Below are 72089 nucleotides of genomic sequence, written 5' to 3' on the forward strand. Positions count from 1 at the left end.
TCTATTTGGTCCGTTCAATATACACTGAGTATACTAGCACAGGGAGTTGGAGTAAAACTACTCCCATAATCAAGACAAATTATACGATAATCTTGTGCTACAATCATCAAGATATTTTGTCCAACAATATCTTTGATTGTGAACATAGTTTATTAATTATGAGAACCAACAATTTAATCTTATGTGCATGAGCTAAGACTCCATATACTAAATTGTCTACTACATAACTAAAATGACACACATGTAAAAAATGATCTATTTAAAATAGTACCTTATTGAATTGAATAAATTAAATAAATAATTATTTCATAAAGAATAATATATAAAACTATGTCTAAACCACATGGTTAATAGTACATCCCAACAGCGCTTCCTCCGAATGGGGTCCTACGCGATGCGAATCCGGATATAATCGGGCTCTAATACGAGTACCGGACATCGGGTGGGACACCAAAGAAAAGATAAGTCACTTATATATGGAGGCAAGGCATTTAATATCCGTTTACACATAACACTCTGGCTCTTGATCAGATCATGAAAAAGAATGACATAAATAAAGAATTACTTTAGTACAAAATGGACGTGACGAAAGGTCACAGGAAACTATGCTCCGTTAATATTGAGTTGCATCAAAGCATTTACTTGATAATCCTTAATCGGATATAAGTCATATAACTAATTGAGGAGCGAGATTAAAATTAAAATTGCATGAGTTCAACCAATATTATATTTTTTTGAATTATAGGCTCACAATTTTATACATTTATTGAAACTTCATCTGTCTTTACATATATTTCTATGTTTCATGTCAAAATATTGAGTTCAGTTGAACGAAACTACAAAAAGAGGCTACATAAGCCGTTGAGCTAAATGATGTAAAAGAATTAGTACACTATCATGTCTACAAAATGTACCTACGAATAATCGTGCATAAAAAAATAAGATTAGTATAAAAAAATTGGGCATTGGGTCTAACTTAATTTCAAAAGCGAGCTTAAGACATAGAGGATTATCCAATCATATTAAAGAAACCACCCTTCCCTTAAACCATCGATATAGGACTCTTCACACTACGTCCATTACTCAATTGGTCACTCAATTATTCAAAATCGCCTAGTAAAATCATGTTTCCTTTGTTTGTAACATGGTCACTTAACTATTTCCATAGCACTCGGAAAGTCACTTAACTAGATTTCTCAAACTTTTGATAGCCAAATACCTATTTACCTTCTAAATTATCAATTTTGATCTCTTTTTAATACTTTTTTAATATTATGACTTTTCTCTTTTTACTCTATATTATTGACTTACCTATAGAATAAGTAAAATTTATTTATAAAATAAATAAAAAAGAGTTTTCACGCATATACTATTGGAACAAAATAATTGAGCAAAGTTTTTAAGCATATATAATGTAAATTATAAATACTTCTATATTTTTACCGAAAATATTATTCATTTGTATTACATGCACAAATATATCCTTTAAAAGCTTTTATTATCTTTCATTCTCAATTGTGTAAATAGATTTTTGAGTTTTAATTGTTATTATCAATTTTTTTTGATACAAATGGATTATTCTAATTAAATGTTTTTTGTGTTCAATTATTTTATTCATCAATTTCATGTGCATAAACTTTTATTTTATAAATCAATCCTAATTTTTAATATAATATTTATGTGATTTTAAAAAAAAATAATTAACTGAAACAAGTTACACACAATACGCATATGTTAAGGCTAGTTAGAAATAATTTAAATAGAGGGGTGAATGGATTTGATTAGTTTCACTAGCATTTGACAGATTGGATCAAATTATCCATAAATTCAGCATCCCAATTACAATTTATTCAGTTTAAAATTCAAATCAATGTTTTAAAAGGCGGGGGCGTGAGACGAGGCATTTTATTTCTGACGAGGCGAGGCGTAAGCCTTGAGACATGGGGCGTAAGTCCCATGAATCTTTAAATTTTACTAATTTCAAGAACTTTAAGACAATACAAAATAAAAAATAATTATAAAACTACATTTAAATCACAAAAATATAACAAATAATCTATTTAAAATATTTATAAATTATAATTCAACTACGAATAATACGAAAAGTATGACATATATCATAATATGCAAATTTGCTGCAACGTCGTTACAACTCAAACATCAAAAGCAATATATCCGATACGAAATTTTCTATGTATCTCGTAAAGAGTAATGAATCTTGAAAGAATTTCAATATTATAATTTGTTATTTTTTTTAAATACTTTTTTTATTTAATATACTTTTTATTTAAAAGAGAATTTATATAAAAACATAATTCACAATTTAAATATGATTCTCAAACACCATTCATTTGTAAGTTTCAACAAGTTAATAAAGTGACACATAATTCACCATATAATACCATGATAACTAATTATCTATAAATAGTTACTAGCTAATATTGAGCTATCAAATTAACAAGTATTGTATCTCGTAAACGTGAAAAAAATAATATTTAAAAAATAATCATAAAAAATTATGGACTATTATATAGTAAAGACATAACAAAAGTTAATAAATAAATACTTTTTAAATGAAAGATTTACTTAAAATTAACTATCATAGTAGTCTTAGTAGATAACGTGCAATAATTTTTATTTTAATTATGACATAAAATACTCTCAACTTAATAATTTACAATTAGGAAAAAAATAATTTTGAATAGTCAACGATTTATTAAGAAAATTTGATGATTTACAAAGTTAATTACATAAAGTTCTATTAGGCGAACCCAGTACGCTGGGCGATGGGCGTGTCCGGGGCGTAATCCCCCATGACCGAGGCGTAAGTCTCATGGAACTAAGTCCCACACATAAGTCCAGGGGCATTTTACGAGTGCTCCGCCCCGGAGCGAGCCCCGGACGAGTCCCAATTCTGTCTTTTAAAACAGAGGTTCAAATTACGCTTGCATTAATTCCAAAATATTCTCCTACAGTCTGGGAAACTATATTTGTAGTTTTCTTTAAAGAAAATGCTGTGTAAAAAATGAAAAGAACGCTTTCTCTGTTATAAAATGAAAGCAATGCAGTAAGATGTAAATAAGAAGAGATAGAAAGAAGGGAGAAGTGTTTTCTTCTTTCACTTTGGTGTATCTTCCCATTGCAATTGCATGGCCTTTTATAGGCATAAAAAGTAAAGATGATGGACATAGAGTAGGAGATTTAATCTTTAAGTTATTCACAATATGGGCATCCAATGTAGCATCCAATGTACAAACTATTCATAACACTCCCCCTTGGATGTCCATGTAAGATAATGTGCCTCATTAAGAACTTACAAAAAAAAATATTGGGATGTACATAGTTATTTATAATATGCATTGCTTGCTGCCTCATTAAAAACTTTACCAGGAAAACCCAGTGGGACAAAACCTTGGTTAAGGAAAAGAGTGCAGCGTGTAGTTACTCTCCCTGATGAAAAATCACTTAATGTCTCGAAGACGATGCATTCTAATCTTATATATCAGCTTTTCAAATATTAAGGTTGGTAATGTCATAGTGAACAGATCAGCCAAATTATCACTTGAACGAACTTGTTGTACATCTATTTCATCATTCTTCTGAAGATCATGAGTGAAAAAGAATTTCGGTGAAATGTGTTTTGTTCTATCTCCTTTGATATATCCTCCTTTCAATTGAGCTATGCATGCAACATTATCTTCATACAATATTGTTGGAATATTCTCTTTCGAAGAAAGACCACGTGTTTGCTGAATGTGTTGAGGTATAGATCTCAACCAAACGCATTCTCGACTTGCTTCGTGAATGGCTATTATCTCTGCATAATTTGAAAAAGTAGCAACTATAGTTTGTTTTGTCGAACGCCATGATATGGTTGTACCTCCACTTGTAAATAAATAGCCTGTTTGAGATCGACCTTTGTGTGGATCAGACAAATATCTTACATCTGCATAACCAATCAATGATGGCTTGGATTCATTTGAATAAAATAAACTCATATCAATGGTCCCTTGGAGGTATCTGAATATATGTTTAATACTATTTCAGTGTTGTGACGACCCGGCCCGCCATCTCATGAGTTGCCGCTCCGTTTTCCCCATTTTTAGCTTCCTTATGTTTCATTATCCATATCTTGTATAATCGAGTTGATTTGAAGTGGTTTTAATAAGAAATAAGACACTTAGTCTCTTTTAAGAAGGCTTAAGTTGGAAAAGTCAACCGGATATTGACTTATGTATTAGAGGGTTCGGATGTGAGTTCCGATGGTTCGGTTAGCTTCGGGAGGTGATTTGTGACTTAGGAGAGTGATCGAAAGTTGTTTTGGAGGTACGATGTAGAATTAGGCTTGAATTGGCGAAGTTAGTATTTTGGCGAATTCCGGTTGATAGGGAGATTTTGATCCGAGGGTCGGAATGGAATTCCGAGAGTTTCTGTAGCTTCGTTATGTCATTTTGGACTTGTATGCAAAATTTGAGGTCATTCGGACGTGGTTTGGTTGGGTTTTAGATCAAAAATGGAATTTGGAAGTTCTTGAGATTCATAGGCTTGAATTCGATGTGATTTGATGATTTTGGTGTTAGTCGAGGTGTTTTGATGATTGGAACGAGGTTGAATAATATTTAGATGCGTTAGTGCTTTTGGTTGAGAACCCGAAAGCCTCGGGTGTGTTTCGGGTGAGTTTTGAGCGAGTACGGACACCCCGAAACTTAGAAAAATGGAGGGAGCAGCAGTTTTGGCGCGGACCGCGCTCCTTTTCGCACTGGGCGCGCTGGCCTAGTGCTGGACGCGTCAAAGTGGCCGCGGCCACGGTCGTGAAGACTGCAGGTTGCTGGTCCTACTTCGGAAACTCATATCGTTTGATCTACAAGAAATTTTGAGGTAATTCAAAAACGAAAGTTGTAGCCCTTCGTGTCTAGTTTCCAAAAAGCTAAAGATATCACAATTTGGACATCTGTAGCGAACGTTAGGGCCAAAATACTAAAGCCTATCCCTGTAGAGCAAGACCTGCGTGGTCGCGATCATTTTTGCGTGGACCCCACTGGTTTTGCGCGGACCGCGGTTATTTTTGTGCGGTCAGCGGTGTCGGAATCCGAGGGGTACTCTATAAATATGAGGTTTTGGGTTTCATTTAATATTTTGACTTAGAGAGCTCGGATTTTGGCGATTTTTCGAAGGTTTTTCAAGAAATTCATCGGGATAAGTGATTTTAACTTAGATTTGGCTAGAATACATGAACCTATCACTGAATTCATAATTTAATTCGTGATTTGAAATGGAATTTGGGAAGAAAATTGTGAAACCTTTCAAAAATGTAAAATGATGATTTGAAGGACCAAATGATATCGGAATTGGATAATTTTGGTATGATTAGACTCGTGAGGGCATGAGGATTCTGAAAATGTAAATTTTACCCGATTTCGAGACGTGGGCCTGGGGCTCGGGTTTTGCTAATTTCGAGATTCTTGATATTTTTCAATTGTTTTCGATTGGGTATTGTCCCCTTAGCATATTGTGATGTATTCGCTCTGATTTTGGTTAGATTCGATGCGCGTGGAGGCCGATTGGAGGGGCAAAGACGTCGCGAGCTAGAGATTTCACCTGTTCGAGGTGAGTAATGATTGTAAATGATGTCCTGAGGGTTTGATGATGAGCGTGGGGTCTTTTACCACTGGGGATTGTGACTTGGTCCATCCTGATTGATGATTTTACCGAATATTTGACTGAAATTTATTTGTTATCATCATGATCTGGGCGGATTGCCATATTTGGGCTTCGTGCTAACTAATTGAACCCTTCGGGGATTTTTATCATTGTTTCCTCACTGTTTTGACTTATTACTTGAACTCAGTCCTGTTTATCTCTACTGTTTTACAAACTCAGCCACTTTTACTCAGATTGGAAACTTAAATGATATTTCTAAATGATGTTTTGGCTGAGAACTACTATTTTACTAATGCCCGAGGGGCTTGTGAGGAATTTCGGACTAAGTGAGGCCGAGGGCCATATGTGAGGATATGTTGAGTGATATGAGGCCGAGGGCCTGAGATACTTTATATGCCACGCGGTGGCTTGAGTGATGTGAGGATATGCTGAGTGATGATGCCACGAGGTGGCTTGATATATCGCTTGGGCCGTAAGGGGCCACTCCGGAGTTTGCACACCCATAGTGAGCGCGGGTACCCATGTGATTTGAAACAGTGGTAACAATGACACTGTATGATGCAATTTTGTCAGGTAACAATGGCTGACCATTATGCTGAGTGATTGTGAGGTAGCCCGAGGGACTGATACTGCACTGAGAGTGAGCCCGAGGGGCTGATATTATGCCGAGCGATTGATATTGTGCCCGAGGGGCGAATTTTTTACATGTCATTTACCTGTTAAATTACCTGTTACTTGTTTTCAAAAGGAATATCATTTGATTTCTTCACTGATTTACTGCTTAAAGTGATTTTACTGCTTGATATGGAATTGCTTTGTGCCTTTATGTATTTTCATACTTTCAGCCATTATTTGTAATTATTACTCACTGAGTCGGAGTACTCACATTACTCCCTGCACCATGTGTGCAGATTCAGGCATCGCAGAGTCCGTTCTTGAGCGCTGATTCCTTCTAGGCTAGGTAGTGATTTGGAGTTACGAGGTAGCTGTTGACGTCCGCAGCCCCTTGTCTCTCTTATCCTCTATCATTTATGTTTTCTTCAGACTGTTTTATCGAATTCCGTACTTTGTAGACCTATAGTAGATTCTGTAGTAGATCATGATTTGTGACACCCCAGTTTGGGCTGTGTCGGGATGGTTCCTGCTGTTATTATCGTTAAAATCTGCAATTTATGAATGCTATGTTATATTTTATTACTTTTTATGAAGATTAACTGTTTAAAAGAGTTGTTCCGTTTGGGTCTGGCTGGCTTTATCTTCAAGAGAGGCGCCATCACGACCGGGTTCGGGATTGAGTCGTGACAAGTTGGTATCAGAGCCTAGGTTACTTAGGTCTCACGAGTCATGAGCAGGTTTTGTAGAGTATTGCGGATCGGTGCGGAGACGTCTGTATTTATCCTCGATAGGCTGCAAAACCTTTAGGAAAAATTTCATTTTCTTGAAACTCTTGTCGTGCGAACTAGTTGGTTCGAGTACTAAACTTCTAATATTCCATTCTCTCACAGATGGTGAGGACGCGAGCTACCGGACGAGGTGGACGACCACCAGTGCCACCCACTGAGGCCACCAGAGGCCGTGGATGCGGTCGTGGACGTGGCAGAGGTAGAGCAGCGAGGGCAGCACCTATTGATGTATCGGCTGCCCCAGCTCCAGATCAGGCTCCCGCTATAGATGCTCCAGCAGCACCAGTTCAGGCACCAGCTGTGCCTATCGTGGTTCTGGGTCTTCAGGAGGCCTTGGCACAGATCTTATCAGTTTGTACTGGCCTGGCTCAGGCAGTTTCAGCCACTACAGCAGCAGCTACTTCACAGGCCGGGGGAGGCAATCAGACCCCCGCTGCTCGCACACCTGAGCAGGTAGTGCAGGGACTACAGATACCGGGGGCACCTCCATCTCAGCCGGTTGCACCAGCTCAGGAGTTTGTTGTGCCGGTTATGTCGGATGATGAGCAGCGTCGTCTTGAGAGGTTTGGTAGACTCCAGCCTCCGTCATTCAGTGGTACCGAGGGCGAGGATGCCCAGGGTTTTCTTGATAAGTGTCAACGGATGCTCCGTACAACCGGGATTCTTGAGACTAGTGGTGTGGCATTTACCACATTTCAGTTTACTGGGGCTGCCTTCACATGGTGGGAGGCGTATGAGAGGCGTAGGCCGGTTGGAGCAGCGCCCCTTACTTGGCAGCAGCTCTCCACTCTCTTTTTGGAGAAGTATGTGCCGCAGTCCCGCAGAGAGGAGCTGTGTAGACAGTTTGAGTGGTTGCGACAAGGGGATATGACTGTGTCACAGTATGAGTTGAGGTTTTCTGAGTTGTCCCGTCATGCCATTTGGATGGTTCCGACAGATCGTGAGAGGATCAGGAGATTTGTTGATGGCCTCAACTGTCACCTCCGTATTCTTATGACCCGACAGAGGGTGTTGGGTGCTACGTTCGAGGAGGTGGTCAATATAGCTTGTGAGATTGAGACGGTTCACCGTCAGGATCAGGAGGAGAGGGAGGCCAAGAGGCCTCGAGCATCTGGCAGTTATAGTGGTGCTTCTTCGAGGGGCCAGTTTCAACATGGTAGAGGCCATTCTTTCAGGCATGCTCAGTCAGCCCGCCTAGAGTATCGCGGGGCATCTTCGGGTCATGGTCATCATGGATCTCAGCGGGGCCAGTCATCACTTAGTGCCCTTCCAGCCTAGAGTTCATCTCGTGCCCCGTCAGCTCAGGGTTCTTTTATGCCGAGTGCATCAGCTGGTCACTCTGATTCGAGGGGTTACCTTCAGTCCTCTTCTCCAGCACCTGGGAGTTGTTATGAGTGTGGAGAGTTTGGACATGTGTGGAGGCAGTGTCCTCGTCGTATGGCTAGTTCATCTCAGCAGAGGGGTCAGCCCTCGACTACTACTCCAATTACCTCACTACCCGCCCAACCAGCTAGGGGTGGAGGTTATGCGGCTAGGGGTCGCCCCAGAGAGGGAGGTAGATCGGGGGCGGTCAGACCCATTTCTATGCACTTCCTGGCAGGCCAGATGTTATTGCTTCAGATGCTGTCATTATAGGTATTGTTTCAGTCTGCCACAGCGACGCCTCTGTATTATTTGATCACGATTCTACCTTTTCTTATGTGTCATCATACTTTGCTCGTTATTTAGGTACGCCCCGTGAGTTTCTTGCTTTACCTGTTCATGTATCTACCCCAGTGGGCGATACTGTTGTTGTAGACCGTGTGTACCGGTCATGTGTGGTGACTATTGGGGGTCTGGATCTATTGCTATTGAGCATGGTGGATTTTGATGTCATTTTGGGCATGGATTGGCTATCTCCGTGTCGTGCTATTCTAGACTGTCATGCTAAGACAGTCACTTTGGCTATACCGGGTGTACCGTAGATTGAATGACATGGTGTGACTGATTATATCCCTAGTAGAGTAATCTCTTTCTTGAAGGCCCAACGTATGGTTGGGAAGGGTTTCCTTTCATATCTAGCATTTGTGAGGGATGTTGGAGCTTAGACTCATAGTATTGATTCTGTCCCAGTCGTGAGGGATTTTCCTGATGTTTTTCCTGCAGACCTATCAGGCATACCACCGGACAGGGATATTGATTTTGGTATTGACCTGGTGCCGGGCACTCAACCCATTTCTATTCCGCCTTATCGTATGGCTCCAACAGAGTTGAAGGAATCGAAAGAACAGTTCCAGGAACTCCTAGATAAGAGGTTCATTCGACCTAGTGTGTCCCCTTGGGGTGCACCAGTTTTGTTTGTTAAGAAGAAGGATGGCACAATGAGAATGTGCATTGATTATAGGCAATTGAACAAAGTAATGATCAAGAACAAGTATCCTTTTGATCAGCTTCAGGGAGCAAGGGTGTTCTCCAAGATTGATCTCCGTTCGGGTTATCACCAGTTGAAGATCAGGGATTCAGATATTCTTAAGACTGCTTTCAGGCAGATATTGTCATTATGAGTTTCTTGTTATGTCTTTCGGGCTAACCAATGCCCCAGCAGCATTCATGCATTTGATGAACAGTGTATTTCGGCCTTATCTGGATTCATTCGTTATTGTATTCATTGACAATATTCTGGTGTACTCGCTTAGTCAGGAGGAGCATGCGGAACACTTGAGGGTTGTGTTGTAGAGATTGAGGGAGGAGAAGCTCTATGCAAAATTCTCCAAGTGTGAGTTTTGGCTCAGTTTAGTGGCTTTCTTGGGGCACGTGTTGTCCAGCGAGGGTATACAGGTTGATCCAAAGAAGATAGAGGCGGTTCAGAGTCGGCCCAAACCATCCTCAGCCACAGAGATTCGTAGCTTTCTTGGGTTAGCAGGCTATTATCGCCAGTTTGTTCAGGGATTTTCATCCATTGCATCGCCCTTGACCAAGTTGACTCAGAAGGGTGCTCCATTCGTATGGTCGAAAGAGTGTGAGCAGCGCCTTCAGAAGCTCAAGATAGCCTTGACCACAGCTCCAGTACTGGTTTTGCCATCAGCTTCGGGTTCATATACTGTGTATTTTGATGCTTCGAGAGTTGGGATTGGTTGTGTATTGATGCAAGAGGGTAGAGTTATTGCTTATGATTCTCGTCAGTTGAAGCCCCACGAGAAGAACTACCCCGTTCATGATTTGGAGTTGGCTACCATATTTCACTCATTGAAGATTTGGAGACATTACTTGTATGGCGTATCTTGTGAGGTTTTCACTGATCATCGTAGTTTTCAGCATTTGTTCAAGCAAAAGGATCTTAATTTGAGGCAGCAAAGATGGCTGGAGTTGCTTAAGGATTATGATATCACTATTCTGTACCATCCGGGAAAGGCCAATGTGGTGGCCGATGCTTTGAGCCGAAAGGCAGTGAGTATGGAGAGTTTGGCATATATTCCAGTTGGGGAGAGACCTCTTGCAGTTGATGTTCAGGCCTTATCCAATCGGTTTGTGAGGTTGGATATTTCGGAGCCCAGTCGGGTGTTGGCTTGTGTGGTTTCTCGGTCTTCTTTATATGATCGCATCAGAGAGCGCCAATATGATGATCCGCATTTGCTTGTCCTTAGGGACAGAGTCCAGCATGATGATGCCAGAGATGTGACCATCGGTGATGATGGTGTGTTGAGGATGCAGGGTTGGATTTGTGTGCCCAATGTGGATGGGCTTAGAGAGCTGATTCTGGAGGAGGCCCATAGCTCGCAGTATTCCATTCATCCGGGTGCCGCGAAGATGTATCAGGATTTGAGGCAGCACTATTGGTGGAGAAAAATGAAGAAAGATATTGTGGGATTCGTAGCTCGGTGTCTCAATTGTCAGCAGGTGAAGTATGAGCATCAGAGACCGGGTGGCTTATTTCAGTAGATGGTTATTCCTGAGTGGAAGTGGGAGAGAATCACGATGGACTTTGTGGTTGGACTTCCTCGGACTTTGAAGAAGTTCTATGCTATTTGGGTGATTGTGGATCGGCTGACCAAGTCTACGCACTTCATTCCTGTGTGTACTACTTATTCTTCAGAGTGGTTGGCAGGGATTTATATCCGGGAGATTGTTCGGTTGCATGGTGTTCCTGTTTCCATCATCTCAGATAGAGGTACGCAGTTTACTTCGCAGTTTTAAAGAGCCGTGCAGAGAGAGTTGGGTACTCAGGTAGAGCCGAGCACAGTGTTTCATCCTCAGACAGACGGACAGTCCGAGCGTACTATTCAGATATTGGAGGACATGTTGCATGATTGTGTTATTGACTTTGGAGGTTCGTGGGATAAGTTTCTACCACTTTCAGAGTTTGCTTACAACAACAGCTACCAGTCGAGTATTCAGATGGCTCCATATGAGGCTTTGTACGGGAGGCGGTATAGATCTCCGGTTGGTTGGTTCGAGCCCGGCGAGGCTAGACTATTAGGGACAGATTTGGTTCAGGATGCCTTAGAGAAGGCGAAGGTGATATAGGAGAGGCTTCGTACAGCGCAGTCGCGTTAGAAGAGTTATGCGGACCGGAAGGTTCGAGATGTGTCCTACATGGTCGATGAGAAGGTCTTGCTGAAGGTTTCGCCCATGAAGGGTGTTATGAGATTTGGGAAGAAAGGCAAGTTGAGTCCTCGGTTCATTGGACTTTTTGAGGTGCTTCGGAGGATTGGGGAGGTGGCTTATGAGCTTGCTTTGCCACCCAGTCTGTCGAGTGTGCATCCGGTATTTCATGTTTCTATGCTCCGGAAGTATAGTGGGGATCCGTCTCATGTTTTGGACTACAACACGGTTTGGTTGGATGATGATTTGACTTTTGATGTGGAGCCAGTAGCTATTTTGGGTCGCCAGGTTCGAAAGTTGAGGTCAAAGGATATAGCCTCAGTGAAGGTGCAGTGGAGAGGTCGGCCCATGGATGAGGCTACCTGGGAGACCGAGCGGGAGATACAGAGCAGATATCCTCATCTGTTTGAGGCTTCAGGTATGTTTCTTGACTCGTTCGAGGATGAACGTTTGTTTAAGTTGGGGAGGATGTGACGACCCGGCCCGCCGTCTCATGAGTTGCCACTCCGTTTTCCCCACTTTTAGCTTCCTTATGTTTCATTATCCATATCTTGTGTAATCGAGTTGATTTGAAGTGGTTTTAATAAAAAATAAAACACTTAGTCTCTTTTAAGAAGGCTTAAGTTGGAAAAGTCAATCGGATGTTGACTTATGTATTAGAGGGTTCGGATGTGAGTTCCGATGGTTCGGTTAGCTTCGGGAGGTGATTTGTGACTTAGGAGAGTGATCGGAAGTAGTTTTGGAGGTACGATGTAGAATTAGGCTTGAATTGGCGAAGTTAGTATTTTGGCGAATTCCGGTTGATAGGGAGATTTTGATCCGAGGGCCGGAATGGAATTCCGAGAGTTTATGTAACTTCGTTATGTCATTTTGGACTTGTCTGCAAAATTTGAGGTCATTCGGACGTGGTTTGGTTGGGTTTTTTTTATCAAAAATGGAATTTGGAAGTTCTTGAGATTCATAGGCTTGAATTCGATGTGATTTGATGATTTTGGTGTTAGTCAAGGTGTTTTGATGATTGGAACGAGGTTGAATAATGTTTAGGATGCGTTGGTGCTTTTGGTTGAGGTCCCGGGGGCCTCGGGTGTGTTTCGGGTGAGTTTTGAGCGAGTACGGACACCCCGGAACTCAGAAAAATGGAGGGAGCAGCAGTTTTGGCGTGGACCGTGCTCCCTTTCACACTGGTGCGCTGGCCTAGTGCTGGCCGCGTCAAAGTGGCCGCGGTCGTGAAGACTGCAGGTTGCTGGTCCTACTTCGGAAGCTCATATCTTTTGATCTACAAGGAATTTTGAGGTGATTCAAAAACGAAAGTTGTGGCCAAAATACTAATGCATGTCCCTGCAGAGCAAGATCTGCGCGGCCGCGGTCATTTTTGCGCGGACCGCGGTCATTTTTGTACGGTCAGCGGTGTCGGTATCCGAGGGGTACTCTATAAATATGAGGTTTTGGGTTTTATTTAATATTTTGACCTAGAGAGCTCGGATTTTGGCGATTTTTCAAAGGTTTTTCAAGAAATTCATCGGGGTAAGTGATTTTAACTCAGATTTGGCTAGAATACATGAACCTATCACTGAATTCATCATTTAATTTGTGATTTGAAATGGAATTTGCGAAGAAAATTGTGAAACCATTCAAAAATGTAAAATGATGATTTGAAGGACCAAATGGTATCAGAATTGGATAATTTTGGTATGGTTAGACTCGTGAGGGCATGAGGATTCTAAAAATATAAATTTTACCCGATTTCGAGATGTGGGCCCGGGGCTCGGGTTTTGCTAATTTCGAGATTCTTAATATTTTTCGATTGGGTATTGTCCCCTTAGCATATTGTAATGTATTCGCTCTGATTTTGGTTAGTTTCGACGCGTGTGGAGGCCGATTGGAGGGGCAAAGACGTTGCGAGCTAGAGATTTCACCTGTTCGAGGTGAGTAATGATTGTAAATGATGTCTTGATGGTTTGAACCCCGGATTTGCACATCGTAGTACTATATTGAGGCAAGATACGCGCTGGATGATGAGTGTGGGGTCTTTTACTACTGGGGATTTTGACTTGGTCCATCCCGATTGATGATTTTACCGAATATTTGACTGAAATGTATTTGTTATCATCATGATCTGGGCTGATTGTCATATTTGGGCTTCGTGCTAACTAATTGAACTCTTCGGGGATTTTTATCATTGTTTCCTCACTGTTTTGACTTATTACATGAACTCAATCCTGTTTATCTCTACTGTTTTACAAACTCATCCACTTTTACTCAGATTGGAAACTTAAATGATATTTCTAAATGATGTTTTGGCTGAGATCTACTATTTTACTAATGCCCGAGGGGCTTGTGAGGAATTTCGGACTGAGTGAGGCCGAGGGCCATATGTGAGGATATGTTGAGTGATATGAGGTCGATGGTCTGAGATACTTTATATGCCACGCGGTGGATTGAGTGATGTGAGGATATGCTGAGTGATGATTCCACGAGGTGGCTTGATATAGCGCTTGGGCCGTAAGGGGCCCCTCCGGAGTCTGCACACCCACAGTGAGCGCGGGTACCCATGTGATTTGAAATAGTGGTAACAATGATACTGTATGATGCAATTTGGTCAGGTAACAATGGCTGACCATTATGCTGAGTGATTGTGAGGTAGCCCGAGGGGCTGATACTGCACTGAGAGTGAGCCCGAGGGGCTGATATTATGCCGAGCGATTGATATTGTGCCCGAGGGGCGAATTTTTTACATGTCATTTACCTGTTAAATTACCTGTTACTTGTTTTCAAAAGGAATATCATTTGATTTCTTCACTGATTTACTGCTTAAAGTGATTTTACTGCTTGATATGGAATTGCTTTGTGCCTTTATGTATTTTCATACTTTCAGCCATTATTTGTAATTATTACTCACTGAGTCGGAGTACTCACATTACTCCCTGCACCATGTGTGCAGATTCAGGCATCGCAGAGTCCGTTCCTGAGCGCTGATTCCTTCTAGGCTAGGTAGTGATTTGGAGTTACGAGGTAGCTGTTGAGGTCCGCAGCCCCTTGTCTCTCTTATCCTCTATCATTTATGTTTTCTTCAGACTGTTTTATCGAATTCCGTACTTTGTAGACCTATAGTAGATTCTGTAGTAGATCATGATTTGTGACACCCCAGTTTGGGCTGTGTCGGGATGGTTCCTGCTGTTATTATCGTTAAATTCCGCAATTTATGAATGCTATATAACCAATCAATGATGGCTTGGATTCATTTGAATAAAATAAACCCATATCAATGGTCCCTTGGAGGTATCTGAATATATGTTTAATACCATTCCAGTGTCTTTGTGTTGGCGAAGTACTAAATCTTGCCAATAAGCTTACTGAGAAAGCTATATCTGGTCGGGAATTATTGGCAAGATACATTAATGCCCCAATTGCACTAAGATATGGTACTTCGGCACCAAGAAGCTCTTCATCATTTTCATGAGGTCGGAATGGATCTTTCTTTATATCAAGTGATCTCACAACCATCGGGGTACTCAATGGATGTGCTTTATCCATATAGAATCGCTTTAAAATCTTTTCGGTGTATGTTGATTGATGGACAAATATTCCATCTTTCATATACTCAATTTGTAGACCAAGACAAAATTTTGTCTTTCCAAGATCTTTCATTTCAAATTCTTTCTTCAAACAGTCTACTGTTTTTGGAAGCTCCTCAGGAGTTCCAATGATATTTAAATCATCAACATACACAGCGATTATAACAAATTCAGATCCAGACCTTTTTATAAAGACACAAGGACAAATTGGATCATTCTTGTACCCTTCTTTCAACAGGTATTCACTCAGGCGATTGTACCACATACGACCTGATTGTTTCAATCCGTATAAAGATTTCTGAAGCTTTATTGAACAAGTTTCTCGAAAACTTTTATATGCTTCTGGCACTTTAAATCCCTCAGGTACTTTCATAAAAATTTCGTTGTCTAATGATCCATACAAATAGGCTGTAACAACATCCATTAGATGCATATCAAGTTTTTCTTGCACTGCCATATTTATGAGATACCTGAAGGTGATAGCATCCACTACAGGAGAATATGTCTCCATATAATCAATTCCACGCCTTTGGAAAAACCCTTATGTCATAAGTCTCGCTTTATATCTAATGACTTCATTTTATCATTTCGTTTTCGCAGAAAAACCCATTTATACCCTACTGGCTTTATGCCTTCAGGTGTTCGAACTATGGATCCGAAGACTTCACGTTTTCCAAGTGAAGTTAACTCTGCCTGGATAGCGTCTTTTCATTTTGGCCAATCATTTCTCTGTCTACATTCATTGACAGATTTTTGTTCAAGATCCTCATCTTGTTGCATTATTTCAACATCAATGTTATAAGCAAAAATGTTATCTATAACAATATTATTTCGATTCCACCTTTTCCCGGTTGAGACATAACTTATTGATATCTCTTCATTCTTATTATTTTCAGGTACCTGGACCTCCTCTAAGGTCTTATTATTTGTTATGTCTTGGGGCTCTTCTTGAGCCACTACCTCTGTGTTATGTTCACTTTGATCACTTGCTCCTTTTCTTCTTCGAGGATTTTTATCTTTAGAACCGATTGGTCTATCACGTTTCAAGCATGGCTTAGACTCATTTGCTTTAATTAATTGTCCTGTTGGGATATCAACTCGAATTGGAGCATTAGCAGCTGGAATATGTGACTTAGTCACCCTTGGTAGGTCAGTGAATGCATCTGGCAATTGATTTGTAATATTTTGTAAACGAATAATCTTTTGAACCTCTTGTTCACATTGATTTGTTCGAGGATCTAAATGAGATAGTGATAATGCATTCCAATCTATCTTCTTTTCAGCTACTTATTTTCTCCCCCTAATGTTGGATATATTGATTCATCAAAATAGCAATCAGAAAATCTTGCCGTAAATAAATCTCCAGTCATCGGCTCTAGATATTTTATAATAGAAGGAGATTCATATCCAACATATATCCCCAACCTTCTTTGAGGACCCATCTTTGTGCATTGTGGTGGAGCAATTGGAACATATATCGCACAACCAAAGATCCTAAGATGGAAAATATTTGGCTCCTGACCAAAAGCCAATTGTAATGGGGAGACTTTATGATTAACTTGTGGGCCTTATCCGCACAAGTGCTGCTGCGTGCAAAATAGCATGACCCCATATTGAAATAGGAAATTTTGTTCTCATAAGCATTGGTCTAGCAATTAATTGGAGGCGTTTGATCAATGATTCTGCTAGACCATTTTGTGTATGAACATGAGCAACCGGATGCTCAATTATTATCCCAGTTGAAATACAATAATCATTAAATGCTTGGGATGTAAATTCACCAGCATTATCAAGACGAATTGTCTTAATTGCATAATCTGAAAATTGTGCTCTTAGCTTTATTATTTGAGCCAACAATCTCGCAAATGCCATATTGCGAGTTGATAGTAAGCACACATGTGACCATCTTGTAGATGCATCTACCAAACCCATATAATATTTGAATGGTCCATAAGGAGAGTGAATGGGCTTGCATATATCACCATGTATACGTTCCAGAAATGCAGGGGATTCCATCCTAACTTTAATAGTTGATGGTCTAATAATTAATTTTCCTTGAGAACATGCAGCACAAGAGAATTCCTTAAATTGAAGAATCTTCTGATTCTTCATTGCATGTCCATGTGAATTCTCAATTATTTTACGCATCATATTAGAACCAGGATGGCCCAACCGGTCATGCCAAATAATAAAATTATCTTGATTAGTAAACTTCTCGTTTACTACGGCATGTGTTTCAATCCTGCTAATACTTGTGTAGTATAAGCCGGAGGAAAGAGCAGGTAACATTTCAAGCACATATTTCTTACCGGACATTATTGTAGTAATATAAAGATATTCAATATTTTCATCATTTGTAGTCTCAATATGATAGCTATTTTGGCGAATATCTTTGAAACTTAATAAGTTTCTTTGAGATTTACTACAATATAATGCTTCATCAATAGCCAAATTTGTTCCTCCTGGTAGTAATAAATTGGCTCTTCCAGAACCTTCAATTAATCTTGTACTACCGGATATTGTATTAACATTCGCTTCTTTCATTACCATATAAGAGAAATATCTCTTATCTTTTAAAATAGTGTATGTTGTAGCACTATCCAAAAGACATATATCATCTTTATTAATCTTGAGTCCAATTGGAGACTGGAGAATTTTCATATTCTTCATAAAAAAAAGACAAATAATACATCATAAGAAATGTGAAAGACAAGCAGGAAAAAAACGTTAAGAAATACATTAGGAATGTAGACACTAGCAACACGTGACGCATTAGGAAAATACACTCAAGAAAAATAAACTAGTTGCAAACATAAAAATAAGAACTTTTATAGCTTCATTCCCTAGTAAGATGATTAGTTCTTCAGTCAATATCCTCAAAGAAGTCTCCAAGTTCAAAATGAGTAATATTTGTTAGGCCTTCAAAATCATCATCTTTATATGCAAGATGTGCCTTAGTCATATTTGTTTGAGGAACCTGATTCATCATCATTATTTTGAAAGGTCAAGTGTGCCACCACATTATTTTCTTTTTTCTTGAGGGAAGCTTGATAAAGTTTGACAAAATGTTCTGGCGTACGACAAATGCGTGCCCAATGACCTCTCATACCACATCGGTGACACATACTAGCTTTACTTTTTGAATGATTAATTTGAGAACTCTTATTGTTCTCCAATTTATTTCCACCATAATAACGATAATTGTTTCGCCCCCCGCCACGTCCACGTTTACGACCATGTCCATGACCACGGTAATTATTTTGTTTTCTTTCAAACTTATCATATGCTGCTATAGCATTCACTTCCCGAAATAGAGCAGACCTAGTGGGACGGGCTTCATGATTTTCAATTAATAGAGTATTATTCTGCTCTGCCACAAGTAGGCATGTGATTAACTCAGAATATTTCTTAAAACCTTTTTCACGGTATTGTTATTGTAGCACCACATTTGAAGCATGAAAAGTAGAAAATATTTTTTCCAATAAGTCCTCATCTGTGATAATGTCTCCACATAATTTTAATATAGAACTTACTATAAAGATAGCAGAATTGTACTCACTTACGGTTTTAAAGTCTTGTAACCTTAAATGTATCCACTCATACCGAGCTTTCGGTAATACTGTAAGTTTTAGGTGGTCATACCGATCCTTCAAATTAATCCACAATTCAAGTGGATCTTTTACGATTAAATATTCAGTTTTTAACCCTTCATCTAGATGATGATGAAGGAAAATCATGGTCTTCGCTTTATCCTGATTTGATGCTTCATTCCTTGTATAATAGTATTTCCAAGACCTTTAGCGTCAAGGTGAATTTCAGCATCAAGGACCCATGATAAATAGTTCCTCCCGGTGATGTCAAGTGCCACAAATTCAAGTTTTGATAAATTTGACATAATGAAAACTATCATAAAAGATGAATAAGTTAGAGAAATAATTATAATAATAAACAATTAATGAAAACAAAACGATTAAGGTAAAAGAAATGAAAATAGAGCTATATCATGTTAACAATCTACTATTTCATTTTATTCTTGCCATAAAGTAGAAATTACATACTTGTTTCATTTCACTTTATATTATTGATATATATGTGTTAATAGAACTGAACGTGACTAACATTATTTATATGTTCCAATAAATATAAAGTAATTAAACTATAAAATTATTGCTTGTCAATTTATTTCTCACAGTTCTTCAAAATGCCTTAAAGATATGTTTTGATCTAGGGAGTCCATGAATATTATAAGTATGACATTAGTGCATAGCTAGTTTGATGACTTTGAGGTCCTCTAAGAGTTGAGCACGGAAGGAAATAGTTATTTTATCACTGCAATGTACTTAAACTATTTAAGATGCCCAAGCGCACAAGTAATCTGCAAACAGTGAACATATGATATGTACTGCCATAAATAAAATGATTATAATGATATACACCTTAATAAAATATGGCTCAACTTAGCGGGACTTAAGAATAAAATTAGAGCTTCGTGCTGATAACGTGTTATAAAATGAAAGCAATGCAGTAAGATGTAAATAAGAAGAGATAGAAAGAAGGGAGAAGTGCTTTCTTCTTTCACTTTGATGTATCTTTCTATTGCAATTGCATGGCCTTTTATAGGCATAAAAAGTAAAGATGATGGACATAAAGTAAGAGATTTAATCTTTAAGTTATTAACGATATGGGCATCCAATGTACAAACTATTCATAACATTCTCAAGTATTTTTTACAACAACAGATATTTTAAAGTATTTTTTGGGATAAAACGACACGAAGAATGGGATGGAAGATATTTTATTGCTTATTTGGCTGCTGGAGAGAAGGTTATATTAGTCATTTTACTTTTAGATTTTAGTCTAGATCAACGGAGGGGAGAGACCAAAAAAGGAATAATCCTTATGTAGTAAACCTGCGGCTGCATGTAGTTTTCGTTATAACCTAACATTTTCCAGCACTTTAATTAGCAACTCTTTCACTTTTCCCAACTTCACTTCTTTTTTCCATCTCAAATTTGTTACTTCAACTAATTCAAGAAACAGCTGAATTTCATTTTCTTAATGGAAAACTCTCTGTGTTTCTCACCTTTAGCTTCATTCAATTCTGTCAATAAACCAGGTAAATTCCGGCTTCTATTTGTTCTTGTAATTTATTTATCCCTTTTTGCTTAATAGGTAGTTGTATTTTCTGTCAATTATGGTTTGTTAAATAAATGAAGCTGAGTTTTATTGTTTTAATGGATAAAGTTAGTTACTTTAATGTGACTAAAATTGTTATAAATGGGTAAAGTTCAGTAACTATTGTAGTGGTTAAACTTTAGTTACTTTACCTTTCATAACAATGGAAGGGAGCCTTGGCGTAACTAGTAAAATTATTACCATGACAAGAGGTAGCGGGTTCAAGCCCTGGAAACAGGCTCTTGCAGAAATACAGTCTAAGGTTCTATACAATAGACCTTTGTGGTCCGTCCTTCCCCGGACCACTATAGCTTAGTGCACCAGACTGCCCTTTTTCACCTTCTATAACAATCTAGTCACAAAAGTATATTTTGACACTTAAAAGAAGCTGAATTTTATTGTTATAGTGGTTAAAGTTCAAGTACATTAATGTGGCTAAACTGTTAATGGATAAAGTTCAATAACTATTATAGTTGGTAATGTTTAGTTACTTCAACAGCACCGGCAACAACAACAAACTGAGTATAATCCCATAAGTGGGGTCTGGGGAGGATAGTGTGTACGCAGACCTTACCCTTACTTTGAAGGTAGAAAGGCTGTTTCTGATAGACTCCCGGCTCAAGGAAAGATGAAAAGAAAGCAGTAGCATGAAGGAGTAACAACAACAAGATAATAAGAAAAACGAGGCGATAGGAACACCATGTAGCGGTTACTTCAATGTAGTGAAAAACTTGTATTTACTGTTACAGTGGATAAATTTCAGTGACTTTACGCATAATTGTCACTCTTTGTGTTTGTTTATGGGTCTGCAAGTGTAGAATGCTAATGTGTTCGGTTGTAAAGGTTCAAATTTCTTTTTTGTGTGTAGTAATTGGGATATCTTATATTCTTGTCAGGTCTAAATCTGATTAATGGGAATTGCACCGGAGGAAAGATTCAATGGATCAAAGATGTTACCTACAGCTCCAAGAGTTGTGGAAGTGAAGGTAATTTTGGACCTCTATGTATTAGATAATTGTGAAAATTTGCAGTTAAATGTGCTCAATTGATATGCAATGGCTACATTTTTTGACTTTAATGTTTAGACACTAAGGCTAAGATCCAGTATGGCATTAGACATATATAACTCAGAGCGTGATGGCGGTACAGAGCTAGGTGGACTAAAGGGGGCTCATGGACTTATAGTCTTGACTTGAGAATGGAGAGGAGGGTTTTAAGAAGTTTGTGTGCTCATAGTCTTGACTTGAGACGGGAGCAATGAATGTTCTTAAGAAGTTTTTGTGCTCAAACTGGTCCAGTATTGTGGTGACACTACTTGGCTAAGTAAACCGCCAAATAAACTTGTTCGTGGGAATTTGAAAACTATGTGGTCAGGGGCGCAGAGCTAGAAGCCCGGGTATGGGTTCGGTCGAACCCGGTAGCATTTGCTCAAACACTTATTTGTGTTAAGAAAGGCGTTAAACATGTGCAAAATACTAAATTAAGAACCATAAAGTTGCCGCCGGTCTAAAATTCAGAATCCATAAAGTTGACATCTTGGCTCTGCCTCTGTTAATGTGATGGCATCAGCATTATACCAATTATCTCTCTATTTATATGAACGGCGTCACGCGGCATAATTTCATTCCTGATGGGATCAGTAACCTTTTTCTCGCTTTCTTTTTTCGTCTCTCATTTGTAAATGTGAAACTCCTAGGCTTAATGCTAGCTGTAGTTCTATTGAAACTTTGGTTTTCTCCTAGAATTTTTCTTTCACCTCTTTTTGTGATCCAACTCTAAATCATCTTTGCTTCTATTTCCTTGAGTTGGTTGAATTATGCCAGAGCTTTGACATTATTCTCTATTTTCCAGGCCACTGACACTGACAAAGACACGAAAGTAAGGAGCATTGTCTGTCAAAATTGTGATGGAAATGGTAAGTGGATTGCTGTAAACTTTCTTTCGCGTCATTGATTTAAGGCTCAGTGTTTCTCTCGGAAAACACTCTCATACTGTTTTGAGTCTCAAGTGACTAATATTGCATAATACTGTAATTTTGCCTTTCTATTTATTCAATGGTTATCGAATTGTGGCAATGGAGAGCACTGTAACGGAAGCAGTACTTTCGTGAGAAATCTTGTACTCCTAGATTTTAGTACGAGAGCTATTATATCTTTTATCAATATAATGTTTGCTTTACCTCTACTTGAGATTTCGTTTCTTAAAACAATATTTGCTTCAATTAGTAATTTGACTCTTGATGTTGAGTGCTCGACGGAAAACACCTTTGTTACGAACTTCCCTCAAATTATTAATCAAAGTTTTGTCTGAGAATTACAGCGTACTGGATTCAAAAACCTTTTTTGTTACTGCTGCAGCCTTAGTGGTACCTTGCCGTGTTACATGCTAAAATTTGCCTTTATGGGATTATTTCAGAAATAGATATATACGTATTGATTACAGAGGCCTCAAATAATACGTTTCAACTTGGATTTAGTTCAGAACGTTCTGCTTCTTATACGCCATATTGCTCTCAGGTGCAGTGTCGTGCTCACAATGCAAAGGCACAGGGGTTAACTCTGTAGATCATTTCAATGGACGGTTCAAAGCTGGTGGATTATGTTGGTTGTGCAGGTACTTGTACTATCATCTTTTTGTTTTGATAATATGGTTTCATATTGTAATTTTGTTCTTAAGCAAGTCGATAAAAATGCTGCAACGCCGTCTGATTTATCATATCCTTCATGTTTTCACTTTTTTTCTTTAGAGGTAAAAAAGATATGTTATGTGGTGACTGCAATGGTGCTGGATTTCTTGGTGGATTTATGAGTACGTTCGATGAGTAGACTTCATATGCACTATTCTCGGGTAGGTTCAGAGGCAGATACAGAATATACACTTTGATGGGTTCAATCTTTAATAATTTTGCATTGAACTCATTGTATCTTTGAGATTATGAATTCAGAATTTAATATTTATTGAAATTTCAGTTATTTTTCACATATATGATCGTGCTCCTTGTCAAAAATACTGGATTTTAGTTCAATCCATAAAAGTTATGATCCATCCACCCCTAGATAGGTTGTCACCATTGATCCCAAGAGAAGCAGAAAGAAGTATTTGATAAACAGATTGTATTATCATTTTCCTATTCTAGTTTCACATGTTCAAGATTTCTGGAGCTTTATATTCAGAGGCGGATTTAGGATTTGAACTCTATAGATTAAACCTCTGATGTTCTTAGCATTGAACTTATTGTATTTTTAAAGTTATGGGTTCATATAGTAGTTTTTATAGTTTTGGTTAACTTTTACACTTAAATTTATGTTCCACGTCAAAAGTACTGAGTTCAGTTGAACCCGACACTCCCATGATGCATTCACCCATGTTGATATTGTAGAAGCTTCTTTCTGAACTAAGTGAAAAAAGCTTTGCGTTAAGAATTTTTTGTTATATGACAAAGGACCTACACTTTGTCCAGCCTATTTGCTAATGCCAGCATTTTAAGCAAGTTAGTGATTTTACAGAGGTGCATGTTCTTTTGGGACAATAAGCTTGTGAAGATGCAAGATTATTCCCACCCCCTCTTGCTATCGTCGTAGCGCCTAGTGTGGTCAGCACCAATCGTGTTCGAGTAATGAAGTTAGCCTCTTAGTAGGAAAATATCTAGATTGGTGGCGCCTAGTGTGGTTAGCACTAATCGTGTTCGGGCAATGAAGTTGAACTCTTAGTTGGAAAATATCCGGATAATTGGATATTACCAATCGTGTTCGGGCAATGAAGTTGAACTCTTAGTTGGAAAATATCCGGATAATTGGATATTGCTAGCTAAAAATAAAGATTTTTTATAGTGTTCAGAGAAAATTAAAGCTTTACCAACTGAATTGCGACTCTGAATTTTCAACCTAAAGCATTTCTTTAACTCGGCGAAAAAGTTTAGAAATAACCAGATTTACAAATGGTAATTGAAATATAGTCACAATTTTAAAAATCCGAAAAAGCTGCAGCATAATATGAATATGTTAGAAATTCGAATATTTTACATATGAGATTCCAATATAGGGTGTGTTTGGTATAACAGAAAATGTTTTCCAAGAAAATATTTTCTCAGAAAAAAAGTAGTAATCTTATTCATTTTCCGGTGTTTGGTACGCAAAGTAAGGAAAATGACTTCTCAAGAGTATTCATAAATAATTTAGATATAATAAACAAGAAGTCATAAACTTTCAAACCAACAAGGTATCCTGTATTTAACACTCATAAAGGCAGCCTGATGCACAAGGTATCATGTATTTACGCAGTCTAGGAAAGACCGTACCTCAAGGGGTGTGATGTAAATAACATATCCTAATAAAAGCACTAATGGCTGCTTCCACCACTCAAACCCGTGATCTATAAATCACGTGGAGACAATTTTACCGTTGCACCAGGTTCCCCTTCTTATGTTAACACTCATGTGGCCTAATATTGTATATCCTTAATTGAAGTTGTCACCCATTTTATAAAGTTAAGTCTTTCTTTTTTATATAGAATTACTTGGTGATAACTGATAACATGCCAACCTGGTTTATAAAATACTAACACCCATGTGGCTCATAAATATTATATTTCTTAATTGAAGTTGTCATCCCATTTAACAAAGTCAAGTCTTTCTTTCCTTATATAAAATTTACTTGATGGTAACATGAACGTAGACACGATTTTAACAACTCAGAGGTATGCCATCTTCTTTGTTATCTCACATCTTTCTTTGATTTATTAATCTCCAATCCTCATAGACCAGCTAATGTGAATGTGCTATATAATCAGACCATGTATATGTTTTGAGAAATCTATTAGATATCTATAAATATTTGACTTTGAACTTACCTATTATTATATATTAATTTAAGGCCACTGTGGGAATCCATAAATTTCAACTTGTGGATCTGCCTTTACTTATAACCATCATGGCTTATAATATATTATGCCCATTTGGTATAATATTATATTCCCTAATTGAAGTTGTCATGAAATTCACATAAAGTCAACTCTTTTGTTCTTTATTATATAGAATTCACTTGGTAACTTGGTTGCCTAAATCATTGCAGCCCTTAGAGGTACGCTATTTTCCTTTGTTTTCTCAATTCCTTGTTCTCTTGATTTTATGTTGGTTACACACTGTATTTTTAGTGTGCTTTACCCATTTGTTTGTTGATATTCATTATATTAATTGTGTATATTTGTTGAAGTGATTTTGCTGCTTCCCAACTCTCCTGTATTGCTGATCTGCCATTGAAAGGTTAGTTGCCCTTAATTACTCTTGTTTAATGTTTTGTCTCCTTGCGCTATATATCATATATATAGTACAAGTTCAATGCTTAAATGGTCGTTAAAAGGGACGTCCTGCACTAAGCTCCCGCTATGCTTAGGGTCCGGGGAAGGACCGTAATCAGGGTCTCTTGTATGCAGCCTTATTTTGCATCCTTGCTAGAAGCTGTTTCCACGGCTAGAACCCATGATCTCCTGGTCAAACAGTAGCAACTTTTCCAGTCCCTTTTGGAAATGCATAAACATAGAGGCCCTAAAGGTTATATCAAGATGTTAACGGGAAATAAAAGCGGGAAAATAATAGATTTGTGATTTGAGACTGTTATAGAGTTTCTGTTGCTCGTCTATTATAATATTGTTATGGTTTTATTTGCAATGTATTTGTTTCTTTTAATCTATTGACAAAAGTTCCTAAAAATTAGTAATAATACATCAACATTTGCAATTCACTTCTGAAACAAAAACAAATCATTATTGGAATATAACATAAGCTAGCATCTTACTAATATTTCAACGTGGAATCTATTGCTTAATTTCTATCAGTGTTATTAAAGGCGAGCTTAAAGCGCGCTTAAGCCCTGAACAACAACAACATACCCAGTCTGATCCTACACCGTGGGGTCTGGGGAGAGTAGTGCGTACAGAGACTTACCCTTATTTTGTGTGGATAGAGAGACTGTTTCCAATGGACTCTTGGCTGAGGAAAGCATAGCGTTTGAGCCCTGAAGCGAGGCTCAAAACATGTTGAGCGCTTCGCCCTTAGCGGGCGCTTCAATGTTGTCATCAAGGCTCTAAGACATACTTTTCTTTGCAAATGAGTGTAATCCTGAAGATGCGACACTAAACAATTGATATTTCACTTTACCGTAATTAATTCTCTTCAATTTATTTGTCCATATATAAGACATTCATGCTTATACATATTAGTCTTGGACTACACATACATATGTGTAGTTTTTCTCCATTTGCACCTTTCTTCATTAAAGCCCCTGTTTTATTTGCGCTTAAAGCCCCAATAGACCTTAAATCTTTTTTGCGCTTTTCATCTTTGAAAACACTGATTTCTATTTGGAGATTTAATTTGGCCTGAAGTTTCGCATATAGTTCCATTTCTGAATATTACTAATTGAAAGTGCCCCTAAAGAGAACTTAGGGTGCATTATGTGGCATAAATTTTTTAATATTATGTCGATATTAATACTATATTTGTTATCGATGTACTTTAGAAAGTTTTTCATCACAAAGAATAGTAAAAACTAGAGAAAATTTCATGGGTTACTATTAAAGTCATACTCATATTGCACAAAAATTTGTAAAATTTACTGATTTGAGAAACTTGAACTCCAACAATGGAGGTTTTCTAATTTCTTAGGTGTTCACCTTACGTTTTCAGCAATGAAATGTACCTCAAAATATCAGTAAACCCAACAAAACTCGTAAATCCAATAGCTACTTTAACCATGAATTTCGATCCACTCTTCTAATCCAGCAATAAAGATTTTAATAATGAAGCTTCGGTGTTCTTCGAGTTCGAAGATCCAACTCAAATTTTCAAACTAGAAACGAGTCTCTAATATTGGGCCAAGGAATGAAAAAAATCAAGTTTTATACAAAGTGAGCCAAACCGAATAAGAACAGGTAGGAGCGGATGCATCTTAGGAATACTGGATTCATCTGAACTCAGTACTTTCGACACAGGACACAAGTTTATGTATAAAAATCCAGTAAAGTTATAACCCAGTACTTTAAAAATTTAATAGGTTCATTACTAAAAATCTGAAAGGTTGAACGCATAGAGTTTAAATTCTGGATCCGTTTCTTAGAACATGGGCGTATCTACGGGGATGAAAGCAGGTTCACGTGCACCCATGCTCTCCTCCTTGAACCATGCATAGATGTTATATTACTTTAAAATAATACAAATATATGTGTGTGCACCTAAGTTCATGAGAGTCATATGGTGCAATGGTTAATGGGTGCACCAAGTGCGGTCAAGGATTTAATTTTCTTGTCCATCTTGCTTTTTGATTAAGAACTTGGTTCTTTGTTTTTCTTTCTTTATTTGGTTTATTTTTTAAAATCCCCAAGTCTATCTTTGTTCTTCTTATGTAATAATAAAATTTTATATAATTAAACGACATGTCTTATATTAAAACTAGTAGTAATTGAGGATGTAATATAGAGCAATTAACAGGTTCGACTAACAAATTTTCGACATGGAGTATAGATGTATTTTGGAAAAATCATGAAAATGTCTAAAAATTGTAAATCTATAATTTCAATAGTGTAATGGTTTCCGTAAGCCAAAGGTTGAATATCAAATTTAAATCCTAAATCCGTTTATTTATAATAGTGTATCCATCCTCTTAAAATCCTGGATCCGCCTCTGGATAAGAAGATAAAATATAGGCCTGATTTGGTAGGAATATTGTTCCATCTGATAGAGAGTAATTTTTTCTAAAAGCTATATTTGCGACTAGAGATATTCCGTCCTTTTTATTTTAAATTTAAAACTTGCTGCTGTTTAGACTTTTTCCTTTTGCCGTTTCCAGAATATTATTACCATTTCCCACTAAAGAGCGGCAACAGAATAATTTTTGAAATGCCCTAAAGCAATATGGAATAAATCAATAATTGAAACCTTTTATATTGTGAAAAATAAAACCTTCACGATAAACAATATTATCGTGATACATACCTTTTCCATATTTTGACTAAGAAGTTTGAAAACATTTAACTGATCATCTTAGTCTATATATACTATGACTTATACAACTTTCAGGATTTCAAATTCATTTAGCTAATCCAACTTCAATGTTTAATGTGATGGTTCTTCTAACAAACAAAGTCAACCGTTCTGTAATTGTATAGGTAAAATTCGGAACTCATATGTGGCCCAATCACTACGGTATTCAAACATTAAAGTTGATTTAGCCAAGCATAGAACACTATTGAAGTAAAGATCCATGTAGATGATATATACCTACAAGTAGAAATTAAAGATTTGTCATTATTGTACTTACATTTAATCTGATATTTCCTAGGAGTTGTGGTGTTACTTTTCGAGGTAAGTGTGAGCTTTATAATATCTCTAGTTATAAGCCTTTAGTTTGCCTTAATATACAACTTATTTACCTGTATTCCAATAAAAATGTTTCAAATAGAGCAGAATGAATACGGAGGATTCATATAGCCGATTCAAGCAGTTTGGGATTGCGACATATATAGTTGATTGATCGATTTTGTTTTTTTTTTAAAGAAAAGTAGAGAATTTCATGTTCAAAGTATTACAGAATCACAGCATTTAATTTTCTGTGAAACAGTACAAAAGTATTTAAAAAATTGAGCGGTGAAGGAAAACAACAACAACAACAACCCAGTATAATCCCACTTAGTGGGGTCTGGGGAGGGTAGTGTGTGCGCAGACCTTACCCCTACCCTGGGGTAGAGAGGCTGTTTCCAAATAGACCCCAGCATCCTTCCCTCCAAGAACTTCCCACATTGCTCTTGGGGAGACGCGAACTCACAATAAAAAAAGTTGGAATAGGATACATATAGTTATAAGAGATTTCACAAATGAAAATATAGTTTGCATGTACACTAATGACCAGTAAATATAGGTATTAGGTACTTCCAAAGGTTATTACTCTATTTACATAAAAACTTACCCCACACAGGGTATTTACACCAAACCAATAGATGCATGGCAAATTGCACATACCCTTCTCCAGGTTTAGAGAGTAAAGTCTAAAGATTATATACCGCTGTACCGCAAAAGTGTAAACTCGTGTGTAGTAACATACGTGACCTGAACATCAAAATAAATAAGACACGATGTCCATAAAAGCTATAAATATTATAGTATTAATTATACAAGTCTAGATCAGTACGCAAAGGAAATTGAGAACTTGAGATAAGTGAAGCCTGAAATTTATCTGATCTGCTGTTTTTGCCTCCCTATTGCAAATATCATGTTATGTGTAACGCCACTTGCTTCTTGCAACATGCAGCTTTCAGGTCATAATCTCATAGGACACAGATACAGTAGATATGGCTTATGCTAGTATTGTTTCTCTTATGAGAACGATAAAACTGCTCTTGACGTCGAAATCACCAATACAATCTCTAATTCGTGATCACAAAGAAGAAATCCTCACTCTTCATGAAAAAGTTAGTTCCCTGGAAGTTTTCCTCAAAAACTCTGAGAGAAGCAATGTGTCTGAGGAAATGACAGATTTGGAAGCACGGATAAAAGAAGTTGCAAATGCAGTTGAATACACAATTCAGCTGAGACTAACAGAAGCTGCAATGGCAAATGATGAAATGCAGAAAGTAACGGCACACGAGATGTTTTGTGATAGCTTGCAACAAGTAGCTGAGGACATTAGTCATCTCCAGAAAGAGTCCATGAAGATTCAACACAAAGGCAAACAAGCATCAAAGAAATCTTTGGTTCGAGGTTCGAGTTCAGCAAAAGATGTTTTGAATGTTAAGAAGAATATGGTGGGACGTGATGATCAAAGGAAAAGGTTGTTAGAAGATCTGACAAGACGTTCCTCTGGTGAACTGAAAGTCATCCCGATCTTGGGGATGGGGGGCATTGGTAAAACAACTTTAGCAAAAGAAGTTTATAATGACGTATCCATTCGATCTCATTTTGATGTTCGTGCCTGGGCTACTGTATCTAGCCATCACAATGTAAAAGAAATCTTGCTAAGCCTTCTCCGTTCTAGAATGGGTGACACATTTTATATGGAAGATGAGGCAGAGCTAGCAGATATGCTACAAAAGAGTTTAAAAAGCAGGAGATATTTAATTGTCATGGATGACATGTGGAGCAGTAAAGCATGGGATGACGTGAGACAATGCTTTCCAAGTGAAAACAATGAGAGCAGAGTATTGTTGACTACCCGTGACACTGATGTAGCTTGTTATGCTGGTACAGAGAATTTTTCTTTACAGATGAGTTTCATGGATCCATATGAGAGTTGGAACCTTTTCAAAAGTGCGGCGTTTGCAAATGAAGAATTGCCATCTGAATATGAGATTATTGGGAAGCAAATTGTCGACAAATGCCAAGGGTTACCGCTAACCATTGTTGTGGTTGCTGGGCTTCTATCCAAATCTGAAAGGACAATAGAAGATTGGGAAAATGTTGCTCAAGATGTCATGTCGTTTGTCACAAATGATCCTGATAAACAATGTTTACATGTGCTTGGGTTGAGTTACAATCACTTGACCAGTAACCTAAAAGCATGCCTTCTGTATTTTGGAGCTTTTCCAGAAGACAGAGAGATTTCGGTGAAGAGGTTGGTGAGATTATGGCTAGCTGAGGGGTTTTTGAAGTTGGAAAAAGACTTTGAAGGGGAGGCTGAGAAGTGTTTAAAAGATCTTGTCGACAGATGTCTAATTCTTGCCTGTGAGAAAAAATGGGATGAAACAGAAATTAAATCATGTAAGGTTCATGATCTAATATATGAGCTATGCTTGAGAGAAGCTCAAAGCCAAAATTTTATCATGAATGATATTGTATTTCATTACCTCGATTTGGATGAAGATGATGGTTCGGATGAAATAGCTCAAAGTCACGACATTGTACTTGAACTTGATGATGAACCAAATCCTGTTCCTCCAAAATATCGTCATCTTAGCAGGCATAAAATAGGGCCCTGTAAACGATGGACTGAACATGATGATATTCACTGTGGTTACTATAGGGCCCTTCTTACCCCTGAACTGCATCATTTGATAAGGGGGCAGAGAGATGATGATGTCGATGATAGCAATTATTTCTTGAAACGAACTCGTTCTATTATCTCTCTTTCCAATTATTGTCCTTTACCAAATTTTACTCTGGAATCAGAGATTATTCGTTTCAAATTACTCAGAACCTTGGACTTGAGTCCCATAGAGTTGGAGTCATTCCCTTCACAAATACTATGCCTCATTTGGTTGAGGTACCTAGCGTTGTCCGGGCGTTTCATTGACATACCTCCAGAAATTTGCAGGTTATGGAATCTGCACACACTCATATTTGAAGGGTCTAGTTCGGAATGTATAGTGTTTCCGGAGCAAATTTGGGAACTAATGCAATTAAGGCATCTCAAACTGAATGCATTTTATTTACCAAATCCTCCAAGTGTATCTGCTGAGGAAGAGGGGACGCACTTGGCCCTTTCAAACGTACAAACTATTTATTTGTTGTCTGCATTTAGTTGCACAAAGGAGGTTATTTCAGGGATTGAAAATGTTAAAAAGTTAGGAATTTATGGAGATAGAGATGACTTTGAAGATTCTAGACTTTTCGACAATCTTGTCTATCTTCATCAACTTGAAAATTTGAGGTTTTATTTTCATAGCACGTGGAAGTTTGGAGAAGCGACTATTCCAAGTGCAGAAGCTTTTCCAGCAACGCTCAAGAAGTTAGAGTTGAATGGAACTTGTCTAAGGTGGGAGGACATAAACATTATAAGTGAATTGCCTAACCTTGAGGTGCTAAAGGTGCTAAGTGTTATGAAGGACAATGAATGGTATACAGTTGCTGGGGGTTTTACTCAGTTGAAGCTTTTGCTAATTGATTGGACACGTCTCAACTACTGGAAAGCCACGGATGACAATTTCCCTGCCCTTGAATGCCTTGGTTCTATTCCTGCTTCATTGGGGAATTTGAGAAACTTACAAACTCTACTTCTTGTTGCGGAAGCCAAATGTATATAGTGTGAATAAGTCACAACTACTATACCAAAAATTATGACAGCCACCAAATAATAAATAAGACAATAAAACAACAATAAAGGAAACACCAGAATTTACGAGGTTCGGCTAATTTTGCCTACTCCTCGGACACAACCAATATTTTATTCCACTCCAAAAATACAAGTGAAATAATACTAAAGAGAGAAGATACAAATGCCTTAAACAGATGAGAAGGCAAATGAGAGGTGTGTTTCAATCCTAAACATTAGGCCTTCTTTTATAGGGGAAAAATCCCCCCAAACTTAACTCCCAACCAATGTGGGACTTTGGCATTTTGCCAAACTTCAACAAATCTCCACCTTGGCAAAATTCCACATTTTCAATTCTCTCTCAATAACAAATTTTGGTTGTGTCTTCATCTTCAATCTTCAGTGTTCAACAATGTTGATCAAATCCAAACAATGTTGAAACTTGACCGCAGTCACCACCTTTGTCAGCATATCAGCAGGATTCTCTGTAGTATGAATTTTCTTCACCGTGACTCCACCTTCTTCTATGATTTCTCGTACGAAATGATACCGAACATCAATGTGCTTCGTCCTTGCATGATAAACTTGGTTCTTCGCTAATTGAATAGCACTTTGACTATCACAAAAAATTGTGATACCTTTTTGTTCAACACCAAGCTCCTTTAGCAATCCTTGAAGCCAAATTGCCTCTTTCACAGCATCTGTAATAGCCATGTACTCTGCCTCTGTTGTAGACAAAGCAATTGTTGACTGCAAAGTAGACTTCCAACTAACTGGTGCCTTTGCAAAAGTAAACACATAACCAGTAGTTGATCTTCGTTTGTCCATATCACCCGCAAAATCTGAGTCACAATATCCAACTACAAACTGATTGTCTTCCTGCTCAAAAACTAACCCGACATCTACAGTATTATGAATATACCGTAGAATCCACTTCACAGCTTGCCAATGCTCCTTCCCTGGATTGTGCATATATCTGCTAATAACTCCAACAGCTTGTGAAATGTCAGGCCTTGTGCAAACCATTGCATACATCAAGCTACCAACAGCATTTGCGTATGGTACCTTTGACATATACTCTCGTTCAGCTTCATCCATTGGCGACATAGTAGTACTTAGCTTAAAATGGGAAGCAAGTGGAGTACTAACTGGCTTAGTCTTGTCATCTATGCCAAAACGTTGAAGTACTCTCTTCAAATATTCCTTTTGAGATAAACAGAGTTTCTTTGAACGTCTATCTCTAATTATCTCCATGCCAAGAATTTTCTTTGCCTCACCCAAATCCTTCATCTCGAACTCCTTCTTCAGTTGAATCTTCAACTTATCAATTTCTTCCGAATTCTTGGAAGCTATCAACATATCATCAACATATAGGAGAAGATATACAAAGGAACCATCTTTAAGCTTGTGCAAATACACACAATGATCGTATTTGCTTCTCTTGTACCCTTGCCGCAACATAAACTCGTCAAATCGCTTGTACCATTGTCTAGAAGATTGTTTCAATCCGTACAACGATTTTTCAAGTTTGCACACCATATTTTCTTTTCCAGCAACTTTGAATCCTTCTGGCTGAGTCATGTAGATTTCCTCCTCCAAGTTTCCATGTAAAAACGCAGTTTTTACATCCATCTGAACTAGTTCCAAATCCAATTGTGCTACCAAAGCCAACATAATTCTAATGGAGGAATGTTTTACAACTGGAGAAAACACTTCATTGTAATCAATTCCCTCCTTTTGAGCATATCCTTTGGCCACCAATCTTGCTTTGTAGCGAACATCTACTTGGTTAGGAAATCCTTCCTTCTTTGCAAATACCCATTTGCACCCAATTGCTTTCTTTCCCTTCGGGAGATTGGCCAATCTCCATGTATGATTCTGATGAAGGGACTGTATTTCATCATTCATGGCAATCCTCCACTTATCTTCTTCTGAACTTTGGACAGCGTCTTTATAAGTAGTAGGAACATCATCAGCTACAATTGAGGTTGCACAAGCAACCGTCTCTATGAGACGAACAGGTTTCGTTATTGTTCTTTTTGGCCTGCTGGTTGCTATTGATTCAAGTTGTTGTTGAGATTCCTGAGTTGGAATCTCCTCTACTGGCTCTCCTTCCAGAGGGTAATCTTCATTTGTTTCCTCCTCTGCTTCTTGTGTAGGAAAAATAAATTTTCCCTCAAACTCCACCTGCTTAGAAGCACCTTCATTTTGTTTGGTATCTTCTGTTACCTTATTTACCATAGCAAATTCATCAAAGGTAACATCTCTGCTGAATATTACTTTCTTTGTCATAGGGCACCATAAGCGATATCCTTTGACTCCAGAAGTAATTCCCATAAAAATAGCCTTCTTTGCCCTTGGATCCAATTTTGACTCCGTCACATGATAATATGCAGTTGAGCCAAACACGTGCAAAGAGTTATAATCTACAGCAGGTTTTCCGTACCATTTTTCAAATGGTGTTTTGCCATCAATAGCAGCAGATGGTAGACGATTAATGAGGTGACATGCATATGTAATTGCCTCAGCCCAAAATTCTTTGCCCAAGCCAGCATTGGACAACATACACCGTACCTTCTCCAGCAAGGTCCGGTTCATACGTTCTGCCACTCCATTCTGTTGTGGTGTATGTCTAACAGTGAAGTGTCGGATGATGCCATCATTTTCACAGACCTTATTGAAATGATCATTTTTGTATTCACCTCCATTGTCTGTGCGAATACACTTGATTCTCCTGCCTGTCTGATTCTCCACCATCATCTTCCATTTGAGAAAAATTCCCAACACTTCATCTTTGCTCTTCATTGTATACACCCATACTCTTCGGGAAAAATCATCAACAAAGGTTACAAAATAGTGCTTCCCACCCAATGAAGGTGTTTTGGAAGGACCCCAAACATCAGAGTGTACATAATCCAAAATGCCTTTAGTATTATGGATCGCTGTACCAAATTTAACCCTTGTCTGTTTCCCTTTAACACAATGCTCACAAAACTCCAAGTTGCAAGCCTTTACTCCTTTTAACAATCCTTGATCTGATAGAGTTTTCAAGGATTTTCCTCCAGCATGTCCCAAGCGCATGTGCCATAGCTTGGTTGCTTCTGCCTCTTTGTCGTCACTGGATGTTACTGTCGCTGTCCCAATAACTGTACTGCCACGATAGCGGTACATATTATTATTCTTCCGATTAGCCTTCATTACCACTAGTGCACCGGAGCATACTCTCATCACTCCATTTTCTGCAATGATTTTGAACCCTTTTGATTCTAGGGCTCCCACAGAGATGAGATTCTTCTTCAAATCCGGTACATATCGAACATCTATCAATGTTCTGATCATTCCATCATGGTTCCTTAATCGTATTGAACCAATGCCATATGAGGTAAGAGGGCTGTTATCCGCTGTGTGGATGACTCCATATTCTCCTTCTTGAAATTCCACGAACCAGTCCCTGTTGGGACACATATGATAGCTACAAGCCGAGTCCATCAACCATATGTCTGATGATGTTGATGACTCTGTTGTAACTAATGAGAAGTCTGAATCATCACAATCAGCTACATTTGAATCCATAATAGCCTTTCCATTGTTATGTTTGGCCTTATTCTTCAACTTCGGACAGTCTTTCTTCCAGTGCCCTTTTTCTCGACAAAAGGCACATTCATCTTTGCTGGGTCTGGATCTTGACTTGGATCTTCCCTTCTTTGTCCTCGTTTGATTTTGAGGACGACCCCTCACAAACAGTGCTTCTCCTTCTCCGCCCTTCTGTTTTTCTCGCTTTCTTTGTTCATAGCTGTACAAAGCTGAACAAACTTCTCTGAGAGAAATTTCGTCATTTCCATGGAGTAGAGTAGTTTCAAGGTGCTCGTACTCATCAGGAAGTGACGCCAACAACATTAAGGCCAAGTCACCATCATCATAAGTTGTATCCATATTTTGCAAATCTGTGACCAACTTATTGAAACTGGTGATATGTTCATTCATCGTGGTACCAGGAACATAGGTGAAGTGAAACAGTCTCTTCTTCATGTACAATTTATTTTGACTGTTTTTCTTCAAAAATTTATCCTCCAGTGCTTTCCATAATTTACTTGCAGAAGTTTCCTTTGTGTATGGATATTTCTGCTCTCTAGCAAGGTAGGATCGAATGGTACCGCAAGCAACACGGTTGATAATTCTCCAATCTTCTTCTCCAATAACATCTGGTTTCTTTTCTTCAATGGCCAGATCTAGCCCTTGTTGAAAAAGGACATCTAGAACCTCGCCTTGCCACATCCCAAAATGTCCGGACCCGTCAAAAATTTCTACCGCAAATTTCGCATTTGACACAATTCTTGTCATAAGCGAAGATGCCAATGATGACGTATTGTTGACACTTGATGTAGATTCTTCTTGTTTATTGTCTCCCATATTTGACACAAATATTATTTAATAGCTGACGACACAAATCAAGATTATTTCCTTTCTGATGTAGAAGATCAGACTAAGCTGCAACTACAGAGCATACTCAGACAGAACCTTGACTCAGTTACCAAGATAAATCTTTTCTGATGTGGAAGATCAGACTATGCTGCAACCACAGAGCATACTTAGACAGTACCTTGGCTCTGATACCAATTGTTGCGGAAGCCAAATGTATATAGTGTGAATAAGTCACAACTACTATACCAAAAATTATGACAGCCACCAAATAATAAATAAGACAATAAAACAACAATAAAGGAAACACCAGAATTTACGAGGTTCGGCTAATTTTGCCTACTCCTCGGACACAACCAATATTTTATTCCACTCCAAAAATACAAGTGAAATAATACTAAAGAGAGAAGATACAAATGCCTTAAACAGATGAGAAGGCAAATGAGAGGTGTGTTTCAATCCTAAACATTAGGCCTTCTTTTATAGGGGAAAAATCCCCCCAAACTTAACTCCCAACCAATGTGGGACTTTGGCATTTTGCCAAACTTCAACACAGCTCACTACAACGAATTGTGTTATGCAACTGTAAGCCCAAACTCGAGGCTTCTGCTGCACAAATTCAACAAGAACAAGAAGATAACGGAAACAAACCCGTGGATATTCGTATCCTAAATCCATCCAGGTATGTTGTTGTATATTCTTGATTAATATTGTAACATTTGGATAACTGGATGCTTTGATTACGTGAATCAAATTATTTTCGGAATAGGTAATAAAAAATGAGTAATAAAATAGTAATTGTAAAGAATAAATATTTTCAAGGCTTGTATATATTGTAGTCGAATAATTCATTATTGCCTTGGAGGTTTCACTAAATTTTTGAAAAAACTTAAGTAGTTTATCTATATTAATTAATATATTATATTAAAAGCACCAAAGGCCCTAAGCAAAATGTCTTTCACCTTTTTACCTTTTAAAACTTATTTTACGTTGGACAAAATTGTAAATTTAATTATTTTCCTCGTATTTATGACTAGAAACTCAATTGAAATTTTGATTTTTATCGATTAATATACTACCTTATATAAATTATTTTCTTATTTGAATAAAACTATAAATGTAGACTGTAAATGATTAGTCTCATTTCAAAAGACTTGAACATGTGTTTATATGTCGAAGAGTACTTTCAATTTTAACCCAACCGATATTAACATGGCTGCAATTAGTTCTAATTTTTTTTATAATAGGAAATTTTTCAAAATTTTAAGCCAACTGGTGCTAATTACTTGATTTCAATTTTCTAAATTTCTTTAAAATCTGAAATATTAAGGAGCCTAGCAAGTGAAAAAAAATATTAACCAAACATTCTTTGAAAACTATAATATATTCGTGTTACCTTTGAACTACAGTACATTTTCATATTATATTTGAATTATTTTCCTACTCAAACAATATCTTATATTGATCATCAAATTTTTATATAATATTTTAAACTACATTCACTATTATTAAAGCACGAAGCACCTACGCAAAATGTTGATCATGCATCTTTTATACCTTTTAATAATAAATCGCATATATATATATATATATATATATAAAATAATCAAAACAATAATTATGTCTGTGCGATTTATTATATTTGGATGATGTAAAATAACTATAACTCCTTCCCTAAAAGATATATATCTTTGTCAAGGAAAGGATATGTCATATGTGTTACCTGTTAGGTAGCTATAATCAAGGCTAACTTAGGAGAAGCCGTAAGTATGACTGTTATCAAGGCTATAGGCAGCTACCTAACCTATGTATCTCTACATTATATCAAGGTATGAAAGTTCCTGTTGTTGAGACGCTACTCGGCGGTTGAGGCATTGTTGGTTTGAGAAGGCTGTTTTGGTGAGCCCCATTTCTCATATGTGGGTGCTATATTTGGAGTTTCTTTTGCTTAATCATGTTGTTTTGAACTTTAGAGTTGCTCCATGGACTCCTTTGGGTTGTAATAGTAATTAATACTATGGTTTGTTACGGCTATATATATTGGGGTCATATCCAAAACTTTGTGCTTCATCTATGGTTTATTGATATTATAAATTTGATGTTGGTACATATAACTAATGGGTAACTCTTGATGCATGTTGTTACGTGAAGTTTAGCTGAGACTTTAAATTATGGATAGTCTTACAGGGAACGTTTCATCTGATTTTTCATTTGATACTAGTAGTGATTGCTTGAGGCTGTCTAAAATGTTATAGTTCGCCTGAGGCTGAATACATATGCATTCCCTCAAACTTGACCATTTTTTTCATTTGGACACCTAAACTGAAGGTTGTACCTATTAGGCACCGGAACTCCAGTTCTATTTTGTCTATTGAACACATACTGCTGATATGGCATAACATGTGTATTACACTCTCCTGTAAGAGAGTGAAAACCCCCAATCTTTCTTTTATAGCAGTAATATATTTTTTCACTTTTGTCTCCTTCAACCTCAATGTGCCACCACCATTCTCACCTTCTTCACTACCATCTTGACCACCTTGACAGTAAAATTAACATTTTAATTAGTTTTGTAATCAAATATTTTTATTTTTGGTCAAACTATTTTCTTTTGTTTGTTCCGCGAAGGGAGATAATTGGTGGCTCAGTTCCACGGCTAATGATGACAACTGTAGCAGCTATACTGGATACCCACCAAGGAAGAAGGGAGCCAATTAGCTTAATATAAATTTTGGTCTCTTCTTGTTCTTCCAATTATGTTATTCAACAGAAGATTTTATGAAAAGAACTTTTTTCTTTCCATTTGTTAGCTGTTGCTTTTTCTCATAAGCCACTCGTTTTCTTCTTATATCAACTTCTACTTTGAAGTCGTCGCCATTAAAGCGTTCAAGAACACCAGTTGGCCATATCCCATGAGAACTCGTTATAGCTTCTCACGGAAAAGAAATATTCAAGAGTCTCCAGTATTATTCTATATAAACCCCTTTTACATTCCTCTCTTCATTTATTTACAACCACCATGGTGACAATAATGAGGCTCTTATAAATAAAGAATAAATTACTGTTTTTATTTTTGGCTTTATGGTGTGCTTGACTCTATTGATTTCTTAGTACTACAAGCAATTCGTAAAAGCTTGAATGATTTTACATCCGACCCCTGCAATTTTGTCGGAGTTTATAAGGCGATGGCACTGCATCTGGGATCACCAGGTTTAACTGGAAGACTGGATGCTATATTTAACAAGGCGGCATGGTATTTTTATGTGTGCAATGGGGGATTTTGTGAAGAGTCAAAAGGGGGAGGTGGAAGAAAAGGTTTTTTTTTTCTCCTTACTGATATGTCATTTTGTTATTTGTCACATGGCCACATCAGCAGCATTTGGCCGTCACGCATGAATTAGTTTTGCTCGTTGTAAAAATTGTGTTCAATTGACACAGCTTCAATTAGGTTTAGGTGTCCAATTAATACAACCTTCAGTTTAGGTGCCCAAATGGAAAAAAACAGGCAAGTTTAGGGGGCTACATATGTATTCAGCCTTCGCCTGAAGTTTAGGCCTACGAGTGCCTTTCATGTTACATTTGGGATGTGATAGGTAGAAACCAAACAGGTTATAACTCGTAACTATTTGGACTGAGGTAAGGTAATGAAATCTTGTTATGCACAAGAAGCTGACTAAAGCATACAAATTATCTCTACAGTGCATGATTTGGACGATTTGAAAGTGAAAATTTTCCAGGATAAATCACATTGATACAATAATATAGTTAGAGGTTCGTTTGAGGCACGCTAAAGTCCAGGCACCTTAGTTAGGTTATGCGTCGGTTTAGGTTAAGGTGTGCATCTCTTTACTCATGAAATCTGTCTTGAGGAATGCATTAATTAACAATGGCTGTTTAACTTGATTGTATCTTTTAGTTCCATCGTTCATACAATTGTTATTTGTGCTTATACTTATTACATGTATACTTTTTTTTTTTTTTTCATTTGTGCCTTTCTTCCTTAAAGCTCGTGTTGTATTTGTGCTTTGCATTGAAAGCCCCAACGAATTCATTGTTTCTTTTTACCTTTGAAACATTGCAATAGTATGCACAACAAAATGGCAACCAGGCCTTGAAACAGTGTTCAGTTTGAGAAAGAGATGGTAATGACTGGAGATCAAAATGATCTCCAGACTCTTTCTTCCCGACCTAGTTGACTCTCTGGCCGTAGTTATTTAGGCGGTATTTCGAGATCGAATTCCTCCCAGGAACACACGAAACAAAGACATGAACTGGTGTGGCGGGCGGCTTTTTTTCACAATAAGACCTGGACGCTCCCTTGTATTTGGGGGAGTTGGACGGACGTTCCGCTCTTCGGGACTTTCTTTACTCTTTTTTTATTTAAACAAATAAAACTGAAAAAGACTGCTTGGAATTTAGAGTGAATGCCCAATTTTCAGGGGTTGTGATAGGAGCTGAGGCTCAATCTGATAGAGCCATTCCAAATAGTGTCAAACTAGAATTACCACAATCCTTTTTAGAAAAAGGTGGCTTAACTAATAGAGAATTTTTATGTCTACCAACTATTTTCTAAGGAGAACTATTCAAATATTTTGGCTTAGAAAAGGCTTACAATAAAGTCTTGAGGGAGGTTATGTGGAGATGTTTGGAGGCTAGAGGTGTACCTGTTGCATACATTAGGGTGATTAAAGATATATATGATGGAGCAAGACTTGGGTGAGCATAGGAGGAGGGGACTCGGATCACTTCCCAGTCGTGTTGGGGTTGCACCAGGGATCGACACTCGGTCCTTTTTTGTTTGCCTGGGCGATGGACGTACTGACGCATCACATCCAAGGGGAGCCAACTTTGGTAAATTGTCTAATAGGTACTAGCCTTAATTGAGGTATCAAAATGAAAATTGAAGCCTACTTTAGGGGATGTCTATGTATTTGGCCTCAATTAACACATTACTGGCCTTTCTCCCTGTCATGCGATCTCCAGTTGAATGCACAAAGTATGTGTTGTAACAAGTGGCAAATAAATGCTTGAAAATCCTTGTATGATGGTTCCTCTAAGTAACACACATAGTTGAGACGGGGAGTTGATGGTTCTGGGTTGGCATAATCCTTTGCTAAACTCTCTAACCTTTCTAATCTTGTGTTCCTGAACTCAGCATCTACAGTCAAATGAAAGATCATAAAGATTATGTTTTCTAAGAAAATCTTTCATTTATTTGCATCTCTGGTGAGAGTGCGTGCGTGAAACCAAGCATTTTGTGGAACTCCTACATTAAACAACTTCTTGTTGTAAGCTCCAGGTACCAGCGAATGCATTACATCATCATAATGTTTGTTTTTCCTCTCTGCTTTGAACTTCTTTTATTAAAATTATATTTGCATCTGGTGTAGTGTAATTTGACTCTTGATGTTGAGAACTAGATGGAAGAACCGCTTTTTTATAAATTCCTGTCAAAATTATACATCAAATTTTATGTGACAATTACACTGTATCTGGGCGAGAATTTCCTAGTTGAGAGAACTTTTGTTGATGCTGCAGCCTTACCGGTTCTTTGCCGGTTACATACTCAAACTTGCCTTTATGGTTCTTTTTCTTGCTTATACTCATCATTTATGTCCATGATTATTTGAGAAATAGATATATACATATTGGTTACACAAACCTGAAATCATCCATTTGGACTTTGATTTAGCTCAACACTTTCTGCTTCTTATACACTATATTGCTCTCAGGTGCATTGTTCTGCTCACAATGTCAAGGCACTAGGGTTAACTCTGTAGATCATTTCAACGGGCGGTTCAAAGCCGGTGGACTATGTTGGTTGTGCAGGTACTTGTTCTATCCTTTGTGCTTTTGGTGACTATGGTTTAACATTGTAATTTTGTTCTTAAGCAAGAAGATGCTGCAACGACGTCTGACGATTAATCATATCCTTCATGTTTGCATTTTCTTTCTTCAGAGGTAAAAAACGATATGTTATGTGGTGACTGCAATGTTGCTGGATTTCTTGGTGGATTTATGAGTACGTTCGATGAGTAGACTTCATATGCACTATTCTCGGGTAGGTTCAGAGGCAAATCCAGAATGTATACTTTGATGGGTCCAATCTTTAAAATTTTTGCATTGAACTCATTTCATCTTCGAGATTATAGATTTAGAATTTAATAATTATTGAATATTAGTGATTTTTCACATACATATTCATGCTTCATATTTAAAATATTGGATTTAGTTGAATCATAAAAGTTATGATCCATCTGCTCCTAGGTAGGTTGCCACCATTGATCCCAAGAGAAGCACAACGAAGTATTTGATAAACAAACAACAACGTACTCAGTGAAATCTCACAAGTAGGGTTTGCAGAGGATGGGGCATACGCAGACCTTACCCCTATCTTGTGAGAAGTAGAAAGGTTGTTTCCGATAAAGTATTTGATAAACAGATTACATTATCATTTTCCTGTTCCAGTTTCACATGTTCAAGATTTCTTGAGCTTTATATTGTAGAAGAGTAGAAGCTTCTCTCTAATGTAAGTGGAAGAAGCTTTGCATTAAGAAATTAGTGTTATATGACAAAGGACCTACATTTTGGCAAACCTATTTGCTAATGCCAGCATTTTAAGCAAGTTAGTGATTACAGAAGTGTATGTTCTTTTGGAACAACAAACTTGTGAAGATGCAAGATTATTAAGCAATAGTATGGTCAATACCGGGATAGGCTCTGCTCCAATAACGCTAGCTCCAGTATTTTTCAATAGTTCTCTTGATGAATGCCACGTGGACAAAAGATCTTTTAAAGGCTAGATTCGTTTTTCCATTTATTGAGTGATAATTTTTTAACCAAAATGTTACAAAACAAAAAAAACGAGTGGCACTCTTGCATTTTTCATTTTGAACATTTTTCTCATCTCCACTGTATTTACATTGCAAATAAACATCACACTTCTCCACAGAGTCTCCAAATAGACACCAATCAGTATATTTTAAATAGAGAAAATATCAGCTCATTCTCATCAGATGTAAGGAAAAACAAATTGGGTGTGTTGCGGAAGATTGTGGGTTAACTAGCACACAATCCCACACAAAGCAAATAGAGAAGAAAAATCAACACAAGGATTTAACGAGGTTCGGCTAAGGCTAATCCTTGGGGCAGAAGTAGAGAAAGTTTTTCACTATGAATGAGAAGAAAAGCACAGTACAATCTCTAGAATCCCAATTACAACCTCTATATATATATCCCAAATAGTCCCAAACTTATAAGAGAAAGGTTTCCCACTTTGACAAGAACAATAGGTTTTCCTTTTCCAAATCTATTAGGAGAATGTGTTTTCCTAAACCTATAGGGATTATGAGTTTCCTAAAAATACAAGAAAATAATTCAAGCCATAAAATAACAAATCTTCTCCTTGCTTTGAATTCTCTTTATTAACAGGAACAACGTCTTTCTACCTTGCCCTTAACCCTTGTGAGGGCTCTATTGAGTATTGCACACACCAGTCAAGTCTAGGCAATGCCAAAACTTGTTGGCCAGGACTGCATTGGTCATCATATCAGTTGGATTATCATGCGTAGACACTTTCTCCACATTAACAACCCTTTTTGATATAATATCTCGAATAAATTGATGTCTGACTTCATTATACTTCATCCGCTCATGAAACATCTTATTCTTAGTAAGATGAATGACACTCTGACTGTCACAAAATATTGGTATCTTCTTCTGAGCTAGTCCAAGATTACTTACCAAACCTTGTAGCCAAATAGCCTCTTTTAGTACTTTCGTAATTGTCATATACTCAGCTTCTGTGATAGACAAAGCAACAAGAGACTGCAAAGTCGCCTTCCAACTGATGACACTACCAGAAAGAGTAAAACATAACCAGTCAGATATCTTCTCTTATCTAAGTCTCCTGCATAATCTGGATCAACATAGCCAACTAAGGATTCACTCAACTTGTCTTTGTAAAAAGTCAAGCGTACATGTGAGTACCTTTCAAATATCGGAAGATCCACTTCACTGCCTGCCAATGTTCTTTACCGGGACATGCCATATATCTACTCACAACACTAACAACATGTGAAATGTCAGGGCAAGTGCAAACCATATCATACATAATGCTACCTACAACACTCGAATATGGAACACTAGACATATGCTACATCTCCTCGTTTGTTTTTGGTGACATGTTTGCAGACAACTTGAAATGGGAAGCAAAAGGAAAAGACACATCGTGTTAGATCTCTTGAAGACCTTTTCAATATAGGACAATTGAGACAACATTAACTTTCCAACCCTTCTATCTCGAGCAATCTCTATCCCCAATATCTTTTTTGCAGCACCCAAATCCTTCATCTCAAACTCCTCACCTAGCTGCTTCTTCAATCTGATAATATGTGACATGCTTCTAGCAGCAATAAGGATGCCACCCACATATAACAACAAATATACACGAGAATCATCTTCAAGCTTTTTGTAATACACACAACTATCATATGTACTTCGAGAAAATGTATTTTGAATCATGAATGTATCAAATCTTTTATACCACTGCCTAGGCGACTGTTTCAGACCGTATAAAGATTTCTTAAGCAAGCAAACATGATTTTTCTTATCTGAGTAACGAATTCCTCGGGTTGAGCCCGAGTAAAGAATTTTTGAAAGAAATTGTTTTTCTGAAAATGATATGAAAACTTGAATTGAAAATGAGTTAGAAAATATAGGTATCTGGCCCGTATTTTGGTTTCGGCACCCGGTACAGGTTTTAAATATGCGTTAAGCACTTTCTGGGAAGTTTGGTCGAAATCAGACGTCGTTTGGCGTGTTTCGGACCTAAATGTCTAAAGTTAGAAGATTGAGAAGTTTGAATTGGAAACGATGATTTTGAGGCTTGATTCTTTGATTATGATGTTATTTTTGGCGATTTGATCGCACAAGTAAGTCCATAAGGTATTTTTGAGATCATATGTATGTTTGGTTTGGAGCCCAGAGGGATCGGGTGAGTTTTGAGTGGGGCCCGGGAGGTCTTAGACTTAAAAAAATGCAGGTTCAGGTGTTGCAGGCCCCAGTGCGGCCGCGTCCATTTCCGCGCGGTTCGCGCTGGCAGCCATGCGGCCGCGGTGTTTTTCTATGCGGTCCGCGTGGTGGGGTTCAGAGGGGTCGGTAGCCAGGTCGACCAGCGCGGCCGCGCACCAATTCAGTGCGGTCCGCGCTAGGTGGTTCAGAGAGAGCCCACTTTTTCCCTCCCTCGGCGCGGCCGCGGTACATTTCTGCGCAGTCCGCGCCAGCCCCCAGCAAAGTATATAAACTCGGGGTTTTCAGTCATTTTTCCACTTTTCAAAAACCCAAAATTTAAGAGGCGATTTTCCAAACAACGTTTCTTCTCCAAAACGATTGGTAAGTGATTTCTAACTTAATTTCTTTACTCCTTGACATCTTTTAACATGATTTCAACTTGAATCAAGGATTTTCACAAATGGGAATTGGGGGTTTTGGTTAGAACTTAGGTTTTCGTAAATTTGGGGAGTTGGACCTCAAATTGAGGTCCCGATTTCAACACTAAGCATATATTTAGATTCATGGGGGAATGGGTAACCAGGTTTTGGTCCGAACCTCGAGTTTCGACTATGTGGGCCCGGGGGCATTTTCGACATTTTTTTTGGGAAAAACCTTGTAAAAACTATTTTATGCATTGCGGTTAGTTCCAATAGTATTCATTAATGCATTAAAGTAATTTGTGACTAGATTCGAGCGGTTGGGTGGTGAATTCGAGGGGTAAAGCTATTCTAGAAGCGTGAGTTGAGTTTGGAGCATTCGAGGTAAGTGGCTTGTCTAACCTTGTGTGGGGGACCTTTCCCCTTAGGATGTGCTATATTTGATAATTGAAATGCCCTGTACGTGAGGTGACGAGCGCGTACTTGAGCTAATTGTTGAAAATCCGACTTTTCCTTAAGTATTTCAATTGAGTTCTTTTTTTTCCTATTTTATTCTACTTGTGAATTTAGCATGTTGCTAGACTAGGAAGGCATGTTTAGTTGACTTAATTGCCTATTTGCTTAAATTGCCTGAATTGCATTACGTGAAGCATGTTAGTCTAGAAGTAAATGTTTACTTGGTACGGAATTAGCGTTTAATTTAATATTCTTGTGTTGCTGCTCTGTGTTTTAAATTGGGACTACGGGACGATATCCCGGGAGATTTCCCCTGCACTTTTACTTTGGGACTACGGGCTAGATTCCCGGGAGATCCCCTCGCATATATATTAATGATACCAAGAGATCCTCGGGATACCAAGAGATCCCTGGCGTAAATTTAGGATACCGAGAGATCCTCGGGATACCAAGAGATCCCTGGCATATATTGAGGATACCAAGAGATCCTCGGGATACCAAGAGATCCCTAGTACATGTTGAGGATACTAAGAGATCCTCGGGATACTTAGAGATCCCCGGTTACTTCCCTTATGGTTTGCTTTCACCTCTGTTTCCGTTATTGTACTCTTATTATCCTGTATAGATTCTTATTGTAGATTCTCAATTGCACTGTTTATCTTATCCTGCCATCTTTATATTTTATTTAACCTCAGTAGGGCCCTGACCTTCCTCGTCACTACCCAACCGAGGTTAGGCTTGACACTTACTGAGTACCGTTGTGGTGTACTCACGCCTCTTCTGCGCATGTTTTCATGTGCAGATCCAGGTACCTCTACTCAGGTGCACTATCAGTGAGGTAGGAGGACTACAGAGACTTTGAGGTAGACCTGCTGCGTCCGCATACCGACGAGTCTCCCTCTTTATTCCATCTTTAGTATTTAGTTCTCTTTCCTTCCGTTTGTTAGATATTCTGGAGTTTGGAGCCTCTCTATACATATTCTGTAGCCTGTGTTTCCCGTGAGTTTTCGGGTTTTGGGATTGTTTTAGTCTTGAGATATTGAGTTGTACATGCCGAGCGGCATTCTGTACAATTTCTTTTTATTTATTTGTTTAGATATGGTATTCTATTTTTCTACAATTATTATGTTTTTCTGTAAGTGTTAGGCTTACATGGTCACGGAGACCAGGTGCCGTTATGACATGTTCACGGTTGGTAAACTAGGGTCGTGACAAGTTGGTATTAGAGCTCTAGGTTCATAGGAGTCACGGAACACAGGCCGGATTATTAGAGTCTCGTTGATTGGTATGAAGACGTCTGTACTTATCTACGAGAGTCTATGTAACTGTTTAGGAAAAAATTCTTCACTTCATTGATCTCCTTGTCATGCGATATTTTTGACATCAGTTCTAAACTTCTGTCTTCTATTCTCTCACAGATGGTAAGGACACGTGCTACTCGGGACGATCAGGCACCCACACCCCCTCCTGCAGCCGTCAGAGGTAGGGGTCGGGGCAGAGGCCATGGACGTGCACGGGGTGCAGCCAGAGTACCTGCACGAGCTGCCGCTGAGGTACCGCCAGTAGATCCAGCCAGAGTTCAGGCACCCAACACGCCTACAACCACTACTACTCCAGTATTTCAGGAGACATTGGCACAGTTTATGAGTATGTACACCATGCTGGCTCAGGCAGGGTTGCTTCCCCTTGCTGCAGCCACATCCCAGGCCGGAGGAGGGGCACAGACTCCCGCCGCCCGCACTCCTGAGCAGCGAGTGCAGGTTGAGCAGGTCCCAGAGATCATTCCTGTACAGACTACAGTTCTAGTTCAGCCCGAGGATGGGGCAACTACTTCTGAGGATGAGCAGCGGAGACTCGAGAGGTTCAAGAAGTATGATCCTCCGGTTTTCAGTGGACTAGCGACAGAAGATGCCTTGGGATTTCTACAGGGTTGCCACCGTATTCTTCGTACTATGGGAATTATCGGATCGAGCGGGGTTTCTTTCACTGTTTTCCAACTTTGGGGAGCCGCCTATGAGTGGTGGCGCACCTATGAGTTAGACAGTCCAGACGAGGCTGCTTCACTGACTTGGACCCAGTTCTCAGACATGTTTTTGAGAGAGTTCGTCCCTTAGAGCCTTAGGGACGCATGGCTTGTAGAGTTTGAGCATTTGCGCCAGGGTGCTATGACTGTTTCAGAGTATGCCATCTGTTACACTAGATTGACTAGGCATGCACCAGCCTTGGTTGCTACTTCTCGCGAGAGGGTTCACCGGTTTGTTGAGGGGCTTATTCCTCCCATCAGATCTAGCATGGCTCGTGAGTTAGAGATGGATATTTCTTATCAGCAGGTAGTGAGCATTGCTAGGAGGGTTGAGGGTATGCATGCTAGGGAGAGAGAGGAGAGGGAGGCCAAGAGGTCTCGTGAGTCGGGCCATTTTTCTGGTGCCCGTACCCCAACTGCAGGTCATCATGGTAGGGGCTATATGAGTCACCCCGTTCATTCAGCTCTTCCAGTAGCCAACAATGCTCCAGCTCCTCCCAGATCTCAGGAGCCATATTATGCACCTCCAGTTTCTAGCGCGTCTCCTACGCGGGGTGCTTTCAGAGGTCAGTCTAGCAGACCTGGCCCTAGCCAGTCACAGCCACCACATCCTCCCAAAGCTTGTTTCGAGTGTGGTGACACACGCCACGTGGTGAGGGATTGCCCTAGACTTGGGAGGGGTGCACCTCCACAGACTTCTCAGCCACAACGTGCCCCGCAGAGTTCTCAGGCTATGGTTACAACTCCAGTTGCTACCCCACCTGCTCATCCAGCTAGAGGTGGAGGTCGGGGAGGTAGAGGTCACCCTAGAAGGGGAGGCCAGGCCAGATACTATGCCCTTCCTGCCCGTACCGAGGCTATTGTCTCCGATTCCGTCATCACAGGTATTATACTGGTTTGTCACAAAGATGCATCAGTTCTATTCGATCCAGGCTCCACTTATTCTTATGTGTCTTCTTATTTTGCTCCACATTTTGGTGTAGCCCGAGATTCCTTGAGTTCTCATGTTTATGTATCTACTCCTGTGGGAGATTCTATTGTTGTGAACCACGTTTATCGGTCGTGTTTGGTCACTATTAGTGGTTTTGAGACCAGAGCAGACCTATTGTTGCTCAATATGGTTGATTTTGATATTATTCTGGTCATGGATTGGTTGTCGCCCCATTATGCTACTCTTGATTGTCACGCCAAGACCGTGACGCTGGCTATGCCAGATATTCCGCGTGTTGAGTGGAGTGGTACTTTAGATCACACTCCCAGTAGAGTTATCTCTTTTCTTAAAGCTTAGCATATGGTTGAAAAGGGGTGTGCCGCGTACTTAGCTTATGTGAGAGACGTCAGTATTGATACTCCTTCGGTTGATTCAGTTCCAGTAGTATGAAATTTTCCCGATGTGTTCCCAGCTGATCTTCCAGGCATGCCGCCTGATAGAGATATTGATTTTGGCATTGATCTGTTGCCGGGCACTCAGCCCATTTCTATTCCCCTATATCGTATGGCTCCTCCTGAGTTGAAGGAGTTGAAGGATCAGTTGCAAGAATTGCTTGACAAGGGTTTTATTTGGCCTAGTGTATCGCCTTGGGGTGCTCCTGTCTTGTTTGTAAAGAAAAAAGGATGATTCTATGCATATGTATATTGATTATCTCCAGTTGAACAAAGTTACAGTTAAGAACCGTTATCCGTTGCCTCGTATTGATGATCTGTTTGACCAGCTTTAGGGTGCACGGGTGTTTTCTAAGATTGATTTGTGCTCAGGTTATCATCAGTTGAAGATTCGAGAACCAGATATCCCGAATACTGCTTTCAGGACTCGGTATGGCCATTACGAGTTCCTTGTTATGTCATTTGGGCTGACCAATGCCCCAGCAGCCTTTATGCATTTGATGCACAGTGTGTTCCGGCCATATCTTGACTCGTTCGTCATTGTCTTTATTGATGATATTCTGGTGTATTCCCGGAGTCGGGAAGATCATGAGCAGCACCTGGGAACTGTGCTTTAGACTCTGAGAGAGAAAAAGTTATATGCTAAGTTCTCGAAATATGAGTTTTGGTTGGATTTAGTGGCATTCTTGGGCCACGTGATATCGAGTGAAGGTATCCAGGTGGATCCGAAGAAGATAGAGGCCGTGCAGAGTTGGATCATACAATCCTTAGCTACCGAGATCCGCAGTTTCCTTGGTTTGGCTAGCTACTACCGTCGTTTTGTGGAGGGGTTTTCATCGATTGCAGCCCCTATGACCAGGTTGACCCAGAAGGGTGCTCCATTTCAATGGACGGAGAAGTGTGAGGCGAGCTTTCAGAAGCTCAAGACAGCCTTGACCACAACCCTAATTTTGATACTGCCTACAGGTTCGAGGTCTTATACAGTCTATTGTGATGCCTCGAGGGTTGGCCTCAGAGCGGTGTTGATGCAGGATGGTAGGGTGATTGCCTACGCGTCCAGACAGTTGAAGATACATGAGAAGAACTACCCTGTTCACGACCTTGAGTTAGCCGCCATTTTTCACGCCCTAAATATTTGGCGCCATTACCTATACGGTGTGCTTTGTGAGATTTATACTGACCATCGAAGCTTGCAGCACTTGTTCAAGCAAAAGGATCTAAATTTGCGCCAGAGGAGGTGGTTAGAGTTGCTGAAGGACTATGACATCACTATCTTGTATCACCTGGGCAAGGCCAATGTGGTGGCCGATGCTTTGAGTCGCCGGGCAGAGAGTTTGGGGAGTTTGGCATATCTACCAGCATCAGAGAGGCCTATGGCAATGGATGTTCAGGCCTTAGCCAGCCAGTTTGTGAGACTGGACCTTTCAAAGCCCAGTCGAGTCCTAGCTTGTGTGGTTTCTCGGTCTTCCTTGTTTGACCGTATCAGGGAACGGCAGTATGATGACCCTCATTTGCTTGTCCTCAAGGACAAGGTTTAGCACGGTGATGCCAGAGATGTGACTATTGGTGATGATGGGGTATTGAGGATGCAAGGTCGGGTCTGTGTACCCAATGTTGATGGTATTCGGGAGTTGAGATTGGAGGAGGCTCATAGTTCGCGGTATTTTATTCACCTAGGTGCCACGAAGATGTATCAGAATTTGAGGCAGCACTATTGGTGGAGGGAGATGAAGAAGGATATAGTTGGATTTGTAGCTCGGTGCCTCAACTGTCAGCAGGTAATGTGTGAACACCAGAGACCAGGTGGGTTACCTCAGCAGATAGAGATTCCGGAGTGAAAGTGGGAGCGGATCACCGTAGATTTTGTAGTTGGGCTTCCACGGACTTTGAGAAAGTTCGATGCTATTTGGGTGATTGTGGATCAACTGACCAAGTCCGCTCACCTTATTCCCGTGTGTACTACTTATTCCTTAGAGAGGTTGGCGGAGATCTATATCCGGGAGATTGTTCGTCTGCATGGTATCCCGGTTTCCATCATTTTAGATAGAGGTACTCAGTTCACATCACGGTTCTGGAGGGCCGTTCAGCACGAGTTAGGTACTCGGATAGAGTTGAGTACAACATTTCACCCTCAGATGGACGGACAGTCCGAGCGCACTATTCAGATTCTTGAGGATATGCTCCGCGCGTGTGTGATTGAGTTTGGAGGGTCTTGGGATCAGTTCTTGCCATTGGCGGAGTTTGCGTACAACAACAACTATCAGTCCAGTATTCAGATGGCACCGTATAAGGCTTTATATGGGAGACGGTGTAGATCTCCGGTGGGTTGGTTTGAGCTGGGCGAGGCTAGATTATTGGGCACGGACTTAGTTCAGGGTGCCTTGGAAAAGGTTAAGGTGATTCAAGACAGACTCCGTACAACCTAGTCCAAACAGAAGAGTTACGTAAACCGGAAAGTTCGTGATGTTTCCTATATGGTAGGTGAGCGAGGTCTGCTTCGGATTTCGCCTATGAAGGGCGTCATGAGATTTGGGAAGAAAGGGAAGTTGAGTCCGAGGTATATTGGCCCTTTTGAGATATTGAGGTGAGTTGGGGAGGTTGCTTATGAGCTTGCCTTACCCCCCAGCTTGGCAGGAGTGCACCCAGTATTTCATGTTTTGATGCTCCGGAGGTATCACAGTGACCCATCGTACGTGTTGGATTTCAGTTCAGTCTGGCTGGACAAGGATCTATCCTATATTGTGGAGCCAGTGACAATATTGGACAGACAAGTTAGAAAGCTGAGGTCAAAGAACATTTCTTCGGTAAAGGTTCAGTGGCGGGGCCAGCCGGTCGAGGAGGCGACCTGGGAGTCCGAGTTTGATATGCGGAGTCGTTATCCTCATCTATTTCCCGACTCAGGTACTTTTTTCTTTTGTCCGTTCGAGGACGAACGGTTGTTTTAGAGGTGGAGGATGTGACGACCCAAAGGGGTCATCACCGGATTCCTTCCTTTTCCATGCTTCCTAGGCTTTGAAACCCTTGCTTTTAGTTGCCTCGAATTGTGTGCGCAGTCCGAACGCGTAGCCGGAAAGCTTTTATGTTGAAATATGCGAATTATGTGAAAATTTTGATGAATGTTGATATAAATATTGTTAAAGTTGACTTCGGTCAACATTTTAGGTAAACGGACTCGGACCCGTGATGTGACGGTCCCGAAGGGTCAGTAGGAAAATATGGGACTCGGGCGTATTCCCGGAATCGAAATTCGAGGTCCCGAGCCCGAGTAAAGAATTTTTGAAAGAAATTGTTTTTCTGAAAATGATATGAAAACTTGAAATGAAAATGAGTTAGAAAATATAGGTATCGGGCCTGTATTTTTGTTCCGGCGCCCGGTACAGGTTTTAAATATGCGTTAAGCGCTTTCTGTGAAGTTTGGTCGAAATCAGACGTCGTTTGGCGTGTTTCAGACCTAAATGTCTAAAGTTAGAAGATTGAGAAGTTTGAATTGGAAACGATGATTTTGAGGCTTGATTCTTTGATTATGATGTTATTTTTGGCGATTTGATCGCACAAGTAAGTCCGTAAGGTATTTTCGAGATCATATGTATGTTTGGTTTGGAGTCCCGAGGGCTCGAGTGAGTTTTGAGTGGGGCCCGGGAGGTCTTAGACTTAAAAAAAATTGCAGGTTCAGGTGTTGCAGGCCCCAATGCGGCTGCGGCCATTTCCGCGCGGTCCGCGATGGCAGCCACGCGGCCGCTGTGTTTTTCTGTGCGGTACGCGTGGTGGGGTTCAGAGGGGTCGGTAGCTAGGTCGACCAGCGTGGCCGCGCACCAAATCAGTGGGGTCCGCGCTGGGTGGGTTCAGAGAGAGCCCACTTTTTCCCTCCCTCGGCGCGGCCGCGGTACATTTCTGCGCGGTCCGCGCCAACCCTCGGCAAAGTATATAAACTCGGGGTTTTCAGTCATTTTTCCACTTTTCAAAAACCCAAAACCTAAGAGGCGGTTTTCCAAACAACATTTCTTCTCCAAAACGATTTAGTAAGTGATTTCTAACTTAATTTCTTTATTCCTTGACATCTTTTAACATGATTTCAACTTGAATCAAGGATTTTCATAAATGGGAATTGGGGGTTTTGGTTAGAACTTAGGTTTTCTTAAATTTGGGAAGTTGGACCTCAAATTGAGGTCCGATTTCAACACTAAGCATATATTTAGATTCATGGGGGAATGGGTAACCGGGTTTTGGTCCGAACCTCGAGTTTTGACCATGTGGGTTCGGGGGTATTTTCGACCTTTTTTGGGGGAAAACCTTGTAAAAACTATTTTATGCATTGGGGTTAGTTCCAATAGTATTCATTAATGCATTTAAGTAATTTGTGACTAGATTCGAGCGGTGGGGTGGTGAATTCGAGGGGTAAAGCTATTCTAGAAGCGTGAGTTGAGTTTGGAGCATTCGAGGTAAGTGGCTTGTCTAACCTTGTGTGGGGGACCTTTCCCCTTAGGATGTGCTATATTTGATAATTGAAATGCCCTGTACGTGAGGTGACGAGCGCGTACTTGAGCTAATTGTTGAAAATCCGACTTTTCCTTAAGTATTTCAATTGAGTTCTTTTTTTTTCCTGTTTTATTCTACTTGTGAATTTAGCATGTTGCTAGTTTAGGAAGGCATGTTTAGTTGACTTAATTGCCTATTTGCTTAAATTTCCTGAATTGCATTACGTGAAGCATGTTAGGCTAGAAGTAAATGTTTACTTGGTACGGAATTAGCATTTAATTTAATATTCTTGTGTTGCTGCTCTGTGTTTTAAATTGGGACTATGGGACGATATCCCGGGAGATTTCCCCTGCACTTTTACTTTGGGACTACGGGCTAGATTCCCGGGAGATCCCCTCGCATATATATTAAGGATACCAAGAGATCCTCGGGATACCAAGAGATCCCTGGTGTAAATTGAGGATACCGAGAGATCCTCGGGATACCAAGAGATCCCTGGCATATATTGAGGATACCAAGAGATCCTCGGGATACCAAGAGATCCCTAGTACATGTTGAGGATACTAAGAGATCCTCGGGATACTTAGAGATCCCCGGTTACTTCCCTTATGGTTTGCTTTCACCTCTGTTTCCGTTATTGTACTCTTATTATCCTGTATAGATTCTTATTGTAGATTCTCAATTGCACTGTTTATCTTATCCTGTCATCTTTATATTTTATTTAACCTCAGTAGGGCCCTGACCTTCCTCGTCACTACCCAACCGAGGTTAGGCTTGACACTTACTGAGTACCGTTGTGGTGTACTCACGCCTCTTCTGCGCATGTTTTCATGTGCAGATCCAGGTACCTCTACTCAGGTGCACTATCAGTGAGGTAGGAGGACTACGGAGACTTTGAGGTAGACATGCTGCGTCCGCATACCGACGAGTCTCCCTCTTTATTCCATCTTTAGTATTTAGTTCTCTTTCCTTCCGTTTGTTAGATATTCTGGAGTTTGGAGCCTCTCTATACATATTCTGTAGCCTGTGTTTCCCGTGAGTTTCCGGGTTTTGGGATTGTTTTAGTCTTGAGATATTGAGTTGTTCATGCCGAGAGGCATTCTATACAATTTCTTTTTATTTATTTATTTAGATATGGTATTCTATTTTTCTACAATTATTATGTTTTTCTGTAAGTGTTAGGCTTACATGGTCACGGAGACCAGGTGCCGTTATGACATGTTCACAGTTGGTAAACTAGGGTCGTGACAAGTTGGTATCAGAGCTCTAGGTTCATAGGAGTCACGGAACACAGGCCGGATTATTAGAGTCTCGTTGATTGGTACGGAGACGTCTGTACTTATCTACGAGAGTCTATGTAACTGTTTAGGAAAAAATTCTTCACTTCATTGATCTCCTTGTCGTGCGATATTTTTGACATCAATTCTAAATTTCTGTCTTCTATTCTCTCACAGATGGTAAGGACACGTGCTACTCGGGACGATCAGGCACCTGCACCCCCTCCTGCAGCCGTCAAAGGTAGGGGTTGGGGCGGAGGCCATGGACGTGCACGGGGTGCAGCCAGAGTACCTGCACGAGCTGCCGCTGAGGTACCGCCAGCAGATCCAGCCGGAGTTCAGGCACCCAACACGCCTACAACCACTACTACTCCAGCCTTTCAGGAGACATTGGCACAGTTTATGAGTATGTACACCACGCTGGCTCAGGCAGGGTTGCTTCCCCTTGCTGCAGCCACATCCCAGGCCGGGGAGGGGCACAGACTCCCGCCGCCCGCACTCCTGAGCAGCGAGTGCAGGTTGAGCAGGTCCCAGAGATCATTCATGTACAGACTACAGTTCTAGTTCAGCCCGAGGATGGGGCAGCTGCTTCTGAGGATGAGCAGCGGAGACTCGAGAGGTTCAAGAAGTATGATCCTCCGGTTTTCAGTGGACTAGCGACAGATGATGCCTTGGGATTTCTACAGGGTTGCCATCGTATTCTTCGTACTATGGGTATTATCGGATCGAGCGGAGTTTCTTTCACTGCTTTCCAACTTTGGGGAGCCGCCTATGAGTGGTGGCACACCTATGAGTTAGACAGTCCAGACGAGGCTGCTTCACTGACTTGGACCCAGTTCTCAAATCATTAAACGTTAAATTAGTTGATTATTATTATTATTATAAAATATTACATGTATTGTCTTAAAATTGTCAAGTAGTTTATTTTTCGACACCATACTTGGCTTAACCTCAATACAAACTACTCAAATTGCATTCCAATTCAAATTCGAATATCATATCAGTTTGTTAGTAATAGTGATTTTTTTAAAAACGACACATAATGTAAATTAAAAAAATATTCTAGGATATTTTATCTTATAATCTATGTATTTGAGTTGAAAAAAATATTTAAAATCGATGAGATTAACTTTCAAAATTTTTATACTCAACAAAGATGAAACATAAGAAGAAATTTGTTGTAATCTTTTATTTCTCGATTTTAGATTTTTCTAACATTTTTTCAATATATATTTTCTTTTATCTTATTTTTATGTCATTATTTCTTTTGTTACAAAAAATTAATTTATTTCACTATAAAAGGATCAGTTTTAATAAAAATTGTCTACGTATGAACTTTAATTACATTTTTAGTCTTTGGTTGAAATTATTTCATATTTTTCTTTTGGCTTTATCTAATCAGCCTAAATAGGTGCTCATCCGACCACTTAAATTTAAAAATTGAATGATGTGTAATTTTTATATAATCCATATATAATGTGTATAATCGTGTATTGTCGGTATATTATCTGTTTATATTAGCTATAAAAAGTAAACAATAAATATGACCGGATATTATGTAAATATTCCATAAGATTTCGATTTTTTGAGTTTATTTATTATATAACTTCTATTATAATAATTTTAAAACTCTCTACTAATGTTCAAAAATATCTTATCTTTTTATTATCTTTGAATTAAAAAAAGTAAAGAGTTTTCCGAAATAATTTATTTACATTTAAAAAAAATATTTCACGTCATACCAATTTTTTCTTTATATATACTCTTTGTTACATTTAAAAGTCACTATAGAAACTATCAATTATAAACTAATTTATCTCTTGTTGAGTTTGAAAAAAAAACTTTCACATAATCTAAAGATTCAAAACTAATATTCTTTGACCAAAAAAATATTATACCCTTGCAATATTGGCTTGACTATAGCTAAAAGAAGGGGTTTCAACTTATACCTTTCAATTCCTTGAATGTGCTAAATTGAAATTAATGATAGCAATTGTATAGCCAAAGTTTTGTTATTTGTTTGAAGTCCATTTATGCAAATTGACTTTTCAAACAAATATTCTTCAAGAAGAAAAAAGAAATAACTTTTTTTTTTTATTTTTAATATTGACTGATTTTGTGATGTTTCTTTCTCCAGCATGTATGTTTACTTTGTTATATATGTAAGTAAGTTTTTATTTGGTTTTGTAAACTCTTTTTTGTTATTTAGATAAACATAGACGTGTAGCCTATATATTACATTTATTTTAAACGAATTTCATTTTATTCAAATCTAGCTACAGTGTTTCAAAGAACTATACTTATAGGATTTTAAATATGAAAGAGTTTTATAATTATATGGAGTATTTTTTTTTTTGGTAGAGGCAAAGTAGTATTTAAATAATTAGAAAAAATAACAAAAGTTCCTAACATGATTGCATATGATCATTAACCAAATTAAGTATGATAACATGATAAAAAAAGATAAATTTTATTTTTAATTTAAATTCAAATTTTAGAACTTTATCTATAAATTCAAAATTATCTTTTAATTCAAATTCCATTTCGTGTATATATATATATATATTATTTGTATTTAACTAAAATAGTCAAATATAGAATAAAGTTACCATATACTATTGACATTTATTAGCTTGCCACTTGGCTTAACCATAATGTCAATTATATATGGTAACTTTCTTGCTTTAATATATATATATATATATTCCGTATATATATATATATTATATTTGTATTTAACTAAAATAGTCAAATATAGAATAAAGTTACCATATACTATTGATATTTATTAGCTTGCCACTTGGCTTAACCATAATGTCAATTATATATGGTAACTTTCTTGCTTTAATATATATATATATATATATATATATATATATATATATATATATATAGATTATGCAGAACGTTCTACAATTTAGTACCTTAAAATTTGTAAAACATTTCAACTTACCTGTAACCTTGCCTTATTTGAACCCTTCCGCATTAAATTTTTTTAGTATTATAACTTTAGAATTAACTTATTTCATTTATTACTAAAAGATGAAATTAGTTGAATTAGCAGGAAATCAACAAATCGATGAAATTTGTTAGAGAGAAAAAGAGAAAAAAAACGTTATTGGCAAGAGTCAATAAAAATAAAGATTCAAAAGAAAAATGTCAAATCAAATTTTTTATTCTTTGAGAGTAGCACAAAAAATAATAATTGCAGTTAAAATTATAAAAAATTGTAATGAGCTAATACTTAAAATTTAAATAATGAAACTTAAGTTATTACATTTAATGTTGAGGAAAATATAATCAAGTGTTTAAATTAAGTTACCTTTAATGTTGAAAAAGAAACAACTAAATCTTTACATTAACTAATTAGCAAAAAATTAAATTAATTTTTTTTTTCAAATTCATCACATGAGTAAAATTATTTTTAATTAACTAAACTATTAGCATCTGAGAACTTTTGTGGTGCAAGTTTTTTTTTTTTTTTTTGAGTTCAAATATATTTTTTATACTCTCTTCATTCCAAAAAGAATAACACTATTTTTTTAGTTCGTTTAAAAATTAACAATACTTTTAATTTGAAAAAAAGAAATACTTATACGTTAATATCCTAAGTATTATTTTAAAATAAGTAAGGTTATATTGGTCTATACTATATATTGTTAAGGATATTTTTGGTAATTAAGAAGAAATGTCAAAACTGTTTCTGCTTATATTTTTTTATGCTTCTCAGAAACTGCTTCCTCTTCTTCCGAAAAGCATTTTTTTTCTCCCAAAAAGCTTGGCCAAACACTTTAAGTTGAGACAAAAAAAAGTGCTTCTAGGATTGGAGAAGCTTAATTAAACATGAATATTTTATTTTATTTTTAATGATAAACTTTTATAGCCACTCAAATATTATGGTACGTGCAAGATCACAAGTTTCAAAAGTTTTACTTTCCTACTTTCTTAAATTCCGTATCCAGTTAAACTAAATTAAAGCAGATGGATAATATTAATCTAATTCTTTAAAGCTTTGCATTCAGTGATATGATTTTGAGAAAACATTCCTATAGTACATTGAGCACAATGATAGAAGGTAAATAGAAGGAAGATTGGGGATTTTGAGAAACAAAAAATGAAATATAAAAGCATCAATTAAGCCTATAGTACATATGGAATACTCCAGTTATTAATGTAAATACAAAGTAATGAGAAACTAAGAACTTGAACACTCATAGGCGTTGAAGTTTGGATTCATTTGAACACTCATAGGCTTTGAATGTCAGATTCCTGAGATCGAAAAAATATTGGCTAAGTAAAAGAAGAATCGTCATGCTCAATTTGAAAACTTGGGTCATGAACTTCGGTAATAATGAAGAACTTTTAAATAGACTCTTCCATGGAATGATAACCGCTACAAGAAGATGGAAAGGTCATAACACATACGAATTAATTGTGACAACTTTTCAGTTTATTATTTATGTACTCACTCTTTCTCAAATTATCCATTGTGGTTTCTAAACATAGTTAGTCTCAAATTATTCGTTATTTTAGAATAAATATTCAATGAGAATAGATTACATATCAAGACATAAATAAGGGTAAATAGTCAAAAATCCCTTATAATTAATGTTTCTTAAGGGTCATGTAAAAGAGAAATATGACCGATAATTTGAGACGGAGGGATTAGCAGATAAATAAAAAAAATGAATGAAAAAGCAAAAAAATCTGAAAAACATAAATATGAATCCAGGATTTTGAGAGGTGCCATGTCAGCACTTTTTGCTCCTCTTTTATAGTATACTAATATATTTATCCGCTTCGCACGGTCATGGTAATAGATTTAAAATATGACTAAAAGTCAGTTTCATAAGTTTTAAAAGGAAATAAAAGGAGCCCAAATATTCTTTTGTACTTTGTGAAAAAGTCACTTTATACTTTTCATGACTCCTTTACCGAGGAATATTTCATTTTAAATATAAGGCAATCCATTTAAATTGTGCATAATTGTGCATTTTAACTTGAAAATTAGGGAAAATGTATAATAACCTATACCCGGATTCCCAACTACACACTTTTTCTTTGCGGGAATCTTATTACCCCCTTAAACTTATTTTAAATGAAATTATTTGCACCCTTAACGCTGATGTGGTAGAGTGTGTGTATTTCACTGCAAGAAAAAATGATTTTCAGATTAATTTTTATTCTTTTTTACTATTTTTCTTACCTTTTTTTCCTTTTCCTTTTCCTTTTCCTTTTTCTTTGTCTTTTTTCTTTTACTTTTTTTTTCGTTTTTTCTCTAATTCCGGCGGATATTCATTCACCGGCGACTTTGTCTAACCATTTTTCTTTCATTTTTTTCTTTTCACACACAAATTAAACTCTCAAAAAATTCTATTCATAAGCAAAGCAAAATATACTCAAATTTGGGGGGAAAAGTTCATTATCAGAAAACCTTCCCACGCCGGGAAAAAATGATGCATTTAAATTTTAGCTGGAAAAAGTTTTCTCAGCTTATATTCGTTTTTATTTCTTTTTCTCTTCCTCCCACCCATAAATTACACTTTCAAGTATTTATTTATTTATATATATATATATATATATATATATATATATATATATATATGAAAGACGATATTAAGCAATTGATATTTCACTTTATCATAATTTGTTTTAATTTCTTTGTCCATATATTTGTTATTCATGTTTATAATTATTAGTCTTGGACTACATATACATATTTTTATTTTTTCTCTAGTTGCGCCCTTTTTCATTAAAACTCACGCTTTATTTGCGCTTTACGCTTAAAGCCCCAATAGACCTTAGAGTTTTTTTGTGCTTTTCGCCTTTTGATAATACTGTATTTAGAGTAAAGGTGGCTAACGGGCCGGGTTGGACCGGAACCGGACCGGCCCAGACCGGTTTAAACCTGAACCGGACCGGCCCGGTTCATAGGGGGCCGGGTGGGCTGGGTAGGGGGTTAGGCCGGGGACGGAGGGGTTCGTTTGGGCAAGCGGTTAACCGGGCCCGGGTAACCCGGTTGGCATGAACAGTGCCCGAACCGGTTAACCCGGACCGGTTAACTGTCAGAATTTTTTTTTATTTTATTTTTTTTGTACTTTCCTGCAGCGTGGGGCCCACTATCCGTTGGAAAAATCGGATTTTTCATCACATATCCGTTGGCCAATGGATTTGTTGCATAAATGGCCATTTTTTTTTTAATTTTTTGTATTTAGTACTTTACAAAATTAACCCTTTTAAAAATCTATAAATACCCCCCCCCCCTCTTCATTTTTTCACTCAAAAATCTTATCTCAATCTCAATTCTCAAATTCTCAATTTCTCTCTTCCCTTCAATTTGCAAGATTTCATCTTCTAATTTTTATAATTTTTATTTGACTCTCTTTTCTTGAATTTATTTTATCGGAAGTTGTCATTCAGAAATTTGAAGTTTGAAGTTCAAAATTGATATACTTGCTTGATGTTTGTTCGTGGTAACACCGGAATTGCGTAATCAAGTCCTCAATTTATTGTCGAATTCGGTGCACTCCCTCCAACTCTTTCTCTTATTTAATATTTTAATTGCATATTTAATTTTAACTTATACTTTAATTTTTACAATATGTTTAGTGCTGCTAAAAGAGCGTGTAGAAAAGTTACTGGTAGGGGTGGAAATAAAAAAAGAGGTAGTCCTGGAGCTTCTGATAGTAATAGTAATGACCCATTAACACATGTTTCTGAATCATCGCCTAATGATAATGTAGATATAGATTATGAACAATTACAAGAAGATTTTGGAATAGAAGATAATGAAATTGGAATAGAAGATGAGATACCACCTACACCTACTAGTGGTGGAGTTGGTAGTATTGGAGTTGGAGTTGCTAGTGCTACAAGGGTGGTGGTCGTGGAACCAATCCTAGTAGACCACCTGTGTCTTCGACTTCTACTCGTAGAAAAAGAAGTAAGGTTTGGAATTTTTTTGAAATAGTAGAAGGTACTGATAGAGTTAGGTGCAAAATTTGTAACGATACTTTTAAACATTTGACTGGAGGAAATTTAGGTGGGATGGGGACGCTTAGTAGACATATGAGAGTTGACCATCCCATAGAATGGGCACTGATGGGGATGGAAATCAAACAACTATTAACCCTACTACTGGAGGTCTAGTAAAATATGATAAAATGAGGGATCGTGAGGAATTAGCAAAAATGATTGCTTTGGGTTGTCTACCTTTTTCTTTTGCTTCTTCATCGTATCTTATTATGTATATTCAAAAGATTTACCATCCTTTATTTAAAAGTATCCCTAGAAGTACTTGTAGAGCAGATATCTTTAGACTTCATGGACAATATCAAACATACATATGTTATTTGTTTAGCCACCTTCCTTCTAGAGTATGTCTAACTTCTGATATTGGCCATGCTGTTAATGGAAATGATTATTTGACAATTACATGCCATTGGATAGATGATAGTACTTGTATGCAAAAACGTATTATCGCTTTTAAATATGATGAAGATCAGAGTCATACTACTGCGTTTATAAGTAGTACTATTGTTGAAGTTGTTGAATTTTATAATCTAAATGAAAAAGTATTGTGTATGTCTTTTGATAATGCTTCTAACAATAATGCCGCAATTTCAATTTTAAAAATGCATTTGCAACCACCTCTTGATGATATTTTTCATGTTAGGTGTGCATGTCATGTTTATAATTTAATTGTTAAAAGTGGCCTTGATTTATTTTCAGTTGAGATTACTCATGTTAGAAGAGCAGTTGGTGTTATTCAAGGAAATAATAGACAATATAGAATAAAAGAATTTAAGACTAAGTATATCCAGTATAACCTTAAACCTAGATTCATGCCAGACGAAATTGTTACTAGATGGAATTATACATATATATTTTTAAAATATTGCTGCAAATATAGATTCCCAATAACTGAAGTTGCTAATGCACATTGTACTAATCCAAGGCGTATGTTAACAAGTGATACTTGGGAGGTCATTAATGATGTTGTTAAATTTTTACATAAATTTTATACAGCTACTGTTGAGTTTTCTGGAGCATATTACCCCACTGTTACTATGGCTTTAGTACATATAGCTGAAATTTCTTTTCTACTATCTGAATTTAAGAAGAAAGAAAAATATAAGGATGTTGTTGAAAAAATGCAAGCAAAATTCAAAAAAATATTTCTTTCCAATTCCTCTGATTTACTTAATTGGTGCAGCTTTAAATCCTTCTATTAAAATGTCTGATTGTCACCAATTAATGAATGCTTGATATACTTATATGGAGATTGGAGAAACTGAAACCCCAAATTTATATGTTTCTATGAACAAGCTAAATGAATATTTACAACAACTATATAATTATTATGCAAATGAATGTGATAATGCTGCTCGTGCTTCTGGCAATGTTAATCCCGCTATGCAATGTAGCACTTCTGCTGCTGTGGATGATGAAGAAGGCCTTGATAGTTTTAGTATTTTTTCTACATTTTCTAACACTCAAACCAGTAGCAGAAATATTGATGAACTTCAATTTTACTTGCAGAAGCAGGAATTTATATGTTTATAGAAGTGGTCGACTATACACCGATAAGAAGGACTCTACGAGACACGGCTCCAAGACATCCTAGGACACTTCAAAACCTTAGGCTCTGATACCAAGTTTGTCAAGCCCCAACTTCGGGAGACGCGACCGGTGCTCAATCGAGTGAAACCAACTAAGCAAGCCTTATCAAACATTTCCTACCCAACTCAATGCGATTAAGGGATACAATATCGTTTAATTAGACAATAAAAAGGGGTTGTACATTCAACATGGCTAGCTAATTTTATAACACAACCTTAGCCGTAGGTAGACATCCAAGATTCCATACAGTTATAGTTTAGAGAAACAAGAGTTAGAATTACAACATAGTTCATAGACCCATCCAACACCTGTACATTACTGACACCTATGTCTACGAAGCCTCTAAGAATACAAGAGACAAGTATGACAATGTCGGCAACAAGGCTCCAGCTATACCTCAAAAGTGGAAGTCCACGACAAAAGATATGCAATATAACCCCTTGAAAGAGAAAGGGGCTCAGCAAGACTTTGAGAAGAAGGTACTCCGCTATGCGCGATCGACACTATCCGCAATGGAGCCACCTACATTCATTTAAAAATATAGCGACCCCGGCAAAAGGGACGTTAGTACCATGTTATAGTACTAGTATGTATAACTAAACACCATCCAGTTAGAAAGAACAACCATACAAGAGTAAAAAGAAATCGTAAGGACAACAAAGCTTCAAGTAAGCCCCACATAAACAATACCAAAGGTTCACATAGTTTTCACATAATCTCTGACATCTTAGATTTGGGGCATTCCATATTATGGCATCATTATCCATATTACCACCGCTTCCGTTAGTGGAGTCCGACACGGCCAGATCGGCTAAGCCATCTCCCCGAGACGTTACCATTATTTCATTCACAATTTCCAGTTTCAATCATCAATACATTACCACCATGTGTATATACATCTCATGGCATCCGATCACGACCCGATCGGCTAAGCCGTCTCCCTGAGACGTTACCATTTTCCGTTATTCATCTCGCACCAATCTTTGGTTACACATGTATTAGTTTACCGGCACTTGGGGCCACAATTTCCACACTCCATAACCCACGTATCATATCATTCCCATTTTCAACATTTATCTTGCCACTTAATGTCATAGGCATATACAAAAGCAATTTTAAGTCATAAGCATAGAATGGAATTCGTCAAGTTTGGCATATTACTCCCAAAGTAACCTTGGCAGGATAGTTAGGCATTTAGCACATAAATCATGTTCTCCACACGTCTTCCATTTACAAGAATAACACATAAAACACATAAGGAAGTACATACCACATGCATTTTCACAACATCAACTCACTTAACATAACAAGCACTGCATCAATTATGTTTTGAACTTACAACGCTTACACGGGCTTCACAGAAGCTCAATTTCTCAGCGGAGGGGGTTTTAGCCATACATACCTCAATAAAGCTTTTCCCTAATTCTTATAAAATTCCGGGACTCTTAGCACTTCAATCCAGTGTATAAAAATTACAATTGAACCAGAATTAGAGATGAGATTAAGATTCTAGCTCGTTTGAGCATATTATCAAACATAGAAGGTGCATTATTATACTAGGCCCCTTTTCAAAGAAATTTCTTCAATCTAATACCCCAATTGTTGTATCTTTAGTTCTCATCCTCCCCATACCCCATTATCTCTTGTGCATGCAAGATTACTAGCCCCTATACCCATGTACCCACTTGTTAATTACCTATTTTAACAGAAATTTTGAAATTATTGGTGAGGGTACAGTTCTTACCTCTTAGGATGAAGGATAAAGACCTAATAGCTTCAATTGACAATCTTCAAGGATTTGGGAGCAAGGATTGAGAGAGGACTTGATGAAGATTACTCTGTCTCACTCTAGAACTCCCTCTCTCACTCTAAATATTATGAAATAACAAAAAGTGGTCTAATGGGGTATTTTTAATGGGATGGGGTCGGGTTTTAAAAGTTAGAAAATAGGATCCCCGACCCGATTTGCGATTGCATATGAGATCGCATAATGACCATGCGGCCCACAAAATGGACCACAAAAATGGTCCCAGAATTTGGACAAACGGTCTGGGTATGCTTTGGAAATGCGGTCCGCATTCCTGTTCTGCGATCGCATAATGCACTGCGGAACTGCCACTCACAAAAATTCCAAAAGAATTATGCGATGACTATGCGGCCCGTATATTGATTATGCAATGGCATAATTGGCCTCATAGCTGACCTCAAATTAACCATCACACTGACTGACTCTGCGGTGACTATGCGGTTCACAAAGCTGTTATGCGACCGCATTTTCGACCGCAAAATTGCACTTTTCTGGAAAACATAATTTCTTATCTTTTTAATGTACAGATCAATCCAAAGGGTCTGAACCATTGTGAGCTTTCTCGTTGCGAAGAATTTTATGAATTTCTAACACATGATCCTAACTTGGCACCACGGGATTCGAGTTTTTGAGTAGAAATTTGACGGGCCTTACATCCTCTCCCACTTAAGATCATTCATCCTCGAATGAGAGTCAAGGTTCACTCATTAGCCATCCTTATGTAACTTCATCTTTTTCACATCATGAAAAATGTTAACAGTCCCAAATTTTGCTAACTCCCTAAATTTCGAAAAATTTCGCAGAGTTTCCTTTGTATCTAGGCCTATCCACTTGTCAGAGAGCCCCAGAAACGTATCCTAACAGCATATACACATTCCATAGACATAACATAACTTGTACGACACTAACCATGGCCGCGTAGGCAACATATAACCAAAACAGGACAATTTTACATAGATCAAGTCAAAAGATAAGAGTTCATAGGAACCAAATGCATAAAAGCTATTACATGGCAATACAAACAAATGGGGGTACTTCTTTCTCATTTATTCCTCTGCTTCCCAAGTGGCTTCCTCAACCTGCTGGTTCTGCCATAACACTTTTACGGAGGCAATTTCCTTATTTCTCAATTTCCGAACTTGCCTATCAATAATGACTGCTCGAGCTTGTACGACACCTGACCAATCCTCTGAATGATTCTGTACGGTCCAACATACCTCGAGCTTAATTTCACTTTCTTTCCAAATCGCATGATACCCTTTATGGGGGAAACCTTCAAAAATACCCAATCATCCTTTTTGAACTTTAAATCTCTGCGATGCACATCCGAATAAGACTTTTGGCAACTCTGAGCAGTTTTCAACCTCTCTTTAATAATCTTGACTTTCTCCATAGCCTGATGCATGAGGTCCAGCACTATCAATTTAGCTTCTCCAATCTCGAACCACCCAATGGGAGATCTACATCTCCTACCATACAACGCCTCAAATGGTGCCATCTGGATACTAGCATGGAAGTTGATGTTGTAGGCAAATTCTATGAGTGGAAAATGGTTGTCCCAGGTACCTTTGAAATCAAGAGTACAAGCACGCAACATATCCTCAAACATCTGAATAGTCCGCTCTGCTTGCCCGTCGGTTTGAGGAGGAAACGTTGTGCTAAGATTTACCTGTGTACCCAAGCCTTGCTGAAATTTCTTACAAAAGTTGGCTATGAACTGAGCCCCTCGATCTAAAATGATTGAGGCTGGAGTGCCATGCAACCTGACAATTTCCTTAATATACAGCTGAGCATATTGTTTCGCTGTGTCGGTAGACTTAACTGGCAAGAAGTGTGCTGATTTCGTAAGTCGATCCACGATTACCCAAATTGAGTCAAACTTGTGCGAAGTGCACGGTAACCCTACCATAAAATCCATGTTGATCATCTCCCATTTCCACATTGGAATTTCTTTGCTTTGAGCCAACCCACCGGGCCTTTGATGTTTGGTCTTCACTTGCTGGCAGTTCAGACATTTTGCTACAACGTCCGCCACATCCTTTATCATGTTGTTCCACCAATAAACTTCTTTAAGATCATGATACATTTTCGTAAAACCTGGGTGCACGGAATACCTAGAAGTGTGAGCTTTTACCATGATCCTCTCCCAAAGACCGTCAATATCCGGAACACATAGGTGACCTTGGTACTGCAGGGTACCATCATCCATGCCAAGGGAAAAAGCTGTGGTCTTATGTTTATAAATCCCCTCTTTCAGTTGTGCTAATAATGGATTATTGAATTGCTTCTCTTTCACTCCACCACAAGCGGTGATTCAGCCCTATTCTGCACAATTACTCCTCCTCTATTAGAGTCCGCAAGGCGAACCCCCAAACTAGCCAACTGGTGAACTTCCCTGGCCAACAACCTCTAATATGCCTCCAAATGAGCCAAACTCCCCATATATTTTTGACTAAGAGCATCCACTTAGCATTTCTCGGGTGATAGAGAATATCAATGTCATAGTTCTTGAGTAACTCTAGCCATATTCTTTGTCTCAGATTCAACTCCTTATGTTTGAAAATATATTGAAGACTCTTGTGGTCTGTAAATACATCCACATGCACCCCATACAAATAATGTCGCCAAATCTTTAGTGCAAAAACCATCGCCGCAAGCTCTAAGTCATGAGTTGGATAGTTCTTTTCATGATTCTTGAATTGCCTAGAAGTGTAGGCTATAACCTTGCCATGTTGCATTAACACACACCCAAACCCGATCCTTGAGGCATCGCAATACACCACAAATCCCTCTGTACTCTGTGGCAGGGTTAACACTGGTGTTGTAATCAATCTTGAATTCAATTGTTGGAAACTCCTTTCACAAGCATCGGACCATTGGAATTTAACTAGTTTCTGCATCAATTTAGTCAATGGAGAGGAAAGAGTAGAAATTCCCTCCACAAATCTTCTGTATTACCCAGCTAAACCCAAGAAACTATGAATCTCTATTGGAGTGGTAGGTCTGGGCCAATTCCTCACTGCTGCAATCTTTTGAGGATGAACCATAATTCATTCCCTAGAGACGACATGTCCCAAGAACGTGACAGATTCAAGTCAAAACTCACATTTCGAAAATTTGCATACAGTTGATGTTGCTAAAGAGTCTATAGAACTGCCCGAAGATGGTTAGCATGATATTCTCGACTTCGGGAATATACAAGAATATCGTCAATGAATACTATCACAAAGGAGTCTAGAAAAGGCTTGAAGACTCTATTCATAAGATTCATGAAAGCTGCCGGGGCATTTGTTAGCCCAAAAGAAATCACCATAATTTCAAAGTGCCCATACAAAGTCCTGAAAGCGGTTTTTGGAATATCCTGCTCCCTTATCTTCAATAGATGATACTTGGACTGCAAGTTAATTTTTGAGAAACACGTAGCACCTTGCAATTGATCAATCAAGTCATTTATTCTTGGTAGAGGATATTTATTTTTGATTGTGACCTTGTTGAGTTGCCGGTAGTTAATACACATCCGTAGCGACCCATCTTTCTTCCTTACAAATAAGACCGGTGTGCCCCACGGTGACACACTCGGGTAGATGAAACCCTTTTCTAGCAAATCCTTCAATTGTTCCTTTAGCTCTTTCAATTCTGCCGGTGCCATTATGTAAGGTAGAATTGATATAGGCTGCGTGCCTGACATCATATTGATCCTAAAATCAATCTCCCTGTCTGGTGGAATCCCAGGGAGCTCATCTGGAAAGACATCCGAAAATTCATTCACAACTGGTAAAGACTCAAGGCTAGGTGCCTCGGCATCGGTGTCCGTATCACAGACTAGATAATAGATACACCCCTTCTTGATCATCTTCGCGGCTAATGATGTAGCAACTGCTGAACTGGATGATTGTGATGTGCCCCTACCTGCTCCCTGGTGGGATGTATGTCAATGCCTTTAAATGTGGCCCCTCATCCCGCATCCATAGCATACGGGTAACTCTAAGTAGAAAATCCCTGAGTGCATCTTCCCGCAATTGGGGCACGGGGACCTCTGCTGCTATTGGGATCTCTCTCCTGACCAACCCCGTTGATAAGATACTCTGTTGCCCTGACTGGGCCTGAAACGACTCCACTGTTGCTGCTGGCTGGGCCTTGATGGCGGTGCACTAGCTGAAAACTGTGCAACACACTAGGACGACTTAGATGTCCCTCCCCAGAAAGTTGATCTTCCCCCACCTAGTGACTCACCCATGTTGCCCGTAGACCGGGTCTTTTTGTTACCCTCTCTCTCCATTTTGTTCTTCAATTTGCGGTTCTCTGTGGCCTGAGCAAATTTTACCATCTTCCCATAATTCATGTCAGTATTCAATGCAGCCGTAGAAGCCTCATTAATAGTTAGAGGATTAAGGCCCTCAACAAACCGGCACACCCTAGACTCCATTTTGGGCAATATGTGAATGGTATATTTGGACAAGCGGGCAAACTCCATATAGTACTCCCACACACTTATGGTACCTTGCTTCAGATTTTCAAATTCTGCTGCACGGGATGCCCTTGTCAAAGCAGGTAGGAAATGATCTATAAAGGCATCGGCAAACTCGCTCCACCTCGCCGGAGGACTCCCCTCCTCTCGGGAATCCTCCCAAAACTCAAACCACGCATAGGCCACCACTTTCAGATGGTAGGCAGCCAACTCTACTCCCTTTGTCTCAGTTGCATGCATAACCCTGAGGGTCTTGTGTATCTCATCAATAAAATCCTGTGGGTCTTCTTTTGGGTTGGCACCCGTAAACATTGGAGGATCTAACTGAAGAAATATGTTCACCCTGGAGCTGGTGGAATCCCCTTGCTGGCTGGATGAACTGGGCACAACATTTGACCTCTAGGTCTGAGAGGCCACTAGTTGAGTTAACATCTGAATAGCTTCCCTAAGATCCCTATCAGAAATACCAGACCCGGAAGCTGGGGCTGGAGGCGGAATAGGAGTATCAATGGGAGGGATAGTAGTACCCCCCGCAGGTGTAGGAACTGGGGTAGTTTTATCTGGAATAGGAGAACTGGGCAGGATGATAGCAGGGCGACTACCCTCACACGCAGTATCAAGCAATGAATCATTAGCCACTCCTGAGGTGGCATTGGCTTCTTGGCCAATTCTCGTTTTCTTCTTAGGTGTCATTTACTAAAAGATAGAACAACGCACTAGTTAGAGGGAAATAGTTTCACATTTGCACACGATCCAAAATATCAAAGAAGGGTCTTATTCCTAATGCCCGAGTAACCTCCAACTTATATATGTGGTCGACTATACACCGATAAGAAGGACTCTACCAGATACGGCTCTAAGACATCCTAGGACACTTCAAAACCTTAGGCTCTGATACCAAGTTTGTCACGCCCCAACCTCGGGAGACGCGACCGGTGCTTAATCGAGTGAACCCAACTAAGCAAGCCATATCAAACACTTCCTACCCAACTCAATGCGATTAAGGGATACGATATCGTTTAATTAGACAATAAAAAGGGGTTGTACATTCAACAAGGATAGCTAATTTTATAACACAACCTTAGCTGTAGGTAGACTTCCAAGATTCCATACAGTTATAGTTTAGATAAACAAGAGTTAGAATTACAACATAGTTCATAGACCCATCCAACACCCGTACATAACCCACACCTATGTCTACAGAGCCTCTAAGGATACAAGACACAAGTATGACAATGTCGGCAACAAGGCTCCGGCTATACCTCAAAAGTGGAATTCCACGACAAAAGATGTGCAATATAACCCCTTGAAGGAGAAA

At 38.5% G+C, this 72089-nt stretch overlaps 2 protein-coding genes across 2 annotated transcripts; both read left to right on the plus strand.

The window, feature by feature from the left end:
• The first annotated feature begins 20112 nt into the window (after positions 1 to 20112).
• Positions 20113 to 23376, plus strand: LOC104234747 (protein BUNDLE SHEATH DEFECTIVE 2, chloroplastic-like). Its single transcript, XM_009788367.2, has 5 exons — positions 20113 to 20336; positions 21292 to 21381; positions 22247 to 22310; positions 22912 to 23008; positions 23142 to 23376. The coding sequence occupies exons 2-5, from the start codon at positions 21307 to 21309 to the stop codon at positions 23218 to 23220; spliced, it is 315 nt and encodes a 104-aa protein (XP_009786669.1). The 5' UTR covers positions 20113 to 20336; positions 21292 to 21306; the 3' UTR covers positions 23221 to 23376.
• A 1356-nt stretch (positions 23377 to 24732) lies between these two features.
• LOC104234746 (putative late blight resistance protein homolog R1B-17) lies at positions 24733 to 32401 on the plus strand. Its single transcript, XM_009788366.2, has 3 exons — positions 24733 to 25473; positions 25606 to 25655; positions 29695 to 32401. Exon 3 carries the CDS (start codon positions 29735 to 29737, stop codon positions 32399 to 32401), a length of 2667 nt encoding a protein of 888 aa, XP_009786668.2. The 5' UTR covers positions 24733 to 25473; positions 25606 to 25655; positions 29695 to 29734.
• Positions 32402 to 72089: the final 39688 nt, after the last annotated feature.

Source organism: Nicotiana sylvestris, chromosome 6 (genome assembly GCF_000393655.2).
Source record: "Nicotiana sylvestris chromosome 6, ASM39365v2, whole genome shotgun sequence".
Lineage (NCBI taxonomy): Eukaryota > Viridiplantae > Streptophyta > Magnoliopsida > Solanales > Solanaceae > Nicotiana > Nicotiana sylvestris.

Bases quoted from the DNA above. Each gene is read 5' to 3' on its own strand.
- LOC104234746 (XM_009788366.2), top strand. From the start codon at position 29,735: ATGGCTTATGCTAGTATTGTTTCTCTTATGAGAACGATAAAACTGCTC.
- LOC104234747 (XM_009788367.2), top strand. From the start codon at position 21,307: ATGGGAATTGCACCGGAGGAAAGATTCAATGGATCAAAGATGTTACCT. The intron at 22,311-22,911 runs GTAAGTGGATTG...TATTGCTCTCAG, and splicing joins TCAAAATTGTGATGGAAATG to GTGCAGTGTCGTGCTCACAA. The intron at 23,009-23,141 runs GTACTTGTACTA...TTTTTTCTTTAG, and splicing joins GGATTATGTTGGTTGTGCAG to AGGTAAAAAAGATATGTTAT.